This window comes from Pseudonaja textilis, chromosome 2 (genome assembly GCF_049901715.1).
Source record: "Pseudonaja textilis isolate UNSWEBS1 chromosome 2, rPseTex1.2, whole genome shotgun sequence".
Lineage (NCBI taxonomy): Eukaryota > Metazoa > Chordata > Lepidosauria > Squamata > Elapidae > Pseudonaja > Pseudonaja textilis.
In genome coordinates, this window is record NC_141991.1 from 17352762 (window position 1) to 17424345 (window position 71584).

Sequence of the window (71584 nt, forward strand, 5' to 3'; positions counted from 1 at the left end):
AATGGTTGTAAATCAAGAACTGACTGTAATCAATCAATCAATCAATCACAAGGCATCTGTGAGGTCTAAAGGACAACTGAGACTTTCCAATGGAAATCCATCCTTTTCTCATCACTGATCTAACTAGTCTCACTTGGGAGAAGTTAAGAGTTCAGGCCAGACAAAGACAGAGATTTTCAACCATGGCAGGTTTAAGCTGGATGGTCTTTCCTATGGGCAGCCTAGATGATCTTTACAGCCCCTTCCAACTTCCCAATTCTACGGCTCTACAACTTCATTAATTCTTGCACCTTGAGAGCAGGATTAAGGGACAACCTTTGCTGAAGGCCACTCAGTCTCCTCTCTGCAAACACCAAGGATAATTCAGTCTCCTAGCTGAGCAAAATAGTTTAATGTCTTCACAGAAAATATAACGAACTAAGAACAGCTGAACAGAAACAGGTCCTCCTTGGTTTTTCAGTGAAAAGGTTTCTTTCCCAACCCTCAAACATAGAACGGGCCCATCCGAGCAACTTCGTGCATCCTTCAATTTCAGATCATCCTCTTGAAATTCTGAACAGCTTCGTCTGCCTTCTGCAGTTCTGTCTCACTTTGTTTCAGCTGGAAAAAAAAAATGCCCAAGACAGATGCGTTGATAAATTTGTCAGTATGCCTTATCCTTTCTTAAGAGCCTAATCTGGAACTTGGACAGGGGACTTAATGAGGAAATTCAACTCTGGAGGTGGCTGTTAGATTGACAGCAGACTCCACCCTCCACCCACCTCACTTTCTGTTCTCCATCTATTTTATTAGTCATGTCAATGTATTTTGTTTTTTTTTCTTTTTCCTTACTTAATTTATTGGTTTTTTTAAATTTTACTTTCATTTTGTTTAAGCTTCTTTTTTATTCCTTCAGGGTTGTTGTTGTTGTTTTTTGTATGGTTGTGAGCTGCCTCGAATAGCCCTCTGGCCAGATAGGCGGTCAAGAAATTTAGTAACAACCATCGCTCAATTGCAAAAGACAGCTTTACTCGGAATAGCTTACATCCTGTGACGATACCTCTAAAACCACTAAGAATCAACATCTGCCTATCGAAGGTCTTTGGAAAGGACATGATAGGTGTATAAAAATGCCAAATCCAGTATGAAAATCTGGCTGAATGTGTGATTAATCAACAATGATGATGATGCACCTGCATCACACTTCCCATTTGCGTTCTGAAGGGTTTTTTTTGTAATTACCCTCAAGAAATATGCAGAATGGGCAATGTATGGCCCTCAAAGCCTCTTTTCTGTGGTCTTTCATTTCAACAATGTGGTTTCCTGCCTTTTTTAGATGAAAAGCATGTACAAAGTAAAACTGCCTAAAATAAGCCTCTCAGGCAAATAAAACTCCAAAAACTTTTTAAAATGCTTGTCCCAAAGATGCTTTTTCAAAAGACAACTGGACTTAAGTTTTTTTTTCCCCTTGAAGGTGTTTTGCTTCTCATCCAAGAAGCTTCTTCAGTTCTGAAGAAGCTTTGCTTCTCACTTGCTTCAGTCCTGAAGAAGCTTCTTGGATGAGAAGTGAAGTGTCTTCAAGGAAAAACAAAGTCCACTTTGTTAAGGTATTGAGATTTAATAGCTAACCAGCTGTTGTAAGGCTGCTGTAAATGCTGATGCAATGAGGATGAGTCAGCAGTTATTGCTGCTTTAAGACTAAGGTTGCGTCAGTGGTGTTAGTGCCACTTTAAGAAGCTGTATCTATGTAAAGGAGGCCATGAGAGGGCATTTCTCTCTCTCCTCGTGTTCTATCTCCATTGTAGTTCTCCGTGCAGAGTAATGAAGAGTGACTGCTTGCCTGGTATGTGCCTACCACGTATACGTATGTATATAGTACTCTTGTATATAAACCACTGTTAAAAGACAAAGCCTCTGTGTGCTGCGTTGTGCTCCTGGGTTGTCTCACAATAGTAGTTATGCTGCAAACACCCTGACAAGTTGCCTTTTGAAAAAGCACCTTTGGGACAACCATGACCTAGATGACTGAAAATTTCCCTAGACTTCTAAACTCCTTCCCAGCACATTCCAAGGAAAGCAAAGACCACAAGGTTAAAAGTGATCATTGACCCCAAAAATTGTCCATCCCTGACTCAGGATCTTCTAAAGGAACCAGCAACTTTTCTGGGCCCGAGTCCTGAATGCTGCATCCCCAAATGGCTAAAATCTCTTAGTATCTTATGATCGTGGAGTTTTTGGAAAGTGAAAACATTAACAAAAAAAAAGAAAGAAACTATCTTTGGGGACATTTGGTCTCTTGACATCCAGAGGTGATGCAATGGATCAAGCATCACCCACAACCTGATTTATAACAAAGCAAGCCCCCAAATGCCAATACTGTATGAGTTACCTTGGCTGCATCCAATTCTTGAACTTTGGCCGGTACCTTCAGAGCATAATCTTGACTCGCCATACGCTGGCGTAACAGTAGGATCTGTTTCTGCAGCTCTGCCTTTTTCCCTGTCAGTTTGGCTATCTCCTTCTCCGCATCAATCAAGCCCTGCCAAGGAATTCAGAGAATCAGCAAAGCTAGATACTACCTCACAGGCACCACTACAAGTTGAGAGTCACCGGTGAGCCACCCATTTCAGAATTCCCTGTCTCTCCTGTAAGAAAAAATGAAATATGCGCCCCGAAACTAAGGATCCTGTTGGTTCTCCACTGTCGGTCGACATTTTGTGGCCTGCTTGATTTTTTAAATACCTTCAGCAGAAGATGGACAATGCATTTGTCGGAGGCTATAGCTACAGCACAGCCTGTGGGAGGAATCTTTCCGGGTTCTAGTACCAGGACTTGCTTGGAGGAGGAAAGAATGCAGATATATTCGGAGCAACGAGTCACGGTCTCCGCTGTCTGAAGATCCAAGCACTGTAGGTAACCTGGGAACAGATGAATAAGAAAGGAGTGTCAGAGAAACTGAGAGGAATATGTGGCCCATTGTCCTGTTTTCCTTTATATTGTCCCTTGTAGCTTCATTGTAGACGGCAAGGAAGCCCTTGACAGAAATATGCAGAAGCTATGGCCTAGATCAGGGGTTACCATCCTTGGCAACTTTAAGACCTATGGACTTCAACTCCCAGAATTCCCCAGGGTAGCTCACAGAATTGTGGGAGTTCATGTCCACAAATCTAAACGTTGCCAAAATTGGACGTCCCTGGCGTAGACAAAGGGGCTGAAGCATTTTTTAAATTCAGAACTGACAGATAACATTTGGACTTCAGTCAGATACCTTCCTAATTCACAGAAATATAGAGAAAAGGGGGTTCGGATTTTCAAGATTCTACTATGAAAGCCAATATTAATAAAAGTTATCTTCAGACTTCCTGTGGAGTTAATTTTCTGGTTTGGTTATGACCTCTAAGATCGAGGCCAGGCAGCTTGTTTGGGATGGGAAGTTGCATTTTCGGACTCAGTGCCTGATGACTTAAAGGCTACAAAGAAAAGGAAGAAAAGGAAAAGGAAAAGGAAGTTTGAGAAATAGAGAAGAAACTCAAGCTGATGGCTCAAAGACAAGTGGAAGAAACCACTACTGGCTTTCTCCAAGTAGACCTTTTAAATTCACCCAGCCCTTCGAAAAAGCCCCGGTATGGAATAGCTATCCTCCCTAACGGAGGACTGACCCATTCCCTCAAAAAGGTGGAGAATGCAAGGCCCCAAATCAGAAACATCTGTTTTCCAAGTGTCTCTTTCTTTGGTTAGATGCATCAATTCGTGGAATAATTCAAAGAACACAGGGGCCAAAGGGGCAAATAGAAGAAATGAATCCTTCTCTCCACTGCGTTGGGGTCTAGAGTTTGGATATCTGCAGCTACACATCGGCTCCCTGCTCTCTACGCAGAAGATATCTAGCTAGCATGGGTTGAATACTAATTTAGCGCTTATTTTTCAGGGGGTGGGGAGATCACCCAAAAATGTGCCATGGCAACCTAGGCAACATGTTCTTGCAGAAAGAGAGAAATACTGATAGGCTCCAAACACTGAACTGGGATGTTGCAAACTACCGATCCATTTCAAAATCTATGAAATTGCTAAAATCATTATTATCTCCCACTTTAAAGCTAAGATCAATGCTGGGAAATGATTTGTAGCTGCAGGGATATTAAAGATTTTCCAACTCCTCCAATGAGACTTCAAGCTTAATGACTTCCAAAAGTTTGACCTGGTTTGCTAACCCATTTTAATTGTTCAGGCAGGCTCCAGATTTGCAAGGCCTGCAGTTTCCAGAATTTCAAGCCAAAGACAAAAAACCTGGATTCATAGCTTCTCATTCATTCATGAAAAGCCTTCGATGAAAAAAATCCCAGAAGGGTATGGCTAGCTGATGAGAGCTAAGTAGCTTGAAATAGATCTAGACTAGTCTCCCTTTATTTCTTTGTTGGTAAAACAGAAATTCAACACAAAAATAGTTTTGTTGTGAGAGCGACTGCCTGCGAAGGCTCCTGGATTGGGGCTGAAAGGCTGTTCTGACTCAAACCTTGTTTCCAAGGAAACAAACACACAAAACGGAGGTAACAGCAAAACCTTTTAATAATTCTTTACAAATTCTGTTCCTTCCCGGTTAAAAGGTTGTTTCAAACAAATTGTCTCTGATAAGAATGAGCCTTGCCAAGATTGTGCAAAGCTGTCAAGAACACTAGATCAAGTTGCTAAGAAATAGTTCAGACACAAAGCGTCTCCGCTAAGAGAGTCCGAACGTCCACAAGGCTTGAGTGCAAAACCTTCTTTGCTTCCTGCAAAGAACTCCGGTTTCTCAGCTGGCTTTTATCTTTTAAGGGAGGGGCCATCACCTTGCAGTCTTACTCCGAGTCACCCGTGCTGCTGCAGCTGCTCTTTCCTTCGAGCAGCCCTGCACGCGCACACACTGGGCACAGGCTCCTCGGGGTTCTCTTCATCACTGCTGCCAGCCTCTACAATCTCCGAAGGCAGCACTCCACTCCCTGATGGTCCTGGCCCCATCCCTGCATCACAAGCAAGCCCCTCATCTGAGTCCTCGCTCTCCGAGACCTCAGCCGTCCACACCTGCTGCCGCCGAACCACAACAAAGGCAAAAACAGAAGCAGTATGCTCCGTCCCATAATTGGGAAGAGCAGGTTGCCCTTACAGACCAATCTCACCAGAAAAAAAACACAGTCACTCACAGTCAGCTTTGGTTTTGGTAAGGTTGTAGTCCGACCGGAGGAAACGCAGAGCCTTGATGATGTTCAAGATGAAGTCAAAAGTGCAGTCCAGTTCTTCATTCCTCCAATGGAACTGAAAAGAAGGCAGAAGCACGAGCGACTCGATTTAATTTTCAGTTCAACAAAATGAAAATGGACTAAGAGAATTTCTTTCGTTTCAAAACAGGTAGTCCTCCATTTATGACTGGCCATTTTACGATCTTTTGAAGGCACAGAGGCCTATAAAGCAGTCTGACCATCGTAAACATTGCCCTGCCCTGCCATGGTCACATGACTCAACTTTACTCTCCATCATGGCGTTCCATGGTCTCACATGACAGGCAATGTTTTTTGCTGGGTTTCCGGCATTTTTTACCCGTTTCCATTTTTTAAAAACTTTTATTCAGATGAATGGGTTCACTTAATGACTGCTGGGTTTACTTAAGGACAGCAGTATTCATTTAATAGCCACTGCAAAAAAAAAAAGCTGGAAAATTACTTCTGGTCCACCAGATTTATGATCCCAATTATGGGAAATGGTGTAGGGTCTCTCGCTTGGGCGGGGGGTTGGACTAGATGACCTACAAGGTCCCTTCCAACTCTGATGATCTGTTATCTGTTATGGTTGAAAGTCAAGAATGACCTGTACTAATTTTCCTGTTTTAGTACTCTTAAGACTGTCAAGCCTTACAGCCTTATCATTTTATTTCATGATGGTTACACTTAGGATTATGATTTTGCAGGAACCCAATTTGTGTGCCGTTCCTTTTTCACCGTTTGAATGTTTGGATTTATTTCCAAAGGAGCTTCTGGGATAGCATTTTGTTCCTCCTCAGGTTGCACTAGAGCTCACCCAACAATGTTACAATACAGATTAATGGAAGGGACCTCAGAAGTCTCCTAATCCAACCAGGGCTCAAGCAGGGGACCGCACACAATTCTGGATCTTCTGGAAAACCTCCCGTGATGGAGCATGCACAACTTCCGGAGGCAAATCCTTCCAGTAATTCTCACTGTCAGGAATTTTTTCCCCTTAGTTCTAGAGGTTGGATCCTTCTTTGATAAGTTCCCCTCTATTACTCCTTGTCTTGCCCTCAGATGCTTTGGAGAATAGCTGGGTCCCCTTCTTCCTTGTGGCAGCCTCTCAAATATTGGAAGACTGCTATTGTCAGCGTTCCAGGGAACCTCCATTCCGATCAGTAGATCCGAGACAAGCACAATCTCAAAAGTACCTTTATTAGAATAGCACCTGGCACATCTGTGGAATCTCAAAACTAAAAGTTTCCCGGACTTCGCACAATGTCCCAAACTACAAACCATCTCCATTTTCCCTCATCATCACATCACATGAACCAATCCCAAAGTAAATTCCCTTTTTCTTCTGCGCCACCCTCTATGACCTTGAACTAACAAAAGAATTCTATTTTGTCTACTTACAGCGGCGGTTCCCAACCTTTTTTTCGCCCCGCACTCCTAAAGAAATTTCACTCGAACCTCGCACCCCCTGAAGTTTAGACTTTAGGAACTACTGAACGCGTTTAAATATATGGTAGGGTTGAATCTTTTCAGCTACGTATGTGACGGCCACTAAATAACGATACTTAACTCTAAAATGAAAACAAAGTTAATCCATTGCATAATAAATAAAAATGCCAACATATAGCCAATATCCTATTATTTACCTGGACTTTTCTCGCACCCCCTGGAATATTGTCTGCGAGCACCCCAGGTTGGGAACCCCTGACTTAGAGCTACTCAATAAAAATCACCCCCCTCTCACTTTCTCAAGCTATGTGGCAGCGATGGAATAAGGATTCCAAAGCTGACAGCTATCATGTCACCCCTAATCCTTCTCTTCGTTTAGACTGGACATATCCACTTCCTGCAACCGTTTGTTGTATGTTCTATCCTCTAGTCCAGTGGACATCAACCTGGTCCCTACCGCCCACTAGTGGGCATTCCAGCTTTCATGGTGGGCGGTAGGGGTTTTGTCCCCTACTTTATAAATCACCATTACTGTGGAAACAGTGGGCGGTTAGAGTATACTTTACTACTAACAAAAGTGGGTGGTAGGTATAAAAAGGTTGACTACCCCTGCTCTAGTCCCCTAATCATTTTTGTTGCTCTTGTCTTGACTCTTTCTAGAGACCCAACATCTTTTTTATATCCTAGTGACCAGAACTGGGCACAGTATTCCAAGTGTGGTCTTACCAAGGTAGTGTAGTTGGCCAGCTACAAGCTTCAGATTCTGTTACCCACTCACCTGCTCAGTAGTAGGGTAAGGGGTGACACAGATGCTGGGAGGGTCAGAGGAAGGAGACCGCCGGGGCAGCCGCTGGAACAGTTCCTCGGTGACAAAAGGCATGAAAGGACTGAGGAGACGAAGACCAGCATCCAAGCAGGTGTATAGAACATTCTGGGCTGTCTGAATTGCGGCCTGGTCTGATCCGGCAAATACAGGCTTTAGGCATTCCTAAGTGGAACATTGAAAAAAAAAAGAATAAAAATGTAGAAGGTGAAACACTGGCTACCAACTTATTATGTGTTTTTTTTCTGAAGTCTTACATGGAACAGACTAATTAATGAAGGCCATAATGAGCCAAGCTTTGGGCTCCCTTTTAAACTCAGCTTCACAAAACGTTTGTGTCCCCTATGATAAACAGGCAGAGAATCAAATTCAGACTTGGTATTTCATGATGCCTTTAAATGTTTACTAGATTTTGCATTGCCTTAATACTTTAGGCGTTCATAACAGCGTTACAAACTCAGAGCAATTTTGTGGAGGGGTCTCAAATGAGTCTGTACTATTTGTTGTTGCAACTTAAATCAGATCTAATAAACGGATAAATATAGCTTCAGGAATTGACTCACTAGCAAAATCAGAGCTAGTCTTCAACCAATCAGGGGTCTCCCAAATATAATGGCACCATGAATGAGAGAATCCCAGCTAGCTAGGAATTCCGAGAGCAATAGAACATAAAATAATTGCAAAGGACCTTGGGTAAGGCAGACCTTACACCGTCCCAACCAAATGGCTATCCAGTCTATTTTTGAAAACCTCCAGGGATGGAGCATTCACAACTCCAGGAGGCCAGCTATTCCACTGATTAATTTTTCTCACTGTCAAGAAATTTCTCCTTACTTCTAGGTTGGATCTCTCTTTGACAAGCTTCCACCCATTACGTCTTGTCCTGTCCCTCAGGTACAGTTAAACCCAACCAGTCCAAGAGACACTAACTTGGGAAAATTACTCAAGGCCGATGACAACAAACCTATGACATATGTGTCAAAGGAGACACACCATGAAGTTTTGGGTGACATGCCAGCGTTCACCAACACTCAACTATTCTCAAAAATCACTCCCCATTCCTCACATTATTTTTGGAGGCTACAAGGCTGCATGAGAACGGGGTCTGTTTTACCCACACTTCATTTTTCTAATTCTTTCACAATTCTTTATATAGACGTAACTGGACTATTTTTTTCATTGCCTAAATAAGTAAACGAATCGTTTCTCTTTTGTTTGGAAGGGGCAGCGACACACCAGCTGAATCAAGTTAGGCCTTTCCTGAATTTTTAACATGTGAAGGTGGGATTCAAATATTTTTACCGCCGGTTTGGTGGGCGTGGCTTGGTGGGCCCACTTTGCGTGCCTGCGCATGCCAAATGCACACTTTCCACAGGCACATTTGCACAGGCGCAGAGGCGTTCTAACTCACCTCCTGCAAGCCTGCACAGTCCTGGTCGCTTCAGCAGCTGCCGTGCGACACTCTCCTGTGCCACACAAAGCGGCTGCGCTTCAAACTCAGAGGATAAAGGTAAGTATGGGAGCCCGGGCAGGCGGGAAGGCCCAACAGCAAAGCGGCAGAGAGAACCATTTCAGTCTCTGCTGCTCATCGCTGCTACCAGCTCGGCCGAACCAGGCCAAACCGGTAAAATAATACCACCACTGGTGGAGACCAAAATGTTCGCCATCACCGATCAAGGCATTACGCCTTATGGGCAATAGTGCAATATCTGTAAGGGAAATGTTATGCCTCCCAGGATGAAGGGGGATGAGAGTTTGGTGGCTCAGGGGTCTCACTCACAAGGTAGACGTCACACAGCTCATACAGCCAGAAATTGTACACTGCGGTAGTGATGCCAGAGAAGTCATAGGCCTGAAATCCCATGTTGCATAACTCCACGGCGTGGCTCAGGCGACTCAAGATCCAGAGGTCTACGAGGCTCTCGGAGCCACTGAGCTGCAACAAACAAATCAGATTAGTAAAGAAGAACTTCTGGTAAATCCAGAATAATGAACGCTTTGTACCATTAAAAGGAGAATATTTGTAGCTCAGGGTTGAAATGAGAGGACCTTGGTGCTCTCTGATTTTACCTGTTTTCTTGCAGACCTTTCATTACCCAAACTAGGTAACAACATCAGTGTTAGTCCTGATGATGTTGATGATGTTTGAGACCAGCATTGATGATGTTACCTAGTGTGGATAATGAAACACCTGCAAGAAAACAAGCAAGCTCAGACCGCACCAAGGACCCGCTCTGTACCAAGAAAGAATAGCTAAGGAAAATTGTCAGGCACAAAAGATCAGGACCGAAAGTTAAGTTGGAATTCAGAACTACAATTACTCCTCCAGTTAGGACTACAGCTGGGACACTTTCTGTTGCTAAATAAGGTTCTTGTTAAGGGAACCGCACGCAATTTTGCCTTTGCCACAGTTAAGTGAATCATTACAATAATTAAGTTAATCACGTGGTCATTAAACGAATCCAGCTCCTTCCATTGACTTTGCTTGTTGGAAGCTGGCTGGGAAGGTCACAAATGCTGATCAGATGACCTCAGGACGCTGCAACCATCATAAATACTTGCCGGTTGCCAGGTGTCCGGATTCTGATCACCGACTGTAGGGATGCTGCAATGGTTTTAAATGTGAAGACCGGTCACATATCACTTTTTTCAGTGGTGTTGTAACTTTGAATGGTTGCTAAACAAATAGTTGTAAGTCAAGGACTATCTGTATTTATCACTCAACCCTATAGACCAGAATCTTGTCAACTGAGTTCAAATATGAACTGGCACTAGATAAGGGTCAATGAAATTTAAGGGAGGCTGGACTTGGATTGTATGTGGCAACGTAAGGATTCTAAACTGATGACATGTTTAACTCCGTCCATCCCAGCATCACCTGCTCGTCTACAAAAACAGAAAAGAGAATCTAGAAGAACAGGCTTACCTCAGGGCTGGGGGGTGGCTGGAATCCCTCCCCAAGACCACGGATGGCAAATCTGGTGGCGTTCCAGAGTTTGTTGCAGAAATACCGGTAGCCCAGAATCCGGTTCACATCCAGGTTTATATCCCGGCCTGAGGAGAGAAAAACAACAGACAGACATTATGAGAGAAGCCAACACGAAAGCAAGGTTAAGAATTCTGTCACCACATTGAGCCACGCTCTCAAGCAGAGGCTGGAAATGTACCTTGTGTTGTGTAAGCGCAGAGAGCAAAGCGAAGGGCATCCGTCCCGCATTCTGGGATCCCATTGGGGTAATCCGATTTCTGCAAAGCAAGTACCGAGGTATACATTTGATCTTGTAAATTTTTGGCTCCAGTTTCAAAGCCTTCTCTCTAAAAATGTACACAGGTAGCCATCGACTTTCAACAATTGAGCTCCAAATTTCCATGGCTAAGCCAGACAGTTGTTAAGTGAGTTTTACCCCCATTTTACGACCTTTCTTGCCAAAATTGTTAAGTGAGTCACTGCAGTTGTTTATGCTAGTAACAAGGTTGTAAAGTGAATCTGGCTTCCCCATTGACTTTCTTCATCATAAAGTCGCAAAATGTAATCACATGACCCTGGGACACGGCAAGTGTCATAAATATGAGTCAACTGCCCAAGTGTCCAAATTTTGATCACGTGACCGTGGGGGATGCTGCAATGGTTGTAAATGTGAAAAATGGTCATTACCTCGCTGTTTTCAGTGCTGTTATAACTTTGAATGCTCACTAAATGAATGGTTGCAAGTCAAGGATTACGTGTACAACCCTTACATTCAAAGCTGTCAGGCCCAAAACAGAAAATTCAGTGCACCTCCAGCCAAGATGCACGAATACAAATACTATATTCTGGATGAGTGTGACATATGAATGCTATTTTAAAAAAGCTACTGAAGAAAAGAGGGAATATATTCAGAGAGACACCACACTCTGCCACCACCCAATACAACGAAAGAACATCCGTTTGAGGTCTATCAACATGAAGCAAAGGTTAAAGACAATAGAAAAATATATACCTGCCCCTTTTTGGCTCGCTCCAGCTCAAGTGGGTCCAAATTGCTGTCTAATAACTGAGCATGTAAACCCTACAGAGAGAAAAAATGGTGGTCTTTCATAAGATGTATAAGGTCATACTAAGAGAAACCTCATTTGCAATCTTTCCCCAATGTGGGGGGATGGGGGGAGAGGAGGAAGAGGAGGATGTCATGTTCCTGTCGGAATCTGATTTGGAGGGGGAGGCCAAGCAGCCGACAAGGAGTGGGAGTGTGGCTCCGTTGACTGTGGAAGAAACTGGGGAAGGGCAAAGCTGGGGAGAGGTAGAGCAAGGGAAAGGGAATTTGGGGGAAGACCCAGGCCTACACCTCTTCATCCTAGGGCATGCAGGGAGGAATGGAAAAGGGAGCAACGTGAGCTGCGTGGTTTTATGGGGGAGGAAAGGGCCCTGATTCCCTTCATTAGCTGTGGCTGGAAACACAGTATTTAAAAGGGGAAATTGTGCACAACAAAGCTGTTGGGAGCAAATCGTGAATTATCTGGTATCATCAAGGTTTATCTGGGTTCCTGGCGTCTTCCCAACTGGGTGTGTTTTGCTGGGCTTTCAAGTCTGCAATTCTTTCTCCTGCCCTGTCAAGTTAATTATTGCAGCATGGTTTGTGTGGATTTTTTTTTTTTTTACAGTTTATATGTACTTTGGTTTTGGACTTAATTTCCTCCACTTAAAGATTGTTCTTGGAAGAGTTTTTTTCTCCAGCCGAAGGTAATCTGGACACTGGGGACAAAGTTGGAGGTATTAAAGAGACATTTCTGCTTATTTGACTGTGTTGTCTTTGTGCCATACCCCCAGGTATCGAGGAGGAGGAGGAGGAGGAGGAGGAGGGGGAGGAGGAGGAGGAGGAGGAGGAAGAGGAGGAGGAGGAGGAGGACAAACAATAAACAATAAACAACAACCTGAACCTAGTTGTTTCCCTAGTAACGTCAGGATATCTCTGGCCACTCCTTGCAGCCTTTGCAAGTCAAACACAGTAGCCTGAAGAAACCTACCCACGTCTATCATACTGAACTGTGACAAAGCTAAAGGCAGCCACACATCCCACCGCAGCCCTTGCAGCAACTCAGTCAGAAGCCACAACAACTGGGGTGAAAAGTTGACACACAGGTCTGGCTGTTAACCACATCTGACTACCGCTGCCTTCAGCCCAGCCGCAAGCTTCCTCTTTGCAACTATTCACATGTTCCCAACTGATCTGAAAAAAAAAAAAGAACCAAGTTTCCGATTCTCAAGGGAAAGGTAGGTCTCCTGACTACCCACCACAAGAGGAATTCTTTGCAGATGTTTCATTACCCAAACTAGGTAACTTCACCAGTGTACTGATAATGTTACCTAGTTTGGTAACAAAACGCCTGCAAGAAAGCAACCAAGCTTAGAGAGCACCAAGGACCCCTTATTTCAACTCTTGAGCTACAAATATTCTCCTCTTATCAATCCAACGAGAATCTAAACCATCTTGCAGCTCCATCTTCTGACAGCCACAAACCATGGGTTCACCTCCAGAGTAATGCCGGTGACCACATCCAAGGGATCTATGACATTTCCCAGTGATTTGCTCATCTTCTTTCCGTGGGCATCCCGAATGACAGCATGAAGGTAAACCTGGAAAGAAAGCACGGAACATTAATTAAATTTTGAGGGAGACTTGGAAACGGGCAACGCAGTTTGGAAATCAATCTCAAAACAGGTTTGGCCCTTGATTTTTCGAGCCTAACTCCAGGCACGGGGTCCAAGCACGACCATTGATGAACAACAATTGCATATCTTTCTGTGTTGTGTTACATGCATCGGGACAGCACAACACCCACAAAGTTCAACTCAAGAACATCGCGAGACTCATCCAGTAGGTTTCTGAGCTTCAGTTAACTCAAGGTTTTTGGGTTGCCTCTGTTCTGCCACACTGCCCTGGCCCCATGTCTGCTTCTGACGCAGAACCCTTGTTCGAGACTTCCTCAGCCTCCAGGGACTGGCCCATCTTCCTCCTCAACCTCTTCACTGTCTGACTCTGATGCCAGCTCTGCTAGCCACTGGCAGGCCACAACAGCCTCAAAGAGGACTAGCCCCTTGTGATTTAGATTGGACATCCCATTCTATTGGGGGTGAAATTGGCCTTCTTGCAATTAAGGTTTCCCTGATTTGGCCACAGCCAGAAGTGGGGGATGGAGAAGTGGAGAAGAACTCATACAACCTGTCATGCCCCTGTCGGAGTCTGAATCCGTTGGCTGTGGAAGAAACTGGGGAAGGGCAAAGTCCAGCTGGGCAGAGCAGGGGAGAATTAGAACAAGGGAGAGGGAGTTCAGGGGAAGACCCACCCACCCCACTTTCATCCTAGGGCACGCAGGGAGGAATGGAAAAGAGAGCAACGTGGGTTGTGTGGCTTACGGGGGAGGAAAGAGCCCTGATTCCCTTCATTAGCCACACCTGAGAAGAGAGTTTAAAAGAGATGTATGCTGAGTGCGACAACTGCTGGGAACAAACATTAGTTTATCTTGTGTTTACTTTGGTTATCTGTGTTCCTGGCATCCTCCCAACTGTGTTGAATTATTGCTGTTCCTTCACGTCTGAAATTCCTTCTCTTGCCTTGCCGGACTAATGACCTCATCTTGCCTCGATTGGACTTATAGTTACAGTTTTTGTTGACCACATTTTGGACTTGATTCTCTGCAGCCAGAGGCTGTTCCTGGGAGAATTTTTCTCTAACCCAGAAGGTAACCAGGATATTGCGGGCAAAATTGGAGCTATAAAGGAATTCCTACTGATTATCTGACTGTGTTGCCTTTGTGTCACACCCCGGGTCATCACACAACCTGACAGGAACAGGTGTTCGTTTCTCACCTCCCTGAAGGGTAGCTTTCCTGTCAGTGTGAGGCCCAGCATAACCATACGGGCCACCCAAAAGAACAGAATGTCATGTCCGGTCTCCAGCAGAGTTCCAGGGTAAAAGACCTGAAGATCTTCACCCTTGAAAGAACAACACGGAAAACGTGAGCAAGATTTGAAGAGCAAAGAAATGCTGGCATACCTCTTCACTTCACATTCAACTTACCGAATTGGGCCACCCAAAGATGGAGAAAGGGAACAGGCCAGAGGAGAACCACGTGTCCAGGACGTCCTCATCTGGAAGAAGGACATAAGAAAGGCACACAGGTTAAGAGCTGTACTTGGCTTTCCACGTTTCAACTTCTAAGTAGCTTAGTTTCTCCCCCTCCCCAAGGGGAAAAGCGTATTTCACAGCCCGGCTTGCAAACCTTGGGACTCTTGGTGATGTTGGGTTGCAACATCCAACTAGGTGAGCTAGTAATTCTGGGACTTGCATCCCACATCTGGACAGAAGCAGGGGGAAATCTTTTGTTCTGCAGGGGTTCTGGACTTAAGGTGAAAATAGAAAGTTTGTGATGTGGAAAGAGATGTTTGGGCAGCACTCAAAGTCAAGTTTAAGCTCTAGTTTAAGCTCCATAATCTCCAGTTGCAGGTGCTCAAACGAAGAAACTGTGTTTTTACCTGAGGCTCTGAAGAGACCTTTAAGCAGAATTTGGTTTGTTTATGCATCGTTTTAAGATGCTAACTTTGATAGATTAAAACCACCCAGTAGCAGATAAGAATTGGCCAAGGGGAGGTGAAGATACCATAACAAGTTCAGAAGCCAGGAAGAGTTTGACTGATCTTGGAAGGCAAGAAGTAGAGGGAAAGCTGGCATCATCAGGTCAGAAGATTGAACTAGGAGAATTGGAAAAACTCTGGAGTCCTTGTTGCTCTCTGAGCTTGGTTGTTTGTTTGCAGATGTTTCATTACCCAACGAGGCAACATCATCAGTGCTAGAAGGGGATGGAGTTGGCTCTCTTTGCCTATATACAAGTGGCACTTCCGACTTGCCCGACACTTCCGGTTGCCAGCTTCGGTGACAGCAGGGATTTGCGTTTCTTCGCGATCCCTGCTGTGCTCGCCGTCTTGGTGCCTCCGATCCAGATGGATTTGGAGGATAAGGCTGCCTTGTAGAGGTAGCCGAAGATAGGGAGGATCTAGGGAGGGGCTTGGGAGTGTCGCAGACCCCCCCCCCACCCAGTTTAAACCTCCTTCTCTCAAGATGATGCAGCGACGGTCTTATGGCCGCCATGAAGAGGCTGGCATCTGGGAAAAGATTGCGCAGGAGGGGTGCTGAAGGAAGAGAAAACAGAGAAAGCTTTTGGCTGAACCGGGACAACAATTAACATCTGAATACCCTGGAACTTTGGCTTTTCAAGTGATATATTGTTTCCAAAGGATCGTTAAGCTGCGGTGGAAGAGTAAAGGAAAACTTTTTTTCTCCTCACTTTCCTTCCCACGGAGGCAGCAGATGGAAACCGAAACACCCGTATTGGCAATAGAAGGTATTAACTTTTTGGAAGTTTCTTGATTGCATTGTTATTTATTGTCTGAGTTAGTAGTTCCTTGATTGGGGGTCTGTAGAGATTCTCCATCATCCAGGCCATGGTTGTCCCAAAGGTGCTTTTTTCAGGAGGCAACCGGATTTTCTTGTTTTTTCTTTTGAAGACGTTTCGTTTCTCATCCAAGAAGCTTCTTCAGCTGTGACAGGATGGTGGGGAATAGAAGGATTTATACTGCTTGCAGACAGCTGGTCATTTGCAAGAGGGGCGTTGTGGCCACTTGGAGGTTTATCTCAGTGGTGGGATTCAATTTTTTTTTTTACTACCGGTTGTGTGGGCATGGCTTGGTGGGCGTGGCCATGTGACTGGGTGGTTGTGTGTTTTTATTTTTGCTGTTTTGCAGCATCTACCCGTTTTGGGGCCCTTCTGGGCCTCAGAGGGGCCTTTGGGGGCGGCGTTTTTGCTCCCCTGAGGCTCAGGAAGGCAAAAAATGGAGGGAGGGATGAGGGCCTTCCCTCCATTTTTTGCCTTCCTGGGCCTCAGCAAGGGGAATCCCGCCATAGCTGATCGTATGTACAGCTGGTTGTTGGGAGGGAAAAAAAGAAAGAAATACCTTAGGCGAACATCAGGCGGGTGGGGTGAAGCGAGCATCGGACGGGAGGGCGACTGGATCGGGGGCGTGGCCAGCCAGAACTTACTATCGGTTCGGTGACCCACGCCAAATTATTGCTACTGGTTCTCCCGATGCGGTGCGAACCGGCTGAATACCACCACTGGTTTATCTGTGTCCTCAGGATCACCCGAATGGTGCTCCTGGTTCCTGGAGACTGCAATTTTTCCTTTGGAAATCCATTCGTACTCCATTTAAAGGCTGTTCATCCCAAATTATATCACTAAAAGTCTGTGGAGATTCTCAGTCATCCAGGTCATGGTTGTCCCAAAGGTGCTTTTTTTTCTTCAGGAGGCAGCTGGACTTTCTCGTTTTTCTTTCTTTCTATGAAGACGTTTCGCTTCTCCTCCAAGAAGCTTCTTCAGCTCTGACAGGATAGTCAGAGCTGAAGAAGCTTCTTGGAGGAGAAGCGAAACGTCTTCAAAAGAAGAAGAAAAAAACAAGAAAATCCAGCTGCCTCCTGAAAAAAAAGGACCTTTGGGACAACCTTGATTGGGGTATTGTTTACTGCTGGTAAACAATATTATCTGTTGTTGGTTGCATATTAATCCTGTTGTCAATCCCTACTTATTGGAGTGCTGCTTGCTAGCAAAGAGGTACTTGAGTCTTTTTGTTCATTTTTTTACTTTGCTTAACAACTGCGGTCTCTAAACGAGGACTACTTATACACTCTTACAGCGCAATGTTCTTTATAGAGAGAGATAATATATGCTGAGTTTGAACAAATTAGCAACAGAATTAGAACTACCCATCCTCTTTCCTATAAGGCAGGGGTCTCCAACCATGGCCACTTTAAGACTTGTGGACTTCAACTCCCAGAATTCCTCAGACAGCTTTGCAAAGCTGAGGAATTCTGGGAGTTGAAGTCCACAAGTCTTAAAGTGGCCATGGTTGGAGACCCCTGCTATAAGGGCACATGTAGTAGGGGGTAACCCTTTCGTTCAACATTGCAATACAGGAAATGTGATGGCATACCCTGCTTTCTAAAAGTCCCTTGCCCACACTCTTCCTATTTCCGGTCTCCCTACCTTGCTGGAGCGAGATTTTATCCGGGCTGATGTTGAAGGCTTTGGCTGCCTTTTCTTTGGCTTCTTCCTTGCTCCGACCGCTCACCCAATATTTGTCATCCACATCCTGCAGAATTCGAAAAGGGGAAAAAATATCCCATCCATGAAAGTTTTGTTCAATATTAAAAAAAAAAAAAAAGTTCTGTGGCTAAGACACTGAGCTGGTCGATCAGAAAGGTCAGCAGTTTGGCGGTTCGAATCCCTAGTGCTGCATAATGGAGGGAGCTCCCGTGACTTGTCCCAGTTTCTGCCAACCTAACAGTGCGAAAGCATGTGAAAATGCAAGTCGAAAAAGAGGGAATGCTTTGGTGGGAAGGGAACAGCGTTCTGTGTGCCTTTGGCATTTAGTCATGCCGGCCACATGACCATGGAGATGTCTTCGTTCGGCTTTGTAACGGAGATGAGCACCGACCCCTAGAGCCGGAAACGACTAGTCCGTGTGTGCAAGGGGAACCTTTACCTTTAAAAAAATGTCAAAATTACACAGGCATGGTTTTTGGGATTTTTCAAGCTGTGCAGAGTCTAAAAAATTAATATCCATCATAGTTCACTGTTCTTAGTCACCCCAAATAACTTGCTTCAAGGAGAGCAAATTCGGCCTCATGCTTAAGGCACCAGAGAAACCAGGAGACCATAAGATCAAATCCTGAGTCGGTCACAGAAACCAGGTAGGTGATTTTGGACCCCTCCCTCTCTCTTAGCCCAATGCAACTCACAGGATTGTTGTTATGGGGAAAATAGGAAGAAGAAGGAATATTAAGAATATTCACCTTGTATTTCACAATACAGTCTTTGTGAAAATACTAAAAGTGAAATACTTGTAAATAATAAAACGGTTTGTCTATCCTTGTGTTAAGTATATGCAAAATCAGAAATTAAATTTATTTTATGAATATTGACTACTAGATCTATACCCGTGCTTCGCTACAAAACTATTGTGATCGGGCTTAGTTTTGGGGGAGAAAAATAAGGGGGAAAAATTGTGCCTCTGCCTACCAGCATCCATTGGTATTCATCTGGCTAGTGTCCTGTCAGTGTGTGAAGAAAGTTGAGAGCTGTTTAGAAACTGAAGCATGGAAACTGAAACAGTATTTGCTGTGTGAGCAAGGAGACAGCAAGGAGCCTAGGCGTGGCTTAGCTCAACTGTTCTACAGTAAAGCTGCTTGCTAATGTGAAGGTAAAACTGAAAACTGAAACTCCTCTCCTCTGCTTGTGTTTTGCATTTGGAACAGATTTCTTTTCAGGTGGGGAGGGAGAGTAGAACTCCTTAGCATCAGAGCATGTTAATAATAATATAGGGAATACTAACACTCTGATGGTCATTTTGAGAAATCCTTTCTTACTGAGCACCTAGAAGCCAAGACGAACATACGTGCCAAATTTCAAGTTTGTAGGCTTTATGGTTCTGGAGATTTTGTGATGATGCATGAGTGATATTTGGCTTTTACATATAGAGAGATTCACCTTCAATTACAGTATTTGTGAAAATACTAAAAGTGAAATACAAGCAAATAATAAAAAGGTTTGTGTATACTTGCGTCAAGTGTATGCAAAACCAGAAATTAAATTAATTTTACAAATATTGGCTATTTTACATTAATTCTTACTAGGAGTTTAAGTGAAAAGAATGAAAAAAAAAAATCTTAGCACTATTCCCACATTATTACTCTCTCCATGAGTTCAGACAACACATGGATGTCTGTATTTATACTTCAGTGTCCTGAATATTCATTACACTTCTTTTCCTGGGAATCGGGGCTTTTCTACCAGTTTGTATCCAGTGGCCCAGAGAATCCTACCTCTCCTGCTGGCACAGAAGGGTCATCAATAGTCACAAAATATGCTGGAATACGGTGGCCCCACCAGAGCTGTCGAGAAATACACCAATCCCTACGAAGAAGGAAAGAGTTAGCAAAGCTGCAGTCCGAGATTACTCAAAGCTTTAGCAATTTAACACACATTAAAAGGAAAAAGTGTGTGTGGGGGGGAGAAATCCAGTCGCACACAAATAAACAATTCCTTTCATGGCAGAGAAGCTAGGCCGGATGAAAAGGTGATGAAGAAACTGGAAAGACTGTAGCAAGAAGCAAATCACAACATCATTTGGTTTCCAATTACATTTAACATTGCAGGTAATCCTCAACTTACAACCATTTGTTTAGTGACTATTTGAAGTTACAACAGCACTGAAAAAAGTGACCTATGACTGTTTTTTTACACTTATGACTGTTGTAGCATTAGTCACATGTTCCGATCAAGGCGCCGTCTGGTTGCCTGGTGACATCACTTCTCCTTCCTCTGACCAGGTGTGAGAATGTCCTTGGTTCCCAAGAGGAAGTATTTTGCTTTGGCTACAAAATTTCTTCTATCTAAAATCCCCCCCTTCCTTGTCCCTCAGCTCCAGTGTGTGGCAACACTGAGGCCTCAAAATGGCTTCAGTCAGGTCAGCTTCAGGGTTGACACCTTAGTTGCATTCACATACATTGCTAAAAGCCTGCACTTTTTTTTTCCTTCCACAGTAGCTTTGCTTGCTCACAATATTAAGATGCAGCACTCATAGGTTTCACTGAGCCCAAACCCAAACAAATCACAGAATGGGTTAATGGGGGCGCGTGAAGCGGTAGCGTCAGAGCAGTTAGGCGTTTATACAAGCGTCTCACCTGATATTGTCCATCCAAGTGAACCAGGTTTTGAGATGGAAATCTGGCACAATGCGCAAGTCACCCCGGCGTACGGCCTCGGCTGCAGCCTGGCCCATCGTGTCACAGCGCACGTACCACTGAGGCTTCAGCAGCGGTTCCACGACATCTTTGGAGCGGCTTAAAGAGTATCGGGGAGAGAAAGCCGAAAAAAGAAGTTAGAGGAGACTCTGAAAAAACAACAACAGGGTTGGAACAAATAATCCTCATTTAGCAACTGCCATGTTAGTGACTATTCACCAAGACAATGGTGATGAAAAAGTAACTTTTGTGACCAATCCTCGTCATAAGCACGGTGGTGGTTTCCCTTAGGGACTGCTTTGCTTAACCGAGGTGCTAATCCCAATTATGGCCGTTAAGTAAGGAATATCTGTGCGTCCTTTATAGAAGAGTGAAGACTTTTAAAATTCAATGTGGTGATTCCTCTCTGGCTCAACAGGACCTTCCCTCACATAGAAACCTCTTTTACCCATCCAATCCGCATTAGGAAAGCAAGACTTTTCATAGTTTTATTATAGTTTATTTATAAAGTTTACTGGCCACCCATTTTACCACAGGGCAACTCTGGGTGGCTCTTCATTTTCTCAGTCCTCCTCTTCCCCACTACACACACCTTGTTCAGTTCTTTCCCCTAATTTGAGAAGGCAATACAATAAAGGAATCAAGAGAATTAACCTTGACTGTGGAATAAACTAAATCAATTTTTCTCAACCATGGCAGCTAGATGATGGATGGGCTTCAACTCCCAGGTGGCTTTCTTAGGTAAGATAAGAGTATTCAATGTGTTTTAATTAGACGCAATTCCACATGTTCTGATGGCTTCACACAACATATTAAATAACATGAAGATGGTTGAAGCCATCAGACCATGAGAATCTGAATCTAACACACTGAACATGGGTGGATCTGTCACAGGACTCCTGTGGCACCCCATAATTGTTACTGTCATGGGGCTAAACCTGTTGTGGTCCGCCGGCAGTCTGTGGAGATGGCAGCAGAATCAGACGGTGGGGAAGAACATGGGCCAGTCCAGAAGTCTGGGGAGGACTTGGACGATGGTCCTGCTTCCAATACAGAGATGGTGCCAGGGCCATCTGGGAGTTATGTGCTGACTCTGGAGCCTCCAGAATCTGACAGCAGCGAGGCAGAGGAACAAGGGGAGCCTGTTCCCAATGTGCACATGTGCAGAGCTGCCAGAAGGCAAGAGCAGTTAAGACAAAAAGGGCAACTCTGGAATAAAGCTTGAAGGTGATTGGCCCCTCCCATAAGATATAAAGGAAGTGCAAAGGGACAGGAACCTTTGCAGGAAGCAACGTTGTTCATTCTGGTCAGTTTGGAACCTGAAAGCTCTGTGAATTTGTGCTCTGTTTGGTTTTGAAAGACTAATTGGTACTTTAGTCGTTGGCAGCACTTCAAGAAAGATAAAAGTGCGTGCTTATCAGACTTCTCCTGAAGAATTTTGGCAAACTTCCATGGGACTATTTATAACTGATTGAGACTCATTACAGGCTGTGACTGATGATAATTCACAGCCGTTGAACTAAAATAAAAGGGTTTTGGATTTAACATGTGTTTGTTGGTGTCTCAGGAAGCCGTGGTCAGAACAAAACCATACTCTAACAATGTTCCTCACCAGAATTAACTCTGGAGATTGGAATAGGTGATCAAAATGGCTCTCCCTGTCAGATTACAGAGCTGATCCAAATTGGCTACAGGTAGTCAAAGCCACTGAATGATCCTGAAGATCTCCTTCTGTCCGTCACTCTCTCTTAGCACAAAGCCTGTCATAAGATGATCAAATCCCTTCAGGTTCTAAAAGTGCCTGACATTTGACTAGAGTGGATCCGGACAATCTGCGGTTTCTAGGAAGTTACCAGCCCCACTCAAGCATTTTATCCCCCAATAAGAAATTAGCAACTGGGATCTGTTTGCATGTGCAAGACGATCGCTTAAACATGAGCTCGTAGTCAAAAAAGCTAATACAATCCTTGTGTAAACAGAGACACAGAATCAAAACCACGTGAAGTATTAGCACTGCTTTATAAAGCCTTAGTAAAACCACACCTGCAATACGGCATCCAGTTTTGGTCACCACAGTACAAAAAGGATGTTGAGACGTTAGTGTAAAGAAGAGCAACTAAGATGATTAAAAGTCTGGAGACAAAAGCATATGAAGAACGGTTGCAGGATTTGGGTGTGGCTGGTCTAGAGAAAAGAAGGACCAGGGAGTGACATGATAGCGGTGTTCCAGTATTTGAGGAGCTGCCACGAAGAGGAAGGGGTCAAGCTATTCTCCAAAGCACCAGAAGGCAAGGCAAGGAACAGTGGATGGAAACTAATCAAGGAGAGAAGCAACCTGGAATTAAGGAAAAACTTTCTAACACGGAGGAAAATTAACCAGTGGAACAGCTTTGCCATCAGAAGTTGTGGGGGCTTCATCACTGGAGGTTTTCAAGAAGAGACTGGACAGCCACCTGTCTGAAATGGTACTACAGGTCTCCTGCTTGAACCAAGGGTTGGACTGAAAGACCTCAAAGATCCCTTCTAGCTGTATTCTGATTGACTGACAGGCAACTTAGGGTCCAGTAAGGGGTTGAAACCCTCAGCTACTTCCACCATTCAGAAGATACAAGGCTTCATTCCAAAGATATCTAAAATAGTCATCTAAATAAAGGCATCACTTCTCACATGAAGTCTGACCCCCTCCTAACAGAGGACAGGAGAAAATACTGGTCTTACTTCATTTTCAGCCATGCTGGCCGGGAATCCTTGGGAATCGTGGTTTGAATGCCTTTGCGGAAGGCTGCTTTACTTTGCAACTACTACTCACCTGCACACTGGTACCACCATGGGGTTGTCCTTCACCTCCTTGAAGAGTTTCTTTTCCTTCAAAGCTTCCAGCACTGCTTGACGGGCTTCAAAGCGCTTCATGCCCTGGAAGAAGAAGCAGATGAAAGTGAAATAGTTACACTGGAATGCAGAGAGAGATAAACAAGCTAACAATAAATAACAGCTTAGTCAAGAAAACACCAAGAACACCCCTACCAATATGGACAGGGCAAGCCACTAGTAGTGTGTGTTAGGAATGTGAGTCACCTAACAGCTTATTTGGGTTGGAAATATATAAACTAGGATAGACATTTTAGTACTATGTCTTTAAGAGCATGCTGAAACTGTAATTAGGTGTGGTTTCTCAAACGGCCATAAGATGGAGGCAGAAACCTGGGTTGTTTAGTCTCAGGAAAGTCTCAGTGAGTCTCTGTTTCTTCTGTTGGAGAGTTGCCTTTCCTCCATTTTTCCCTATTAACTGTTATTCTTGGATTTGATGTAAGTCTGTTACTGAACTGTTTTTGATACTGGACTTTGTAATTGGATTATCCCTGGACTGAAAACTGACTGATTTAACCGTGAATGACTTGGACTGCTTATCTTGGACTGTGCTTAAACGTTTATTGGAAGTAAAAAGCCTACATTTACTGTACAGTGTATCTGTGTGCTGTTTGTGTATTATTCTTCACCACTCTCACTACGTCTCCCTGTATGTGCTCATTCTCCTAACGGGGAATTACCTCAACAGCGTTGGTAAACCTTTTTGGCACCAAGCGCTGAAAAGAGGGTGTGCACGCAGGAGCACCAGAAACCGGAAGATCAGCTCCCTGGTGTGTGTACGTGGGAGTGCCGGAAACCAGAAGAGTGGCTTCCCGGCACGCATGCATGCGCTGGGAGCTGTGCTTCCGGTTTCCGGCGCATATGCACACATGAAGACCAGCTGGCCGGTGGGCATGCACATGGCAGAAACCGGAAACTCAGCACGCGCTGGGGAGCTGCTCTTCCAGTTTCTGGTGCTCCTGCGCACACAAAGACCAGCTGGCCGGTGCATGTGTGTGTTTGTGTGCTGAAGAGGAACGGGCAACAGCTGGAGTGCCCAGAGAGATGACTCTATGGCACACATGCCACAGGTTCGCCATCACAGCACTAGTATATATAAAGCTAGCAAGTCCTACTCCCTAATGGAAATGATGATGTTATTTCGTTGGGTAATGAAATGTCTGCAAGAAAACAACCCATCTCAGAGAGCACCATGGATCCCATGCTGGCTGGAGAATTCTGGGAGTTGAAGTCCACAGGTCTTAAAAGTTGCCAGCCCTGTACTAAGCCTACTGTTCCAATTAAGGCTAAACCCATTCCAGTCAATAAAAAACAGAGAGAAGACCAAAAAGGATCCCTTGAATTCCGCCTACCCTCCCAACCGCATCCCAACAATACCAAGAAGGGTGGAGGAACGTTGATGAGGTAGCCGTTCTCATTCATAATGTTGATGAACTCAAGTCCATGACGCAGGCCAACCTCATAGTCATTCTGATCATGAGCTGGTGTGATCTTTACGGCACCTGAAAGCAGCAAGAAGGGGGAGATGATTATTTCAGCTCTTGCCATGGCCCGATGTTTCCTGTTAGAACCTGGTTTGTAGTCTTTGGAGTTACTCCGCACCTATGTTGTTGATTCAAAGAAGACCTGAAGCTCTAAAGCTGTAGGAGATGACCAGGCAGAGGAGGGGTGAAGCGCATCACCAGTTTGGAATCCCTTTGTGCTCACAAGAGATCTTAGTCCAGCCCTCCTTGAATTCTACTGATCCTTAGCTACTGCCAATTGGCTTTGACTGTTAGTTCTGATTCTTGTAGAGAGCGTAGGCATACAATAAGCCTATATTCATTTGAACTTGCCTTGATTCCTGATTTATTACACATGGCAAAAGCTTTGTTGGACGGCGTTCTTTTTTCTGGCGGAAGTCTTTTCTAGCGATCCCTTCACATGTATTGGAATTCAAACCCAAAAATTATCCAGCACGAACAAGGAGTCAAGTTGGCGAATGCTGAGTTATAATTGCCCATTTGGTTCCTTCGGACTGTTCTCTCATTAATCCTAACAAACACACTCTTCTTTTATTCAGGGTTTTCTCGTTTTATTCCACTTCTATAAGGACTGTGAAAATATTTAGACGCCTCACATCCCGGACATAAACTGTTTCAACTCCTACCCTCAAAACGACGCTATAGAGCACTGCACACCAGAACAACTAGACACAGGAACAGTTTTTTCCCGAATGCTATCACTCTGCTAAACAAATAATTCCCTCAACACTGTCCAACTATTTACAAAGTCTGCACTTCTATTACTATTAATCTTTCCCCTCCCACTTGTGACTGTATGACTGTAACTTTATCACTTATATCTTTATGATTTATATTTTTCTAGTACGATTTGATTGCCTATTTGTACCCTGACTATTATTAAGTGTTGTACTTTATGATTCTTGACTCTTGACAAATGTATCTTTTATTTTATGTGCACTGAGAGCATTTGCACCAAGACAAATTCCTTGTGTGTTCAATCACACTTGGCCAATAAAGATTCTATTCTATTCTATTCTATTCTATTCTATTCTATTCTATTCTAATTTATTTTCCATCCTCTTCATAGATTCTCCACACTAGCTCTTCACCAACAACTCCATCCTTTCATGTAGGACTTCCTGCATTTACGTAGCTCATAGCCCAGAACATACCAGTTCCAAACTCCATATCTACAAAATCATCACAGACAATGGGTAGGAGGCGCCCCGTGAAGGGATGCTGCACTTTCCGGCCATGCAGATGCTAGAAGACAAAGCAGATCAAAAGAAGAAACTTAATGAAGACTCTAAAATTATCCAGATAAGCAACAGTCTGATAGTCCCAAAAGTGCTTTTTAAAAAGGCAAATGGACTTTTTTTTTGGTTTTTCTTTTGAAGATGTTTCGCTTCTCATCCAAGAAGTTTCTTCAGTTCTATGGCAGAGGTCTCCAAAGTTGGCAACTTTAAGACTTGTGGACTCCAACTCCCAGAATTCCTCAGCCAGCTATTCTGGGAGTTACAGTCCATAAGTCTTAAAGTTGCCAAGTTTGGGGATCCCTGATCTATGGAGATTCTCAGTCATCCGGGTCATAGTTGTCCCAAAGGTGTTTTTTCAAGAGGCAACTGGACTTTCTGTTTTTTTCTTTGAAGACGTTTCGCTTCTCATCCAAGAAGCTTCTTCAACTCTGACAGGATGGTGGGGAATGGGAGGATTTATACTCCTTGCAGTCAGCTGGTCATTTGCATTCTTTTTAGAGAGCCACTGAGCCACCTGGAGGTTTAGTTCAGAACTGAAGGAGCTTCTTAGATGAGAAGCGAAACGTTTCCAAAGGGAAAAAAAAACAAAGAAGTCCAGTTGCCTTTGAAAAGCACCTCTGGGACTGTCCTCCAAAGCATCTGAGAAGCCACCTGTCCCAACCAAAACTACAGTGCTGCACCTTTCATACCTGGTATCGGGGATCCTTGGGATGGACTGCAACTGCTGTGTCTCCCAGCATCGTCTCAATACGGGTTGTAGCTACCACCACTTCCTCATCTATCAAAAGAAAATGGAAACTGTTCATGGATGCGTAGAGACAACCAAGAGTCAAGACTCCAGACCCTAAACCATTGAATCATCAGCCAAGAACTTCATACAAAACCTGAGTCCTCAATCTTGTAAGCGAAGGAGACCAGCACCCCAAACTCAATCTTCTCTTTGTAGCCCGGGACGGGCAAGAGCGTCCGGCCTGTTAATTCCTTCTTATCCACCTGAGGAAGGAGACAGGAAGTTGCATCGTCAGACCTGGATTCCAAGGCCAAATGCTGGTATAGGAGGAAATAGGTCATTCTAGCCTAATCACCTCTATGTCAGAAATGGCTGAGTTGAGAGTGCAGGACCAGTTGACGAGGCGCTTGCTTCGGTAGATGATCCCCTTTTCGTGCAATTGGATAAAAGCTTCTTGGACAGCATAGGAGAGTTTCTGTTGGCGATACAAGAACACGGTTCCATCAGAAGGACATAAACACCCCATGGTTTTCTGTGGTCTAGATTGCAAAAAAATGGTTGCTTTCGCATTGTGTTGAAAAATGGCTACCATACCTGGGCTTCCCTTCCACCCTAGGATGGCAATTATTCTTCTCCATTCTCTGAGTTGGAGGGTGACAATGCATCATTCATGGGTCATATAGAACAGCAGTCCCCAACCTTTTGGGCACCACGGACCGGTTCCATGGAGAGAGGTTTATCCGTGGACCGGAGGGGGCGTGGTTTTGCATGCTGCCTGCATCCCGCAGGTGGGGCTTTGTTTGTGTGGCCCAGTTTCTGGCATGCCACGACCCGGTGCCAGTCCACAACCTGGGGACCCCTAGTAGCAATAGCACTAAGACTTATGCACTGCTGTCATGGCCCTGTTGGAATCTGATTCCAAGGGGGAAGTTGAACAGCTGATAGGGAGTGCGAGTGTGGTTCCAGTGGCTGTAGAGGAAACTGAGAAAGGGCACAGTCCGGCTGGGCATTCAGAGGAAGACCTAGGCCCGTCCCCTCTTCATCCTAGGGCACGCAGGGAGGAACAGATAAGGGAGCAAAGTGGGTTACGGGGGAGAAAAAGGCCCTGATTCCCTTCATTAGCTGCAGCTGGGAAAACAAGATTTTAAAAGGGCGTTTGCGCACAGCACCTTGCTGGAAGCAAAGTGTGCATTATCTTTGTTTGTCAAGTCTTACCTGGGTTCTGGCGACCTCCCAACTGTGTGTGTTGTTATCTTTTGAATTCTGCAATTCCTTATGCTGACCTGTCTCGTTAACTGCTGCAGCATGGTTTATGTTGGTTTTTATTTATAATTTATATGTGCTTTGGGTTCGGACTGAATTTCTTTCCTTTAAAAACTGTTCTTGGGAGAGTTTTTTCTCCAGTTGATGATAACTGGACATTGGGGGCCAAGTTAGACGAACTTATTAAAGGGACTTTACCTACTTTTGTGACTTTGTTGCTTTTGTGCCACGCCCCGGGTCATCACACTGCTTTCACAGTGCTTTAAGCGGTTTACAGAGTCAGCCTATGGCCCCCAAACAATCTGGGCCCACATTTTACCCACCTCGGAAGGATGGAAGGCTGAGTCAACCTTGAGCCTAGTGAGATTCAAACTGACAAACTGCAGGCAGCCGGCAGTGAGCAGAAGTAGCCTGCAGTACTGCACTTTAACCACTGTGCCACCAAGGCTCTTCTAGTATAGAAGTTCTAATGACTTTCAAAGCACAAAAATGGCTTTGTTGAAAATTGGTAGCAAAAGCCAGCTTCCAATTTTTATTTGTTTGGTGTCAGTGGGGATGCTCAAGCAAGTCTTCCATGTGACAAAATGTTCCTATTGTTGCCCTTAAAACCCCCAAATTCAGCAAAAAGCAAATGAAAATGTTGAACAGATCTTCTCCTCCTTCTCCTCCTCCATCCTTAATCCTTTCCTGGCCCAGGAAAAGATTAAGTAGACAATATTCTAGACCCCCATAGGCATAGAGGCGCTTACAATACTTGGTCAAATGGAAAGGATATCCCACGTCAGAGGCCACATGGATACGACATTCTGAGACATTCTCCCAGTTCAGCTGGGATCGCAATTTCTGTTGCTCAGTGAGGAAAACGTTAAGCGAGTCCCAGATAATTTTATGACCTTTTTTTTTTTTTTTTTTGGCAAACTTGTTAAGGGAATCCCTGCAGTTGTTAAATGAATTATGAAGCAAATCCGGTTTCCCGCACTGACTTTACTTGTTGAAAGCCAGCTGGGAAGGTCCCAAAGGGTGGGATCACGTGACTCCGGGACACTGCAAACATTGTAAATACATACTGACCAAATTTTGATCACATGACCGTAATGACAATAGTCATTAAGTGCAAGGGCCAAATCCCAAGTTACTTTTTTCGATGTCGTTGTAACTTTGAATGCTTTTAAGTTGAGGAGTATCTGAAATCCAATCCTATTCAGGGAGCAGTGAGAATTAGTTTAGTTTACTTTATAGTTTAGTTTACTTTGTCATTGTACATCATACAACGAAATTAAATACCATCTCCAGTGTACTATACAGTAGAATTCAATAGAGTTACTGCCCTAGTATAGGGGCTGTTTTTCAGCCTATTTGTCCTTGTTTTTATTATCCTGTACCATCTGCCAGATGGTAATAGTTCAAAAAAAAGGGTGCCTAGGATGAGATGGATCTTTGAGATTGTTTTGAACTTTCTTAAGGCAGCGGGAGCTATAAAGCTCTTCCAAAGAGGGGAGAGGGCAACCAATGATCTTCTGGGCAATGATGTTAACCTTCTGGAGTGCTTTCCTATCTGCCACTGTACAATTGGCAAACCATACAGAGGTGCAGTAAGTTAAGATACTCTCTATAGTGCAGCGGTAGAAGGTCACCAGCAGTTTTTCATTCAGTTGTTGTTTTCTGAGAAATCTCAGGTAGTATAATCTCTGCTGGGCCCTTTTGACCAGTGCTGCAATGTGAACAGCCCAGGTCAGGTCCTCTTTTAGGGTAACACCCAGAAACTTAAAACTGGCCACTCGCTCCACTCATGGTTCAGTGTATATGACAGAAGCAGTAATGTTAGTTTGAGTTACAATAGTTACTCCTGTGCTGTGGTGGCGCAGTGGTTAGAAGGCAGTACTGCAGGCTAATTCTGCCCACTGCCAGCAGTTCGATCCTGACCGGCTCAAGGTTGACTCAGGTCTTTCATCCTTCCGAGGTCGGTAAAATGAGGACCCAGATAGTTGTGGAGGGCAATATGCTGACTCTGTGAACAGCTTAGAAAGGGCGGAAAAGCACTGTGAAGTATAAATGCTATTGTTATTGCTGTCTATCAAAGAACCCGGGTCTTTGGCAAGAGAGGGAGAACTGTACTTTCAGACTTTCAATAGTGCAAGCTAGTCAAGACAGTTAAGCATTGACTGTGAAGTGGTACATCAGTCTAAGTGCTATTGCTAGATGACCTACAAGGTCCCTTCCAACTCTGTTAATCTGAATCCACTCCACACATCCCTTTTCCCCCTGATCAAAAATCTTACAGGGTCCATAGTGAAACAAGCTCTGTCCCAATCCATGGAGGAACCCAGTTTCTTCAGTTGATGGTAGATCCGATCCCCTTTTCTGCAGAGGAGAAAATAGGAAGCGTACTCACTGAGAAGTTATCACTGGAAAGGCACAAGGCTGGTCGTTATAACTTTTTCCAATGGTCTACAAAATCTAGAGAAAATAAGTGATTGTGCATGCCAGAATGCATTATACAAAACAGGAGGGGGAAGGAAAGACACCCAAGGTTTTTTTTCTCCAGTTGTCTCTCACTTTGACTGTAGGTAGGTCGTGCAGAACAACCCTATTCTTCTTCTCATCCTTCCTATTAACTATCTCCGCCTACTTATGACTATAACCTCCTTATGACCATAACATACAAGCTTATGACCAAGCTTGTATCTTTATGATTTATATCGTTTTGTTTCCTAGTATGATTTGATTGCTTATTCAGTATCCTATGACTATCATTAAGTGTTGTATCTTATGAGTCTTGATGTATTTTTATGTACACTGAGAGCTTATGCACCGAAGACAAATTCCTTGTGTGTCCAACACACTTGGCCAATAATTTTATTCTATTGTATTCTATTCTATTTTTTTCTATTCTGTTCTGTTCCGTTCTGTTCTGTTCCATTCCATATTCTATTCCAGAGGTCTCTAAACCTGGCAACTTTAAGACTTGTGGACATCAGCTTGTGGACAAGCAAAGCTGACTGAGGAATTCTGGGAGTTGAAGTCCACAAGTCTTAAAGTTGCCAAGTTTGGCGCCCCGTGTTCTGTTCTGTTCCGTTCCATTTCACTCTCTATTCCAGGAGTCTCCAACCTTAGCAACTTTAAGATTTCTGGACTTCAACTCCCAGAATTCCTCAGCCACCTTTGCTCAGCTTTGCTGGCCAAGTTGAAGTCTGCAAGTCTTAAAGTTGCTGGCTGAGGAATTCTGGGAGCTGAAGTCCACAAGTCTTAAAGTTGCCAAGGTTGGAGACCCCTGCTCTATTCCATATTCCATTCTATTCTAATTTCCTTGTTACCTTGGTGAGTGTCTTCTTCAGGTAAAATACCTCTATTCTATATGGTGTAGCAAAGGGATGATATATTGGTTGCCAACCTGTGAGATGCTGAGGGTCAGGACTCAGAGAACTGTAGTCTGCCTAGCAATGCCCTCATTCTGGAGCAGGAAGTCTCTGAGATAAGGTGAGTCTCCGCCATTTGGTCCTGGGACCAGGAGACTGGTGAAGATAGTCCTCCCCACCAGATCTTAGACAGGAAGATTATTGTGACAGCAGCAAATTCTACTTTAACCCTTGGCTGTTTCTAGAGATGTTTTGAGCTCAGTATATTGCAAGCCATCTAAGCATTGCAGGATTAGATAGGATACAAATATTGGTAATACATAATTTCAAGTCGGCATGGGAGCAAGCACTCCCCAGATCCCAACCAACTATAGTTAGTCAGCTCTAGCTAACTATGGCTGTGAAATGTGGACCTTAACAAAGCAAAACAGGGAGAAAATTGACTTGTTTGAGCTGGGGTGCTGGAGAAGGCTCCTGTGGATTCCTCAGACAGCAAAGTAAGCAAGTATGGAACGCGTAACACCAGACAAAATCATGAAACTGTGTCACACTTACTTTGACAATAGTATGTAGAGGAATTTATTGGAGAAAGCAATTACGTTCAGAAGAGTTAAGAGGTAAAAGGAAACCAGACCACCGAAGAACACAGTGACTGACATCAGCGAGAACATAGAAAAACTCAAAAGAAATATTTCAAGATTGGAAGGGGTGGGAAAAACTTGACTCCCAGAATCATCAAGGGTTGGACATGACTAAATGGATATCATCATCATCATCATTTCATTTGATTTAATTTTATTTCACTTTATTTTATTTCATTTTATTTTATTTATTTTTATCTATGTCTGTACTTCGTCCATCTATTCGTCTGTCCATCTGTCTGTCTGTCTGTCTGTCTGTCTATCAATCTATCTGTCTGTCTATCTATCTCTGCCTGTCCATCTGTTTATCCATCCATCCATCCATCCATCACCTTTCATTCTCTCTGCCTACCTGCATATCTCTCTATCTATCTAATCTATCTCATATGGCGCCCATCTCACTCGAAAAGCTTGGAAAAAGAGATACAGCAAAAAGACTCACTCGTTTTTCCATTTCCAGACTTCCTCGATGAACGGCTCGCGGCCAAGGTCGTGCCGTGTTTTCCCTTGCTCCTTCCAAAGCTTTTTCTCCACCACCACCTGGGTGGCAATGCCCGCATGGTCGCAGCCGGGGTTCCACAAGGTGGTCTCCCCCCTCATTCTGTGCCTACAAGACAAACATAGGAGCAGGAAGCTCACTAGAACAAAAGTCTTGGACACTGCACCTTTACCAGTAACACCACGGAGTCAAACCACATGTGGCCAAATAATTCCAGAGAAAGTAAAGAGGATTTAGAGGTGGGTTCCCAGACCGATAAAGATCCAGGACAGATATTTCCTCAATTTATGATCTCAATTGGGACCAACATTTTGGTTATAAATTGTGATGGTCATAAATTGAGGCATATGTGTGATAATTTCATGACTGATTTTTACAGCAGCCATAGAAGTGAATTACATTGTTATAAATCTAAATCCATTCTCCCAAATGAGAGTGGGTTTTTTTGCAAATTGGCAAAAACATTGCAAAAAGCTGGCAAAAAAACATTGCAAATCACAGTCAATTGACCACAGGACGATGCAACCATATATAAATGAGAGCCAGTTGCCAAGCGCCCGGAAAGGGGTTACGGTATGTGGGCCGCAGGATGGGGATGGCTTATGATGGCTGGAAGTGCTGTACAGCAGCGGCCCCCAACCTTCTGTGCACCACGGACCGGTTCTGGGGAGAGAGGTTTTTCCGTAGCCCAGAAGGGGTGTGGTTTCGTAGGCCACGGATGGGGCTTCGCTTGTCTGCACAGCCTGGTTTCTGGCATGCCATGGCCCGGTACTGGTCCATGGACCGGTGGTTGGAGACCCCCGCTGTAGAGACTCTAAAACCACGATGGCGAACCTATGGCATGCGTGCCCAGCCAAACTTACCTGCACTAGGCATGTGCGTGCCTACCAGCTGGTTTTCAGCCTATTTGAGGCCTTTTTCAGCCTCCCAGAGGCTCGAGGGAAGCCTCTGCAGCCTTTGGAGGCTGAAAAACAGGCCCGTTGCATGACTTCTGGTACTTCCGGTTTCGTCACTTCCAGTATTTGAAGGCCGAAAAACGGGCCCATTTTTCGGCCTCCAAAGGCTGCATAGGCTTCCCTCAAGCCTCTGGGAGGCCGAAAAAGGCCTCAAACGGACCAAAAACCAGCTGGGAGGCACGCGCATGCACAGTGCAGGTAAGGGGATGGGCAGGGAGCATTGCATTGTGGGTACCGGCACACGCATGTTTTCGGCAGACCACAACAAAAAGGTTTGCCATCACTGCTCTAAACAGCACCCTTTCTGAGGTCGTTGCAACTCCAGTCATTAAAATAACTGGTTATTGTTGAGGGCTACCTAGAAATAGCTTGCTTCAAGCATCTCAATTTTTAGGGCAAAGTTCCCCTTCCTCACCAGATCATAAATAACATTAAAAACAGAAATTCTTCATCACAATACACAAGAACAGGAGTTTTCGACCTTCGCAACTTTAAGACTTGTGGACTTCAACTCCCAGAATTCTGCAACCAGCATGCGCTAGCAGAGGAATTCTGGGAGTTGAAGTCCACAAGTCTTAAAGTTGCCAAGTTTGGAGACAAGAACAAGAAAACAGAAAATAATCCAGCTACCATACTTCTTGTAACCCCCCTCACCCCGCTCATCCTTATTAATTTCACCAAAGGGAACTCTACAAGATTTGTGCTTGGAAAAGATATATTTGGACTGGGAAGCTCCCAAAAATCTAGCACAGGGGTGTCAAACTCCACGTCTGCAGGCCAGATCCGGCCCACAGGGTGCTTAGATCTGGCCCAAGGGGCTGCCCGGGAAACAGTGAAGGACCAGCCCGAGGTGCCTCTGCCAGTGAAAATAGAGCTCAGGAGGGCGGCGTGCAGTCCATCCAAGCTCCATTTTCACTGGCAGAAGTTTGCAAGAGGCCACCCCAGCCAAAAACAAGAGATCAGGAGCCCATTTTTGCTGGCAGAACACTCGGGCCACCACAGGCACCTCCAACATGAGTGACATCAAGTTGGCTACACACCCCACTGTCAAACACAACCCTGGTTCAGCCCTCAATGAAATCGAGTTTGACGCCCCTTATCTAGCGGAAGATGGAAAAGGCCCAAGATAAACTCAGAGGGTGCCCAGAAGATCTCACCATCTTGTCAGAGAGTCCTGGATGGAATTGGTGAGCGCATGGCCGAGATGGAGCGATCCTGTAACATTGGGTGGAGGAATACACATCATAAAGATGCCTTTAGGGTTCGGCTCAGAGATGCTGCGGCGCTGGGAAACAAGGAAAATATTGTTTAGTGGGTGAGATTTACAGGGAGGAGAGTCTTGCAAGCAAAGAAATTTATCTGCCAAGGGGGAAGTTACCTCATGGGATCAAGGGTAGAAACACAGAAAACGGATAACCAGAAAAAGACCTAGCAGTCCTGTCAACCATCCTGTTGGCCTATTCAGAGAAAGAAACTCCTGGGATATTATTTTATCAAGAGTATAACTTTACTGATAGATCCATACAGGCACAGAAGAAACAAAGCCAGTGTCAGCCTTCAAGATCTTCTACTATTGCTTTGCATCTTTCGGCTGTCATAAGTAACGAGGGGAGGAGGGGGGTAAAGTCTGGGAAGCGAGCTGGAGGTGTTTACATTCTAGTGTTGTATAAAATGAGGAGGGGGAAGAGGACATTCTTGCTTAGGTTTCTATTTCTCGCTTAGCTTTCTTTCCTCTGCGCAACTGCAAACTTTTATCAAAGTATGCCAAGGTCAACGGAGAGAAGCCTCATCACCACCTGAGGATGTCCACCTGATCATATTCACAACTTGTGATTGGAAGACTCCTCTGAACTATTGGGGGTGGGAACATTTCCATCACTTTGTATATGTGGTTTACGCGCCTAATTCCTCAGATTCAGAATTCTATTGTTGTTACCACTTCATTTCCAGTAAAAGATATCTTTCCTCTAATTAAAAGAGTCTAAGTATTTCTTTCTTGGATTTTGAATGGAGCACTGCCTGACAGCCAGTTCTGAAATTTTCCCGTGAAAACTTAAATTGTATAGTTAAAATTCCACCCCACCCCCCACCCCGGGGCCAACCACTGCCCATTGTCCACCGATCCCGTGCAATCTCTTCGTTTTGGAAACAGTCTACTCAGCTCAGAAAGCTCTCATCATTCAACCTGGAGGTGTCAAAGTTCTCTTAGGCTACAGGTGGAGCTCATTAATTTCTCAATTCCCTCCCAGCCACTCATATCTTCCAATCACACCCTTCCCTCCTCCCTGTTGTCTGACTATGAGACACGTGCAAGGTTTTATTATCTGATGGGATAAGGAGGATCTTCTAGGCCAGGATTTACCAAACTGTGAGGAGAACCTCCCTTAAGAAAGTGAGACAAAATCCGCGGGAGATATGAAGTAGTTTCAGTTGTATGTTATTACTAGATGATCTACAAGGTCCTTTCCAACTCTGTAATCTGTATCTGTATCCTTAGCATCAGAGCATGTTAATAATAATATACGAAATACTAACGCTCTGATGGTCATTTTGAAAAAATCCTTTCTGAGTGAGCACCTAGAAGCCAAGAGGAACATACGTGCCAAATTTCAAGTTTGTAGGCTTTATGGTTCTGGAGATTTTGTGATGATGCCTGAGTGGTATTTCGCTTTCATATATATATAGATAATAACTCTGTCAGACACAAACCCAGAATAACAACAGGTGATTCTTCCAAACTGAGCCCCTTATTGTTTATCCACCTATAGTTTAGCAAAAACTTGCTAAACTAAAGACTCTGCTCATTGACTACACGTCAATAATGTTAAAGGTTCCCCTCGCACATACGTGCTAGTCATTTTGGCTCTAAGGGGCGGTGCTCATCACTGTCCGAAGACATCTCCATGTGGCTGGCATGACTAAATGCCGAAGTTGCACAGAATGCTGTTATCTTTGCACCAAAGGTGGTCCATATTTTTCTACTTGCATTTTTACATGCTTTCAAACTCCTAGGTTGGCAGAAGCTGGGACAAGTAACGGGAGCTCACTCTGTTATGTGGAGCTAGGGTTTCGAACCACCGAACTGCTGATCTTTCTGATCAACAAGCTCAGTGTCTTAGCCACTGAATGTTAGGTTGCAGCAAACGTAAGAACTGCTAAGTGGTGGAACAGAGTCTTAGTACAGCAGTGCTGGAATCCTCCACAAACGCTGGAAGTGCATACGTAAAGGCTGGATGACCACCTGTCAGGAATGGTTTAGGACAGTGGTGGCTAACCTTTTTGGGCTCCTGTGCCAAAAATTGTGCATGCGCTTGCATGCTCGTGCTCGTGTGCCAGCACCCAGAAGGCAATGCACGCCCTCTATGCATGCGCACACAATCCCCACCTCCCGCCACCCCCTTACCTGCACTGCGCCTCCCAGCGGATTTTCGGCCGGTTTGAGGCCTTTTTCGGCCTCCCAGAGGCTTGAGGAAGGCTTCTGCAGGCTTTGCAGGCCGAAACTAGCCCCGTTTCATCATTTCCGGTATTTTCGGAAAGACAGGAAGTGATGAAACAGGGCTAGTTTTCGGCCTGCAAAGCCTTCAGAAGCCTTCCTCAAGCCTTTGGGAGGCCGAAAAAGGCCTCAAATCGGCCTCAAATCAGCTGTGAGGCGCACATATGCACAGTGAGGTAAGTTTGCCTGCAGCTCGCGTGCCGGCACAAATGGCTCTATGTGCCACCTGTGGCACGTGTGCCATAGGTTCGCCATCACGGGTTTAGGAGATTCCTATAATGATCAGGATTTCGGATTAGATGGCCTCAAAAGTACCCTCCAGCTCATATATTTTGTGATGCTCAGAAACAGATAGATATTTGAAAGATCCCCATTTAGGCAATTTCTGTCGGGTGCAAAGAATCAGGACCATACATTAAGTTGCAATTCAAAGGAGTTATCACCCATACATAATCTGGTCAATTAAAGTTCAATGCTAATTTGACATCAGCTAAGAATTCAAGAGGGGTTGGGCTTTAGACCCTTTGTGGGAACATAAGGACTGTAGGCTAATGACTTCTTTAACTCCGCCCCCAGCTGCCTGCTCTTCTCCTACATTTTCAATTGAAGTTGAACATAAGAACACGGCCTACATGCAAAGCATTATGTTCCGGCTGGTGCTCAGGGGGAAGCTGTAATGAAGCTTAGCTCATCTCTGTAATAAAGATCCAAGCCATCTGAGGAAAGTAATTCATGAAGAGATCTCAGTTTACAGCAATTCCTTGCCCATACTTACGCCATACTCTGGTTTAAAGAAACCTTGGCTCTCCCACCATGCGTACCAAGCTGCTTCCACATACTGTGGGCTGTAAGAGTCAGGCATTGGACCCGTCACATCTAGAAAGCAAAGAAAGGTTCTGAGTTCAAGACAGGTAGTGTGCATGCTCCCACCATTCACTGTGAGCCACCATGAAGTACAATCCAAAGCATCTGGAGAATATCAGGGTCAGTAGAAGAGAAAGGAAAAGGATCTTATGCAGAAGACAGCAAAAGTCTTAGCCTCAGGCCTGGAGAATGGCTGTCATCTACTACAAGCCTCACCACCCTTTTGGTTCAATAACCACGGTTGTAAAGCATTCTGAATCTGAAATGTTTCATTTAGTGACCATTCGAAATTACAATGGCACTGATAAAAAGTGACTTGTGACCGTTTTTCATGCTTACCACTGTTGCACCATTTTCGTGGACATGGGATCGAAATTCAGATGCTTGGCAACTGGCTCGTACTTATGACGATTGCAGTGACTCTCTGACAAGCAAATTCAATGGGGAAGCCAGATTCACTTAACAACCATGTTACCAACTTAACAACTGCAGTGATTCACTTAACAACGGTGGCAAGAAAGGTCGTGAAATGGGAGGAAACTCTTCCCTTCACAACTCTCTTGCTTAGCAATAGAAATTTTGGAATCAACTGTGGGTCATAAGTCGAAAACTATCTATATCCTGCCCTTCTATGAAGTGTTTTGACCATTCTGGAAATAGTCCGACCTTCAAATGTCCCTGATTTGAACTGAAATAAATTATTTCAAACTTATGTTTTTTATTTTCGAACATTACCAAAACAATTGGAAAAAAACAGTGCAATACAGGATGGACCAGCTATTCCAAGCACAAAGCAGGGCATTTAAATGAGTTCACCGAAGCCTGGAGCTCCAAAAGCAATTCCATCAATAGACCCATTGACCTACAAACTCCTCAGAATCCAGATCAACCACACAGCCAACCAGAGACAGGACCGACCCTCAGCCAACCCACCAAACCCTCCCACACACACACTAGCGCCGTGATGGTGAACCTAAGGCATGTGTGCCACAGGTGGCATACAGAGCCATTTGTGCCGGCACGTGAGCAGCAGGCAAACTTAACTCACTGCGCATGCACACGCCTCACAGCTGCTTTTTGGCTGGATTGAGGCCTTTTTCGGCCTCCCAGAGGCTTGAAAAAAGCCTTTGAGGGCTCTGCAGGACAAATAATAGGCCCATTTCATCACTTCCTTTAAGTGACAAAAGGGGCCTATTATTTGGCCTGCAGAGAATTTTCTAGCCTCTGGGAGGCCGAAAAAGCCCTCAAACAGGCTGAAAATCAGCTGTGAGGCGCAGTGCAGGTAAAGGGGCAGCAGGGAGGGGGATTGCACACGCATGCACAGGGGGCATAGGGGGTGCATTGCCTTCTGGGTGCTGGCACGCGAGCATGTGCACAGCAGCGCACGCACGATTTTTGGCGCAAGAGCCCAAAAAGGTTAGCCACCACTGCACTAGCAGTTCACATCCCAATGGCCCTGACCTGAGGTAATCTCCCCATCACAAGACCCACTGATGACTCATACCTGACCCATCGCAAGACCATTACTTGATACACCCATACCTGAAGCCCTTATAAACAGAACACTGACATTTCCTACATTCCGTTTAAGATGTTACCTAGCCTGGTAATGAAATGTTTGGTTCTGCAACCCAACAGGACAGACACAGACTTCAGAGGGTAATTAGGACTGCAGAAAAAAACAATTACTACCAAGCTCCCTTCCATCGAAGACCTGTATCCTGCACGAATCAAAAAGAAGGGTTGTGAAAACATTTACAGACCCCTCACATCCCGGACATAAACTGTTTCAACTCCTTCCCTCAAAATGACGTTATAGAGCACCACACACCAGAACAACCAGACACAAGAACAGTTTTTTCCCTGAACGCCATCACTCTGCTAAACAAATAATTCCCTCAACACTGTCCAACTATTTACAAAGTCTGCACTACTATTACTATTAATCTTCTCATCACTCCTTATCAACCCATCCCCTCCCACTTGTGACTGTATGACTGTAACTTTGTCGCTTGTATCCTTACGATTTATATTGACTGTTTCCTAGTATGATTTGATCGCTTATGGTACCCTATAACTATATTCTATATACTATATACCCTATGACTTTATATATACTATATACCTTATGACTTTATAATCCTATGACTATTATTAAGTGTTGTACCTTATGATTCTTGACTCTCGATGAATGTATCTTTTCTTGTTATATACACTGAGAGCATAGCACCAAGACAAATTCCTTGTGTGTCCAATCATACCTGGCCAATAAAGAATTCTATTCTATGTTTGGAAACGAACCCACAAGCTCAGAGAATGAACCTTCACCCTCATCCCACACCCGAGCTACAGATCTTTGCCATTATTGCCACTATTTAAACTTTGTCCACCTCTACAGCAGTCTCCCTGCCCTCGAAGTGTTTCTACAGAAGATTGGTTCAGAGACATTCCCCAAAGAGTGAAGGGTAAACTCCCCAATTTATCTGCAATAGCTTACCTTTTTTCTCTCCTGGCTTGGTGGGGATATCATAGGTGATGATCTCAAGATCTTTCTTTTCTTTCTTCTCAGCTTTTGGCTTCTTCTACAAAGAATCAGGGTGTTATATCTGATTAAAGCACAACAGTCCGATAACAAAATGACATGGAGACAAAAGAAAATTGGGTTCAGAAAAAAAAAACAAGAAGAGATGGAAAAAAGCATCAGTTAAGCTACAATTTCTCTAACAGAATTCAATCCATGCAAATTTATTGCAAAACAAATACCCAGACAGAGAAACTGGCAGGCAGCATGGAAAGATTAAAAAATATTCTGATTTTTTTTTTTCTCCCAGGCACATTACCCTAAGAAAATTATTTATCTGATACAATATGCACTTTCTTTTCTTAAAAATCATTTGGGGGAAAAATATTCTTCAAATTTTCCATGTTATTATTCAGCTGCAGTATTTCTCTAAGGCTGGGAAATAGAATCTGCAACCTCTAAAATCTTGCTAAAATGACTGAAACACATAAATATTAAATACAGGTAACGCTTTGACTTATTAAATACAGGTAGTCCTTGGCTTATGACCACAATTGAACCCAGAATTTCTGTTGCTAAGTGAGACATTTGTTAAGTGAGTTTTGCCTCATTTTACTAACTTTCTTCCCACAGTTGTTAAGTGAAATCACTGCAGTTGTTAAGTTAGCAACAACATTGTGGTCATAAATCCAGGACTATCTGTATTGTCCCAATCCTTGGGGGAAAAAAACAATTCCTTCGTCTCTGCTGCAGAAAGTCAAAAAACACTTCATCTAACTTCCTTCCCATATAATAATACACAGCCCTGCTGGCTGAGGAATTCTGGGAGTTGAAGTCTACACAACTTCAAGCTGCCAAGGTCCAGAAATGCTAATTTAGCAAGTGGAGCAGAATCTCTCCCCAGCATGGCAGCCTTGCTGGGAAGGCAATGTATTTCAAGCTCAAAAGTGCATGCTACACACACACACACACACAGCTAAAGTGTTTGAGCCTGACATTTCTATGAGATGAAGGCCTATTTAATTCTGTTCTCCTTTTACCACGCCTACCTCTCCCTGTTGCTGCAGATTCTTCTCCTTCTTCTGAAGAAACTTCTCCATTTTTTCTTTCTTTTTGGCCTCCTTCTTTAGTTGTGACGCGCTTTTGGGAGGGGGCTCTTCTATCTCCTTCTTCTCCAGCGACTCGGCTTCAGAGGTAACTGGTGTATTTGCAGGGCAGGAGGAGGAGGAGGAAAAATACAAATGTATGAACTCAACCGCTTCCCGCTATTGAGTCACTCTAAGGCAGGCATGTCCAAAGTCTGGCCTGGGGACCATTTGCGGCCTGTTTTCAAATTTCGAGGCCCGCAGCCTCTTCTCCCCGCTGGCTCAACCTATCATTCATCCCTGCCGGCCGGCATTTTCCCCATTTAATGTTAATGGTTCAAAGAATGTCAGGCTGAATGGTCGGCCCTCCTTGCAAACAGTATGAACACCTCTGCTCTAAAGCAAAAGTCCACTGTGACCTACAAACCTGGTTGTCTTCAGCAAGGTGCCGTTATATAGGGTTTCCTGCTTGGGCAGGGGGTTGGACTAGAAGACCTCCAAGGTCCCTTCCAACTCTCTCATAAAGTTATTCCTCGCACTGTATGAAGACAGTGGGAGTTGAGTCCATGTATCCTCCATGCTTGGGTACAATGATTTGCAAAATACCAACCGTTCTCATTCAGCATCCACAATTGCAACTCGGCAACTCGGCCGTTAGATGAAATGGTTGCTAAATGAACTCGCTTCACTTAAGCTGGAGCCTGACTGTGACTCTGCCAACTAACGAGGATTTGAAAAGAGACCATCCACCGGCACGGCTTACCTTTAAAGTCCATTTCTAGAACACCTCCTCCTGAGGCCTGTTCATGCAACCTCACTGGGCCCAAAACAGCCTGGAATTCTGGTTGGTTGATACACGTCAGGAACCATCGAGTAAGGTTGATAAAATAAGTGCGAAGGGTTTGGTTCAAGACCTAGAAGAGAAGTTAAATATTCATGCTATTTTATTTATTCCATTTATTAGCTGCTGTAATTATTCAAGGGACTCTAGGTAATAAACGCCCAGTTGCTTAATGTCTGTTCAAAAGCTGGAGAGGATGTGGATTTTACAGATTTGGAGTTAACAGAATCTGGGAGTGATGAACTGGATTTTCTCAAGGAGATTGACAGTGATTGGGGAATGGACTTAGTACATCTAACTGGAAAACAATTTGGGCAGGACTTTTTTGGGGAAAACGCATCGACAAAAGAGGTTTATTGATTTTGGGGAATAAGACAAAATTGTTGGCAAAGTTTTCAACCAAAAACTTAAGAGAAAAGTTTTTATTATTAAGAATCAAATGAGCTTATTCAATCTTGGTAGGAACAGAGATAATAATTGTAAGTGATTTAAGGTAGATAAAAAGCCGTTGTAGACTTTTCTATGGGTTAAATACTGTACAATAATAGATTTTTAACAGCGAGCTTTAAAGCTTAATTTTGCTGTTAGTTCGCCTGTTAAATATTTTGCCCTTATATACAGTAGATAGATGACAGGTCAAATTGGTTACAAATAGAAGCACAGGTTTATAAATTTAGGTTTGCTTCGCAAATTGTGGGGGACGACTAATATTGTTTCAATATTTGCAATAGTGGTGAATATTTGTAGCTTGGGGAGAGGATGAGGGTGAAAGTTCGTTCTCTGAGCTTGTGCATTGGTTTCTGAACGTTTCCTTACCTAGCCTGGTAACCAAACATTCATAAACCAACCCACAAGCTTGGAGAATGAAGCTTCACCCTCATTGTTCCAATATATCAGTATTCAACTAAGAGCGATAATATTTGTAATATATTATGTAGGAAACATGGTGGTGCAGTGGTTAAAATGCAGTATTGCAGACAGACTCTGCTCACTGCCAGGAGTTTGATCCTGACCAGCTCAAGGTTGACTCGGCCTTCCACCCTTCTGAGGTCAGTAAAATGAGGACCCGGATTGTTGAGGGCAATATGCTGACTCTGTAAACCCCTTGGAGAGTGCTGTGAAGCATTATGAAGTGATATATAAGCTATTGCTATATGTATATGTGGTTTTGTCCTTTGTCTTCTTCAATACACTTTTTTTTTCTTTTCTAATGTTTTGTCTTCAAAGCATTCAGCCTTCATCCTGCAGTGGATAGACAAACACTAGAATGATGAATTGTTTTTGCCTATCTTTGTTTTGTTTTTGTAAAACTTCATTTTCCTTTAAGTTTGTATTTTACTTCCCCAATAAAATAAAAATTTATTCGCAAAAGAAGAAAGAATGAGACGATTGAGAAGTAGTAGTCTAAAAAAACCCCACAAATGAATAAATTAGGTGAGAACCTGAAAAAGAGAAATGTAAGAAAGAAAGAAAGAAAAAAGCAATGTATAAAGTGAGCTGGAATCAAGAGCTGATGGCCAAGGACAGAAAGATATGGCGTTGGCATAAATTAAGTTTTGTTAAAAGGCGGAAAGATGAAAAAGTTGCCCACTGTTGTGTAAATGACCTTACTACAGATGTTGATTTTTCTTTCCTTCGTGGAAAAAAGAGGTCAATTTACATAAGGGTACAAAAAGTCCTGCCAAATTATTAAAAGAACAAAAAGGAAAGAAAGAAAAGAACGACGCAGGAAAACTCACATATTTATACGGCAACAAAAGACAACAAGCAGTGGTCACATCAGCCAGCGTCATGGATTCCCCCACCAGGTATGTCCGAACCTTCAGGTGACTGTCCAGCACCCCAAGCAGATGCTGCAGCTCTGCTACAGCACGATCCAGCCCCTGAGTAGGAGAGAAAGGTGTGATCTGCAAGCAGCTCCTAAGTGATTCCCCAAAAGGATTTAAAATACATTTTTCTTCCAATTTTTTTTATCTATCTATCTATCTATCTATCTATCTATCTTTGGTTATTCGGGTTTTCTCCCGCGTAAAATTGGAAGTATCTAGGCAACGTTTTGATGAAGTCTCATTCATGATCTTCAGGCTTGTGTCTTCGGCTCTAAAGCACAGAGCCGAAGACACAAGCCTGAAGATGATGAATGAGACTTCATCGAAACGCTGCCTAGATACTTCCAATTTTACGCGGAGAAACCCGAATAACCAAAGATCCACATACAAATACCCGTGAGAACCTCGGAAAACAAATATATATCAATTTATGACCACAATGGAGCTAAAATTTCTACTGCTGAGCAAGACAGTTGTTAAGTGAGCGTTTCCCCATTTTATGACCTTTCTTGCCACATTTGTTAAAGTGAATCACTGCAGTTGTTCAGTTAATAACATGGTTGCTAACAAGAGAATGTGGTTTCCCCATTTACTTTGCTTGTCAGAAGGTCGCAAAAGGGAATCACATGGCCCCTGCGACACTCCAACTGTCATAAATATGAGGCAGTTGTCAAACATCTGAATTTTGTTCTGAAAGAGAATGACAAAAATATGGTTCCAACCAGAGAAGGTATTCAGCAGGTCCTGACCAGTTCTGGAGAACCAGTAGGGGAAATTATGAGTAGTTCAGAGAACCAGCAAACACCACCTCTGACTGGAGATTTTACAGTCTCCTTCCCCTGCCACGCCCACCAAGCCACGCCCACTGAACCGGTAGTAAAAAAGTTTGAATCCCACCACTGGTTCCAACTATTTAGGGTCTTTGAACTGATTAATGTACCCCTTATCATGAATGACTACAAACGAATCATAAAATTTATGGATATATGTATGCGTGGGAATATGTATTTTGTATGCTGTTATTTATTTCTTTTTTTTCAGATATCTTCCCTTATTTTATCATTGTGTATATTTTTCTTCTTTTTTGTATTTAAAGAAAAGAACATTAGAAACAGGATGGCCATTTTAGGATATCCAAGGGCGCCAGGTTGAAGAAAACCGGCTCACTCTATCCAGTCTGTTGTAGAGATTATAGAATAAACATGTTAGTTTATGGCAGCCAGAAATCAGAAAGAGTCTGGGAACATTTTTCTGGGTATTCCTTGACTTACAATCACATATTTAATGACCCCTCAAAGTTAGAACATCCCTTTAAAAAGTGACTTATGACTGGATTTCACACTTATGACAGTATTTAAGATGGCTGCAGTGTCCCAGGGTCACAGAAAATGTTGCGACTTTCTGACAAGCTTATAGGGAAGTTTACACATTTGCTTAACCGCCGCATTCCTAATTTAACAACTGCAGTGATTCACTTAACTGAAGCAAGAAAGGTGGTAAGATGGTGCAACGTTCTCTTAACAATTGTCTTGTTCAGCAATGGAAATTTGGAGGTCAACTTTGGTTGTTAAGTCGAGGACTGCTTGTAACACATTGTTGTGGTTCACCGGCAGCCTGTGCAGACGGCAGCGGAATCGGACAGTGGAGAATGGGGACCAGTCCAGGAGTCTGGGGAGGACTCGGATGAGGGTCCTGTGTCCGGTGCAGAGATGGGGCCAGGGCCATCTGGGAGTTGGGTGCCAGAGTCTGGCAGCAGCAAGGCAGAGGAACAAGGGGAGCCTGTTCCCTGCATGTGTGTGCGCAGAGCTGCCAGAAGGCAAGAACAGCTGAGACAAAAAGGGTGACTCAGGAGTAAGGCTGATTACCCCTCCCAGAAGATATAAAGGAGGAGCAAAGGGACAGGAACCTTTGCAGGAAGCAACGTTGTTCACTGTTTGGATTAAACCTTGAAGCTCTGTGTGGAATTTGTACTTCGGTTGGTTTTTTGTAGTTAATTTGGCACTTTAGTTGTTGGCAGCAATTCAAAGGAGAAAAAGGTGAGTGTTTATCTCAAGGAATTGTTTGGGACTCATTACGGGCTGGGAATGAACATAGCATTGAAATAAAACAAGAATTGTTTTAAAGAAGCGTGTGCTTAATTACAGTCTCAGAAAGCCTTGGTCAGAACACACATTTCCTTCAAAAGCACAAGCTTTTTACGCTACCAGATACTTTCTGATTTGGGCCTCTACCAACCCCAGCACAGCCACCACACCTCAACACCTCACCTGTTTATTCTGCTTGGAAATCTTCAGCGCAGAGAAAGCGACAGAACAGGCGGCGGGAGCTATTTCCATGTCAGCGTAGCTGATCCATTGCCTCACCAAAGCTCTTGTTTCGGGATTGTGCCCTCTCATAACATCTGGAGACAGCAGGTAAGACACAGCTGTCGGACCAGATACATAGACACCCGTTCTGGTTTCCAGAGCTGGGAGTTTGGGCAGAGAGAAAAAACGATTCTTGAACTCGGCATTGGGAGGCAGTTCAACCACCGTGAGCTGCTGTTGGCCATAACGGGCTGCGACCAACACACGGGTGTTCTGGAAATTATCCGGATGCGGGCAGATGTAGAGGGTAGGCATGATAGGAAGACAAGAGAGACCTGGGAATCAAGAAGAAGGAAGGAAGGTGAAGACAAACAGCCTGCTAACACGATGCATCTCTACAACAATAGTTCCGTAATAAACTTTGAAGAGTTGGGAAAAAGAAATGGCATTTCTAGTTGCCTTGAGGCGAGATGGACGGTAAAGGGAGGGAGGAAGGGAGGGAGCTCAACCCTCCTGCAATATGAAGTGGTCTGGAGTGTAATGGCCTACAACTATATTTCTCAACCTTGGCAACTTTAAGAGATGCAGACTTCAATTCCCAGAATTCCCCAGCCAGCCTCTTAGAGTTGCCAAAGTAAATATTAAGAGTTAAAAATCCATATAGCTTAAAGTTACCAAGGTTGAGAAACACCTATCTATAAAGATCTCTCTCTCTTCCTCCCTCCCTCCCTCTCCCTCTCCCCCCCCTCTCTTTCTCTGCTTTAGTTGCTAGATGCTTCTAATCAAAGGATAAGAAAGTCGGACAATTTAAGCTCAAAGCTGCTCATTCATACACACAACAGGTTCTGCCAGTAACACTAAACTATGGCATAGAACTCAAGCTGAATTAATGAGATTCCTTTGAAGCAAAGAGGCCCCGCTTTCCCTCCAAAAGTCGCCCTGAAATATTTAAAAACCCAGAATGAGAACACTTATTAAATACAAAGGTAAAAACTACATTATCTGCACTTCATGTAAGGTAGTCCTCAACTTACAACCACAATGGGTACCAGAATTTATGTGACAAAGCAGGGCGGTCACTAAGTGGAGTCGAGCCTGATTTTACGACCTTTCTTGCCACAAACAAATCCATCATATATATCATTTCCACCTCTCACAGAACTCTCTGATCTGTTACTCCTATCTATATTATGCATTAATAGCTTAGCAACAACCTGGCCACTTCAAAAAGAAAAGAATCCATTTTCTTTCGGCTTGCAATCGTTTCCTTTCCCAAATATCTGAGAATTATTTTGCTCAACAGAAGAAATGTTTCTATAAGATAATAAATCAAACGCTACATTCAAACTAACCTGTTAACAACAGCCGTCTAACCACAGGACTCACTTGCTGTAAAATGGAGCAATGACAGCTAAAGAATTTCCTAATTTTAGAATGTGATTTTGAGCCTTGATAGTTCTATCAATTCATTTACATGATGCAATCCACTGCAAACTTTCAATGTTTCGTCAGCGCTTTTTTTCTGGATGGGTACAGCTCTCAATGACCCAGGTCAGGTCAGATTATTTCTGATTTATTTCCTTCCATACAGACCCACCATACATTCAAAGCCACATACAATTTATCTGGCTTTAATGAATGTAAAACTCCCTCACAACTTCTGGTCAGTTATTCATTGAATTCACATCTTTTTTTTTTTTTAATAGAAGCTCAAGATTACAGGTCTCACCCAAGGTGTCTGAAGGCAGGACAAGAAGCAATGGATGGAAACTAACCAAGGTGAGAAGCAACCTAGAACTAGGGAGAAATTTCCTGACAGCGAAAACAATAAACCAGTGGAAGGGCTTGAAGTTGTGGGTGCTCCATCACTAGAGGCTTTTAAGAAGAGACTGGACAGCCACTTGTCTGGAATGATATAGGGCAGTGGCTGCCAACCGGTGGGCCGTGAGAAAATTTTGGTGGGCCACAGAGAAATCTCACTCCAAGAGCACTCCCCCCACAAAGCAATTAATCCAGGCTGCGCAGAAACACAAGTGCTGCGCCACCACATGGCCCGCGGAAACCCCACCCACCCACTCACTCCTCACCCGGTAAACTTACCTGCTAGATTGCTATTTTTCCTTTTTTTCTGACCATCATCTGTTCTCTGTGCCAGGAGATTTAGATTAGCTAGGAAGCAGAAAATGATTGGATTTCTTGCTTTCCAGCTAGTCTTTAGATCTTCGGCTCTGCTTTTAAGTACAGCCGAACCTCCCTTAGGACTGAAGGTGTGCTTGCAAGCAAATTCAGTGCAGACTCACGGCAGGAAAATTTGAGAGACTGAGCTAGCCGATGGCAGACAGATAGATCACTGAATGAATCTGTGATTCTGTGAGCAACTCGATCGGCCTGCTTGCTTTGCCTGATTTGGGGTAAAAGTTGCTTTTTTTAATAAAAAAATTCAATATTTATATAAATATTTATAACATTTACATACAAGCCATGCCCAGCTAATCACATGACCACCAAGCCACACCCACAAATTAGGCCACACCCACAGAACCAGTTTGTGGTCCCTGGGATCTAAAATTATGAGTTTGGTGGTCCCTGAGGTCCAAAAGGGTCTCCTACTTGAGCAGGGGTTGACTATAGGACCTTCAAGTCCCTTCCAACTTTGTTATTCATCCTTTTTTCCCCCTTTTTGAAGCATCAACCCTTGTGGTGTAGGGTTGGGCTGAGAGAGAAAGATGGCTCATAGGACAGCTAGTATAACGGGTTATGCAATGCTTAGCAAACTTTGTGACTTCTTTTAAAGGACTGTACCACAATACCTGCTATTATTACATCAGATTAGCAACAATAACATTTTGAGAGTCTAATAATCACCCTAATGTGGAAATGCCTTACTTTCCTATAAAGAAGCCCAATAGCGTATATCAATGTTTTTCAGACTTGATATCTTTAAGATGTGTGGACAGCAAGCTAGCTGGGGAATTCTGGGAGTTGTATCTTAAAATTGCCAAATTTGAAAAAAAAGTATTGGTGTAAATAAAACAGGTATATATACACAAGGGCATTAAATCCTGGGCAACACACAGCTAGTCCTCTTCAAAGTTGTCTTTAGGTGAGATGGGGCATTTAACTTTACTAAAGAAATAAATTCACTTCCTTGTAAGAACACATACACACACACACAAATCCAACTGATACCCAGGAGTTCTGTCCTGGGGGAAACCACAGAACTTGTGAACCAACCTATAAGAATCCTGCAAGTTTTGGGGGTGCAATTAAGGATGGGATACCCCAAACCTAAGATTGGAGGGGGGATCTTCAACAAGCAGCAGATCAAATATTGGCAGAGTTTAAATTCTTTAAGGATTTATTTAAATTCTTTAAGAACAGAAGTTCTGTCCTGGGGGAAACCACAGAACTTGTGAGCCAACTTTTAAGAATCCTGCAAGTTTTGGGGGGTGCAATTAAGGGCGGGGAATGGGATGCCCCAAATCTAAGATTGCGGGGGAGGGATCTTCAACAAGCAGATCAAATATTGGCATAGTTTAAATTCTTTAAGCTGAACCCTAACGAGATGATGTTCGGAGATGCTCCTGCTGCTCCCACCCTACCAATAAACCATCTAGCTGCACCCCAGTTTGAAGATCGCTGCTTTTTTTAGGGGACAGGAAAAGCGACACCCCATAAGCACAAAAGCTTTCTGAAAAAGGAAAGGATTAAAGGGGTTTGGGAGCCGATCGGGGACTCCAGTACCCCGGGAAAAGAGGAGGAGAATTTCCCCACCTACCTGCCACTCCAGCCGGCTGCAGCCACCGCCTCTGCCGAGGCTGCTTCTCCCCACGTGCTACTTTCACATTCGCGAAGGACCCCTCCGACAGGCGTCCGAGGCAGAGCCCGGTGCGAATTGACAAATCCGCAGGAAATAGCCTAGTTGACAGATTCAGATTAGGAGAGATGGAAAGGGACCTTGTAGGTCATCTAGTCCAACCCCCCGCCCAAGGAGACCCTACTACAGCATTGCTGGCAGATGGCAGTCGTCTCTTCTTGAAAGCTTCCAATGATGAAACTACCACAATTTCCACGGGTTGATTGTTCTCATTGTCAAAAAACTTCTTATTTCCAGGTTGACTCGCTTCTGGTTCAGTTTCCATCCATTGTTCCTTGACTGGCCTTCAGGTTAAGTATATTATGCCCGAACCAAGTAATCAAATGTTCTCTAATTCGTTAAAGATAATGTTGGAAAGTCTGTCTTCTCCAAATATCTGCTAGCCTATGTGATTTTTTTTTAAAGGAGGCTATTGGTAAATAAGATTTAAAAGGTGAAAAGATTTGTAAGAGCAATAAGATTCCAAGAGTCAGGTCATGATGAAGTACTAAAGGTATTAATTTTAAAAATTGCTGATTTTGGGGGGGAATGCTGTGCGTGAATGCAGTGACAGGATCATAACCAGAGTTTGTTATTCTGTTTCCAACTATGTGACAGATACCTACAAAAGATGACAAAAAGGGGAGGGTGTTTGGAAGGGTAAAGTTTTTCCAAAGCAAATTTAATTTATGCAGGAAATCTGGGACTTCTATGAATGAAGAGATACAACCTAGGAACAAGAAGAAATTTTCTGACAGAGCAATCAACCAATGGGACAGCTTTGCCTTTGGAAGTTGTGGGAGCTTCATCACTGGAGACTTTCAAGAATAGACTGGACCATCTGTCAGAAATGGTATAGGTTCTCCTGCTTGGGCAGAGGGTTGGACTAGATGACCTACGAAGTCCCTTCCAACTCTGTCAATCTCAATGAGTCAGGACAGTATCCCACATACTACACAATCTGTTAAAAATATCGTACTTCTTTCCTCCTTACTTTTAAAATCACATCTTCCCACTTGCATCTAGGAATTACTACTGATTGTATTAGGATTTTTAAATATTAGTTTAATACATCATATCGTGTTCTGGGGATGTTTTACATTTTTTGGTTACAGTGAGCCTCCCAAAGTCATGTACCTGAGATACTCAGCTATATAAACTGAAATAATAAATGCATAAATAAACTCTTGCTGCAGTTACCACCAACTTGTTTCAGCGCCTTCACCACAGCAGTGAGCCACGATTACACAGGCACTTGATTAGCCAATTCTCAAAAGGGTCCTCTTTCTTAAATCGATCAGCCCTCTCGAATGATCATAGAGAGCATCAAAACAGCTTCGACCTCGATAGAACGTCTCGCATTCGAACTTCCGGTAAGCCGAGAAACACGACAGAACTTCCGGCGAGGTAAGGAGTGTGTGGCTTTCCTTCGCTCGAGCTTCATTCAGACTTAAATTACAGTACGGAGTTGCGATTGCAATGGACAACTCCACAGTTGTGGGCCCATACATTGGGCACCAGAAAACACAATTGCTTGCAGTTGAGTTTTGGCCACAGAGTTAACCCTCCCGGCTATGACCGAGGACATTTCCTGCAAAGGGAATAGTCGAGTGCCTCCTCGTGGTGGGAATAAAACATTGCAACTCTTGGATCCAAGATGCTGAAGAAGCTACAGTTGATCTGCAAGGTGCAACTCCCATCATCTTTGAAGCTGATTGTGTGGCGCGGCCCTGGACTACAGCTACTATCATCCTCGGGGCTAGTGCTCCACGGTTGTGTTAGACTACAACTCTCGCCCTCAGGAGAAACTTCCAGACATGATAAAGTACACCTCCCAATTGTGGTGCAAAATGAACTTGCTTATTGTACCCTATATTATTAAGTGTTGTACCTTATGATTCTTGACTAATGTATCTTTTACGTATACTGAGAGCATTTTCACCAAGACAAATTCCTTGTGTGTCCAATCACACTTGGCCAATAAAGAATTCTAAGTGAACTAGCACACCTTTGGCTGATTGTATCCAGGTTGGCAGTACTTAAAATTTTGGCTCTTTTAAAGAAGCATAATTGTTAACAGAATGAAGAGGAATAAGCTAATTGAAAAAACTCAATGTTAAAGTTGGAGATTAAAATGGTATTCATGGTGACAGAGAATCCTTTATAATGCTGCAGTGCCTTATCTCTATTACAGTGGAGAAAAATTCTTATGGGGAACTATTGTCTTTGGTTCACAGAAATGAGAAATCTTGAAAGTAGTGTAGTGGGGGTGGAACCCACAGATTTGGGGATACGGAAGACTTGTTGATTATTGAAAAGAGGACCTGGACAATGATCAATCTTGGAGAATTGAAGGAAAGATATTTTTATCTCACTTTTCAGTGAGCATACTGATTTTTCCCATAACAACAATCCTGTGAGGGGGATTGGACTGAGAGTGACTGGCCCAAAACCACTCAAGCTAAATGAGAGGCCTAAGATTCACTCTCCTAGTTTCTAGTTAGCAAGTGGCCTACAGTAAACGGGTGCTCAAAACTCGGGACAGCAGGAATCTTCAGAGTGCAAAAAGGAAATGTTTTTAACCCATTGTTTTTCAACCTCCACAACATTATGCTGTGCAGACTTCAACTCCCAGAATTCCCCTAGCCAGCCATGCTGGCTGGAGAAATTCTGGGAGTTTACATCCCAGAAGTTTAATAGTGCAGAGATAGACATTATTTTAAGCGGAGGTTAAGTCATCCAACACACGAGTTATACTGCACATAAGTATTTAAAGTCTAGGAAATGCTCAGCCATCATTTAAAACATGATTTGTACAAAATTAAAACCCAGAATCTGTTCTGGGTACAGAGCTCACTTTGGGTGGTCAATTATATGTACTTGTGCACAAGCAAATTCCTACAAAATAGAGGTGATTGTGGAGAAGCCATTACTGGGAAGTTGGCCATCTTTGTGTATGCATAAACTCCTACAAGATGGCATGTTCTGAGTGGGGAAAAGATTTCTATCAGCAATGTACTTAAAATTGCCCAGAAAGGATCCACGCAATCAAATATGACTTAACTGGTCAGAAACTGCTCATTCTCAAGACATCCTGTTGGGAGACCATAAAATGGCTCTGGGTGTTGAAACAGCACCACTCACAGCTCACTCATTTAACTGATGACAGCTTGCAGAAAAAGAATAAGACTAGAATACCATCTTTAGTTTGCCCCTTCCTATGCTTTTATTAGTAAGCCTTTCACATTTATTTCTTTTCTGCTATTCAGTCAAAAGATCAAGGCCTCTGTGACTCTTTTTCAAAGATTAACACTTTGTGCTAAACATGGGTGTATAATCACTTGCCCCAGAAATCATTTTTATTAAAGATGTTTTAATTCAAATTCCTATAAAAAGTAAGGGCTCTAGAGACTATTTACTTTGACAATTCAACCCCAGCATAAACTGCTTGCTTTTATGTTATCTTTACTTATTTGCAGGGGCTACAGGGAGAGAGCTTTTAAGTCAATGTTGACTCCTGATGGTTGCCCGAATAAGTCCTTGCAGTTTTCTTGGCAAGATTTCAAGTGGTTTGCCTTGGCTTCCTTCCTGGAACTAAGAGGGAGTGATTGGCCCAAGGGCACCTCAGCTAGCTTTGCCTCAGACAGGACTAGAAGTCAGGTCTCCTGAACCTTCACCTTAACCACCACACACCAAACTGGCTCTCATCGAGCTGCATCGTCCTGCCTAAACTGTATTCCTTTGCCCCCTTATCCACCAGGACTCTGCCAAAACACCTTCCCAAGCACTTGTCAAACTAATTACTATGTAATGACTGCATTCACTCTTTCTGCCTTTCCCTTTGCAAAGAAAATTCTTCCTAAAACCAGCAATTTGGTCTTCACGCCCACATTTAAAGAAACTGTACCCTTCTCATTTTGCAAACCGCACCCATTTTTATCATTTTATTTGGTCATATCCTCCAGTTTTCAGCATTCTCACATTTGTGACTTCCACATTTTTTTTTCCTTGGACACTTAACTTTTGTAGCAACTGTTTTAATCCCATTTCTTTGACATATTCCCATACCAATATCAAAATATTGTTATGATTGTAAGCTGCCTAGTTACCTTGAGGCAAGATGGGCGGCCTATACATTTTATAAATATACTCCATCCAGCATCCCTTCATTTCATTTTCACCCCATATTATTTCACCTTTTTTTTTTTAGCTCTGTCCACTTAGCTAAAGGTTCCCGATTTAGACTTTAATCTACCTTTTTAATTCCTACAAAATTGGGAATTGTTTTTTTTTAATCTTAACCATTTCTTATTCTCAAATTATATTCTTTCAGCATATATCTATATCTTTTCCAATTATTTCATCTTCTCTCAATTTCTTTTTCTTTTATGTCATTTTTTTTCCTTTCAGCCTCTTCTCAAATACAACACTCCAGTTTTCATTTATTCATTCATTGATACACCTTGTCCTTTAATCCTTTACATTCCACATTGTAGGCTTCTATATGCATTGGTCTTTACCAAATCAGACCAAAATTATACGCTTGTGCTGCCCACCATGATTTTGGTCAGTGAAGGTTTTCAGATAACAAAGACTTGGTTTTCAGCCTTAGTCAACCCCATGCCTTAGGTAACATTCCTTGTTAATGTTAAAAGTAAGGTATGATGTAATATGGCTGGTATGTCATAAAAGCAACACTGCCAGTGTTATCCAATAGACCCATTCTACTCTACTTAAGCTAGGGGTTCTAATCTAGATAACACAGAAGTCCTTAATTTATAACCATTCATTTAGTGACTGTTTGAAGTTACAACGGCACTGAAAAAAGTGACTTATGACCATTTTTCACATGGTCATTGCAGCAACCCTCTGGTCATGTGATCAAAATTTGGAAGCTTGGAAACTGGCATGTAGTTATGACCGTTACAGTGTCCCGGGGTCATGTGATCAGTTTTTGCGACCTTCTGACAAGCAAAGTCAACGGGGAAGCCAGATTCACTTAATAACCATGTTACTGAACTGCAGTGACTCACTTAACTGTGTCAAGAAAGGTTGCAAAACAAGGCAAAACTCACTTGTCTTGCTTAGCAATGGAAGTTTGGGGGTTCAATTGTGGTTGTAAGTCGAGGACTTTAAAAGCCAAGTGCTGCTGTCCACTCATGTAGAGACACAAAGCAGTACATACACTGTTTTATAAAAATATATAACATGGTAACCCATCACCAATGCCATCTTTCAAATCAAACTTTTAATTTTCCACTTTGTTTTAACAAATCATTACGCTTTCAAAAAGTCTTCCTAAAAAACGTGCACCTCCCATAAAACGTAAGACTAACAATACAAAAGGCAACAACAAAACCAGTGAAATGTTAAAAAAACAACTCAAAAATGGCAGGAACTCAACCTGCAACTTTTTCTAACGACCAGAGATAACACAACTGCCATTTTATATTGCAACGAAGCTTGGATTGACACTGAATGGTATATTATTGTGTTCATGACAAAAATAAAATGGACTCTCTCTCCATAGTTGAGGAGTTTGCAGGTCTTTTCTAACCTGCTGAAATTCCAAAGAAAGCATCGCTTCAAAACCTATAAATAGGAAATACACCAACATGAAGAGAGAGAGAAAAAATCACACCAGCATTAGCTGTGCTGCATCAGGACAGAAGGAAATGAGGAAGGACATGAAGAAAACCGTGTTTAGGGCACTTTGTAGGGCAAACAAGCTACGGAAATAATTACATTTTCATGGTTGAGTATCAATCCTTGCCCCAAACTGGACTTTCCTGCTACATAACAGTGCTATTCACTGAGTGCAAGGAAGAGGATCTGTAATGGAAGGATTTTATTACTGGCTTTAAATCGGAAAGAGGTGAACTAAGATTTCTTCTCCAATTTAGGGCTCACCAACCTTCATCTCCAGCAGTCCTAGGAGACAGAGGAGGTTGGCGATGAACATCTTTAGCCATTATGGATGCTGCACTCAGAAGGAGCAAAGGAACTAACATTAGCAAGCGGACGTATCATCGGTATCCAAGGGACAGACTGCGGATGGACGTATTTACAACGCTAACTTTGCTGGTACTTCCCCGAGTAAAGAGATAACGGGACTTCCCACCATTCTGCGGCTCTTCTTCAGGGAAGGTTAAGTCACACAGGGAGAATAAAAATAAACATTAAAAAAAATGGAACTTCATCACTGCTTCTGCTGGAGGGCTTCCTTGCGAGCCGCATCTTGCAGGAGTTGGGTGTCCACCTCGTCGGCTGGAAGCTGGACATAGCGGACGACAGACCCACGAATGAAGCAATTCTTGACGGACAGCTGAAGAGAAACAGAGAAGAGCTTTGGAGGGCAACGTAAGGATCAATGGGTCTAAAGTCAGGCTACTCAGGCAACTGGGTACAGGTAGTCCTCAACTTATGACCACAAAGGAGCCCCACGTTTATGTAGCTAGGTGCAGGCATGATATTCCCCTCTGAAAAAAAAATCGGGGCCAGCCAAGAGACCCCGCGCCGCGAGTCAAGAAATCGCACACACAACACCAACGCTACACACCCTTCCTTTCCAGCCGGTCACGTGTGGATCAGCTCCAGAGCTGGGCAGCCGCTTCCCTGGGGGCGGGGGCGAGGCCGCCGCCCAGGGAGCGCCCGCTGCTTTCCCTCGCCAGGGCCAGGCGGTGGCGTGTTGCACAGAGACGGCTGGTCCATGGCTACCCAGCTCCCTTTTCCTGCCACTCAGCGGCCTCCGCTTGCACCGCCCGGGCTCCGCTCAGGTGTCCAGCGTTGCTACTGCCGGCGTGGCTCCGCACGGCTCCAGTCACGCGTTGCCTCGGGAAGGGAAAGGCAAAACCGGGAGCTGCTGCGCCTGAGCCTCCGGTGCCGCTGCTGCTGTTGCAAAGCGCCGCCGTGGGTCTTCCTTTTTGCCTTTCCCTTCCTGAGGCAACGCGGGACTGGAGCCGCGCCGGCGGTAGCAACTCCTGACTCGGGGCCTCCGAGGGGAGGGGAAGGAGGAGAAGGGGAGAAGGGGAAAGGGGGGCAATTCCCCCAAAAATCAGAATTCTGATTTTAATCAGAAGAATATCATGTTTGTAGGTGAGACATTTGTTAAGTGGGTTTTGCCCCATTTTACGACTTTCCTTGCCACATTTGTTAAGTGAATCACTGCAGTTATTAAATTAGTAACACGGTTGTTAAGTGAATCTGGCTTCCCCATTAGACTTCACTTGTAAGATGGTCACAAAAGGGGGATTCCATGATCCCGACACACTGCAACTGTCAAAAATGTGAGTCAATTGTCAATATAAATCACATTGTGATGACCCGGGGTGTGGCACAAAGGCAACACAGTCAAATAAGCAAGAAGTGTCCCTTTGGCACCTCCGACTTTGCCCCCAATGTCCAGGTTACCTTCAGTTGAAGAAAAAAAAAACTCTCCCAAGAACAGTCTTTAAGTGGAGGAAATTCAATCCAAAAACAAAGTACATACAAACTGTAAATAAAAATCCACACAAACCACTCTGCAGTAATTAATTTGACAGGGCAGGAGAAGGAATTGCAGACTTGAAAGCCCAGCAAAACACACCCAGTTGGGAAGACGCCAGGAATCCAAATAAGCCTCGATGATACCAGATAACTCACAATTTGCTCTTAACAATTTGCTGTGCTCAACCTCTCTTTTTAAACATTGTGTTCCCAGCTGCAGCTAATGAAGGGAATCAGGGCCCTTTCCTCCCCGCTAAGCACGTTGCTCTTTTCTCTGTTCCTCCCTGCATGCCCTAGGATGAAGAGGGGGTAGGCCTGGGTCTTCCTCCAAATTCCCTCTCCCTTGCTCTACCTCTCCCCTATTCTGCCCAGCTGGATTTTGCCCTTCCCCAGTTTCTTCCACAGCCAACGGAGCCACACTCGCACTCTGTCAGCTGCTCAGCCTCCCCCTCTGAACCAGATTCTGACAGGGGCGTGATACTCATAACCATGGGGATGCTGCACTGGTCCTAAGTGTGAAAAAAGGTCATAAGTCACTTTTTTCAGTGCCATTGTAACTTTGAACAGTTACTAAGTGAATTGTTGGAAGTAGAGGACTACCTGTATAATTCAGATAGACTTTTAGCCTCTTGTGTTTCGGAAAAGCATTGGTTATGAGCACTTTTGTGTCACAGCCCGTTTCCTGTGCTAAATTATTTTTCTAATCCTGTCAGCTACTGTTAAACAAACCATTAAAATACCACATAATTTTTAAAAAACACACATCTGCAGGGCCAAAGGGGTCAGGAGGTTACATGGCCTGGGAGATGTTATTGGTCTGCTGAGTACAGATAGTCCTTGATGTATGACTACCGAGCCCCAAATTTATGTTGCTAAGCGAGACATTTGTGAGTTTTCTCCCATTGCACAATCTTTCTTGCCACAGTTAAGTTAGTAACTCAGTTGTTAAGTGAATCTGGCTTCCCCAGACTTTGCTTGTCAAAAAAGGTGATCAGACCCCAGGATACTGAAACCGTCATAAATATGAGACAGTTGCCAAGCATCTGAATTTTGATCATGTGACCATGAGGATGCTACAACAGTCGTTAAGTCACTTTTTTCAGTGCTGTTATTTGGGTCACTAAGGGAATGGTTGTAAGTCGAAAACTAGTGAGTTTGTTCTGGGCCATTGTTGATTTTTTTATGTTACACTGAATATTTCTGCATTTTATAATGTGCTGTTGTTCATCAAGGATCACATCTGTAAGATGGGTGTCATGATGATTGACCAAATAAAAAATGAACAAGCAGGAACAGCTAATGAGGTGGGATCACTCAATTTCAGTAAGGTACCTCAAGTTTGCTCCCACCTCAATATTCATATAATATGCATCACATATTATATGCTGCTCTTTTAATTTTCATTTCAAATTGCTGATTATAAAGTTGAAAACAGGATAGTTAAAATAGATCAAGAAAAGGTTAAAAATATGGTTAAAATATATTCAAAAGTAATATATCTAGATTCAGTTTTGTTCCATATAACATCAACTTTGTAAACATTCAAGTTTCCTCTTTCTACTACATATTCAAAATGGATAGTGATTAATGTATGTATGTATGTATGTATGTATGTATATAGCATGTGCATATTTGTGTTATGTATGAGTTTGGGTAGATATACACTTTCTCTTGAAGAGCAGAATTTCATTTTTAATGTGGGCTAGTGTACTCACAGTAAAAAAAAATGATAATAAAAGTTATATCATCTTGTCTCTTAATAGATATATGTTATAAGGCTCCTTGGTTAAAATAAACAGCCAATAACCATTATCATCTTAGCATTTATCCATATTTTTCAAATCCTGCCATAGTCATTAGATGAGCACTCACCATATGGGGGTATTTTTCTGGATCTGTCACACTAATGTCCGTGAGCTTAATATTCAGGTACTATGGAATCAGGGAAGAAAAAAATAGACAGTTCAGCAAACAAGTAAGATATTCTGTATTTCCCAAGGTTAACCTCCAGATCATTCAAGGCTGCCAATCCAAAATCATCACTAGTTTCTTTTCACTTCAGTGGGGATTAAACCTATCTTTTGACAATCTCACAGAGATTTTCCATACCCAAGTTAATTGTGGCATTGTTCACCAAGTTACTACCTCTGAGAGGAGCAAAAGTAAAGGTTGTTTCCCAGATTTCTTTTCAATGTGAGTGGAAATAAAACAAGTTTATTTGCTGCCCTAAGCTACTACAAAGACAAAATACAAAATGAAATGTGCTGAAGGATGATTGTATGCATAGCAGAGGTGTAGAAATATTTCAGATATAGGAAAGTAGTGATTTAAATACCACCGACCTACTTACGCAGAATGCAAAACAAGTACATTCTTTAGAAGGGTTGCAAAAAGGTTGAGGGTTAATTCATACCTGATCTACAGAATGTAAGGTCCCACAGATGCTACAAAAAAAGGAAAAAAAAGAAAAAAAATCTGAATTAAGGTGACATGAGTTCTTAAAAACACAGCAATATCTTGTGAATTAAATAGAGAGAATGAAAGCTAAAATGGGTGGATTTACTAAGCAGAAAGCAGCCAGAAATTAGAAGGCTAGGATCATAAAGAAACCAGGATTAATTTGCAGCCAAACAGCTGTGACTAAAAACATACCTCAAGTCATTCTTCAATTCCACTACTACGTCCTTCCCTACTAGGGATTTGAAGAAGGAATAGAAAAGCTGAGGATAAAGAAAAAAATTAACATAAAGCAAGTTTTAAGAAGCATTTCACAATCTAATACAAAGCATTTATACAGATGTTCCCATTTATCAAAAATAGTATCTTACACTACTCTAACCCCAATAAATACTATAGTGGACTGAGCAGAAACTACATGTGCCCAAACATGTGCAAATCCTCATTAAAATAAAGAACACATTCATAATTACCAAACATTCAGCTTGTGCTGTGCATTTCAGCAGATATTCTCAACTTTCAGCAAGTGTAAGAAGTGTGGATTTCAACTCCCAGAATTCTCACGCTTTTTCCAAAAGGCAACTAGATTTAACTTGATTTTTTTTCCCTTTGGAAAAAGATTTCTGTAGCTTAAGAACCCCACTTCTCTCAGCATCCAGTAAGCAGTTCCCAAGGGACTATATTCTTGGTTTGCACCAGGGAGAGACAGGATTACATCCTTTTAAACTTTTTAACCTGTTACATATGCACGCAGTATACACGACCTCTTTCATCTTAAAAAAGCAGGTCCTTTTTAAAAGTAGACATTCAATAAATATTTTGGGTTTGTATGGCCTCAAGAAAAAAAAATCATTGACGATTTGAGCACCTGCGGATATATACGCCGTCATTCAGGATTTGGCGCTACGAGCCCGTTTGCCATGATCCCAGCTAACAATGCCTAACACAAGTTTACTGGGCTGCAAAATCGGGTTCACACGTGATTTCTAAGTGCAAAGACGGACTCGCCCAGGCATCTTCAAAATAAACGATTAAAATCCCCCGTCCCTCCCTACCCCGACAGAGCAAAGTTATTTCCCACCACACACAAAGTGACTGCTGCGCTCACCATATTTCACGCTGCGCGATGCAGAAATAAAGACCCCGCGTGGATCAACTCGCAGAACTAGGGGAGAGAAGGTGGGGAAAAGATTGGAAAGAACTTCCCGGGCTGCGCATGCGTGGTGAGAACGTCTGTCTTACGGAAGGCGACAGAAATAGTGACTTCAGGCGCAACCGGAAGCGAACCGGAAACAGGAAGCTCTTCTTAAAGGAGCCGAAAATATATATATTTGGTGCATTCTGTGCAAGGAAGAGTTATCTCGATTACTTTTTAAAAGCTGTCGGATTTATTGTGCGTGCTGCAGTGAAGAAAATGCCTGCAGTTTGTCAGCCTTTTCTCCCTCCCACTTTTTTTAATAAAGAACTATTTTTATAAATAACTCTTAATTTTATAAATAACTGGAAAAAGTGCAAAAGACGAGCAGCTAAGATGATTAAAAGCCTGGAGACTAAAACATATGAAGAACGGTTGCAGGAATTGGGTATGGCCAGTCTAGAGAAAAGAAAGTCTAGAAGGGGACATGATAGCAGTCTTCCAGTATTTGAGAGGCTGCCACAAAGAAGAGGGGGTCACCTTATTTTCCAAAGCACCAGAAGGCAGGACAAGAAACTATGGATGGAAACTAATCATGGAGAGAAACAGCCTAGAATTTAGGAGAAACTTCCTAACAGTGAGAACAATTAACCAGCAAAACAACTTCCTTTCAGAAGTTGTAGGTCATCATTGGAGTTGTTTAAGAAGAGACTGGAGAGTTACTTATCTGAAATGGTAAAGCATCTCCTGCTTGAGCAGGGGGTTGGACTAGATGATCTCCAAGGTCCCTTCCAGCTCTATTCTGATTCTGAAACTCAAGGCAGGAAACATACCTAATACTCTTTCATTCTTCCTATTTTCCTACAACCACGACCCTGTGAGGTGGATTGGGTTGAGAGAAAGAATGACTGGTCCAAAGCCACCTAGCCGGCTCTCATGCCAAGATGGGACTAGAACTCACGGTCTCCTGGTTTCTACCCTGGTGCCTTAACCGCTACACCAAATTGGTTTTCTAACAAGGCAAATATTAGAGGTTGTCAGGAATACTTGAGCTACGGGTAGTTGTAACCGAGCTGAAGACATGTCAACTCAACCCCAGAGCCAAGAGTTTCCAGCAAAAGCAGCAGAAATTTCAGGATCTCTGAAATTGGCGTTGAGGACATGTGAAGTTGGATGAGGTTAAAAGAGCAGCAAGTCTGTTTCCTTTTATTTTATACTGACTGGATAAGGATGTTTCATAACTCCATCTAACAGTATTTAGAGAAAATGATTTTGGGTGACTCAAGCCAATGAGTCATCTTGTTGGTAGAGAAAACATCCTCAACTCCTTTCATCATCCATCAAGCAGTTTTACATAAGGTGGCCTGTGATTTCAGGAGGTGGTGTGTTGCATAGATCTGGCTCTTGGATCAAAACGCACCCAAAGAGGAGAGCCTTAATCACAGTAGGAATCCAGGTTTAGTAGGAAAAGCACCTGAACCAAGGTCGCTCTGGTTGTGTGAACCAGCAGAGGATTAGCTTGAAGAGAGTCCTTTCCAGGGGTGGGATGCTACCAGTTCTTCCTGGCTCTATAGAACTGGTAGCTCTGAAGAGCAGCAGACACCAAACCGATTCTGTGTTTGCTGCTGTTTGGCCCACCCGCCCTCCTGGCTCTTACCTATCCTTTATTTCCTGCTTTTCCAACCTTAGCTGCTTTGCGCGGCACAGCTGAGGTTGAAAAAGCAGGAAAAAGAGGCTTTTCAAATGCTGTGCATCTGCGCGCAGTGCTTTTCAGCTGTCCGGGTGGCACAGCTGATGTTTTTATACACACGCGCGCAGTGTTGGAACACCCACAACTTCTGGAGGCATGTCATTTCATTGATTAATTATTCTGTCAGGAAATTTCTCCTTATTTCTAGATTGGTTCTCTTCTTGTTTAGTTTCCATTCATTGCTTCTTGTCCTGCCTTCATATGCTTTGGAGAATAGGTTGGCTCCTTCTTGGTCACAGTCTCCCAAATATTGGAACACTGCTATCTTGTCATCCTTAATCTTTCATTTCATTAAATTAAACATACCCAATCCCTGCGACCGTTCTTCACATGTTTTAGCCTCCAGTCCCCTAATCATCTTTGTGACTCTTCTCTGCACTCTTTCTAGAGTCTCATCATCTTTCATGGCAACAAAACTGGATGTAGTATTCCGAGTGTGATCTTACCAAGTATTATAAATAAATGGAAATTGAAGCTACAATGTTGAAAGATGTGATCATAAAATATATTGCCTTTTTATAAAATAGCCGCCATGGAGGCCACAACATCAACTGAGGAATGTTGACCTAGCATTCTTTTAATCCTTTTAATCCTCCAGGTTCTCTTTCAGCCCTTTGAAATAGGTCAAATCAAGAAACAAATACCAGAAGAAATCCTAAAACCCTACCTTATTAATATAGACTATAATAAAAGAATTTTGAAACCTGACAGATTTCTCTTTCCCTCCCTGTTATACCCAAAGAGTCAAGGAAATCTTGAATTTCTTTCTTGCGCTCTCCTTTTTCCTGAGCTAAATTTGTATATTTCCAGCAGTTACCCACTCTTTTCTTCTATACACCTCTACACAAGCATAGTTTCTTCCTTTTGGACACGGGAAGATAAGCCATGATTCCAAAATAAGTAGTCGTCAATTTACAAACACAATTGAGCCCAAAATTTCTGTTGCTAAGCAAGACAGCTGTTAAGTGAACTTCTCCCCATTTTATGAACTTTTTGCAATTATTATATCACTGTAGTGACACAGTTGTTAAGTGAATCTGGCTTCCCCATTGACTTTGCTTGTCAGGAGGTCACAAAAGGGGATCACGTGACTCAAGGACACTGCAACTGTCATAAATATGAGTCAGTTGCTAAGATCTGAATTTTGATTACAGGATGGGGGAGGGGATATTGCAATGGTTGTAAGTGTGAAAAGTGGTCATTTTTCCAGTGCTGTTGGGGACTACCTGTAAAGCAGTGTCCTCTAACCTTTTGGGTAGCAGGGACTGGTTCTGTGAAGAGAGGTTTTTTCCATGGACTGGAGGCGGTGTGGTTTTGTGTGCTGCCTGCATCCTGCAGATGAGGTTTCATTTGTTTGCGCGGACCAGTTGCTAGCATGCCACCTCCCAATGCTAATCCACGGACTGGAGGACCCCTGCTGTAAAGCATTACTTTACCACTGACTATTTTTATTTCTTAACAATTCCTATGTGGGATCCAGAGGCATTATTGTAAATAAAGACAATGCTAGGGATAGTTGCTTTGCTCCGCAACACGTCCCTTTCTTTCCCCTTTCATTCATTCATTCATAACTGAAAAATCTAGAGGGAAAAAAGTCAAGTTGGCCAAACAGATTGCTGCCCACCAAGAAGCCATTGGTGGATTGTAAGTTACCAATCTTAATCCCCCCCTCCCTCTCTCCCTTCTCTCTCTCACTCTCTCTTTCTCTCTGTCTCTCTTTCACACGCTCTCTTTCTCTCTCTCACGCTCTCTTTCCTTTATACCACTTCCCCATTCCTCCTAGTATGAGATTTCCTCCATATACTTAAGTCATCTCTATACCTATTCATTATGACACTACTACTGCTGTGGAATGTCGACAATGGAAGATTACAATCCAATGCAAATTATGTGTGTGAACAGCAAACAGATGCAATCAAATGGCATGAACCTGGAGTAGGTAGATGGCTGTGTGGTTTGCAACACATCGTTCGATATAGCAGCAAGGTTTACATTGCTGGATTTATTTCTCCATTTCCAGCAGCTATAAATCACTAAAACTTAATTGGATACTCACAAATCTACTTACCCTTTGAGACTTTTTTTTAAAAAACGCTTTAATGAACAGCTGCATTCTATCACCAGGTCAAGAGAAACTCTGGCCTACCACTTTTGTTGAATTACAACTTCTACCAGCCTTAATGAAGAGAGTCAACAGGAAAAGATACTAGAAATATTACTCAATTAAAAAAAAAAATCCACAGGATCCAATCTGGGTCGGTCACTGGGACCAGAATTTTAGTCTTCTGAGCTTTCAGATTCGTGCTGGAGCCCATCCTCAGGGAATTTCTATAATAATATGTGCTTTATGCATAGTAACACACATTCTGGTATAGAGAAGTTCCCTGAGGATGGGTGATTATCTACGTGTGATCAACTCAGATTGGATCCTGCAACATTATCCTGGGACATGTCTGTATTTGCCTTCATTTGTAAAAGTCCACCAGTTCTCTTGAGAATAACTGTTTCCCTTGTGTGTGTTTTGTATTGATAAAAAAAAATCTCACACAAATGATCAAGAGAAAAGCAGAATCTTTTCCTCAAGACAGGTTACATGCCATCAAGTCATTCTCAACTCCTAGTAACTATATAGGGTTTTTTCCCCCATAACGATCCTCTCTCATCTGTTCTCCCAACTAAATCCATCCATCTTGCTACACCTTTCTTCAAGGGTCTCCAAAATGAACAGTGAAGTCTTATCATAACCAAATTGCAAAAAAAATCCAGGGGATTTCTATTATTAGATACAGATACAGATTGACAGAGTTGGAAGGGACCTTGTAGGTCATCTAGTCCAACCCCCCCCTCTCCCCACCCAAGTAGACCCTACACCATTTTTGACAGATGGAGTCCATTCTCTTGAAAGCTTCCAGTGATGAAGCTCCCACAACTCTTTGTTGACATCTAAGGATTGTTTAGAATTTGAATAGGAGCTTAGATGTGACAGATCTAACATAATACAGCTGTCCATGCCTTTCTGTGCTGCATAAAGAGAAGTCCCAAAGGTGTTTTTTCAAAGGGCAACAGGATTTCCTTTGCTTTTCCTTGAAGACATTTCACTTCTCATCGCAGAAACTTCTTCAGTTCTTCAAGAACTGTAAGAACTTTATAATTCTTCAATGAGAAGCATCTTCAAGGAAAAACCAAGGAAGTTCCGTTGCCTCTTGGCAAAGCACCTTTGAGACAACCATGATGATGATGAATCTCCATTGATATTTACATGACTAGAACTTCATTAACTTAATGGCAGCATGATTCACAAAGATAATGGGTTGACCTTAGGACATGATGACATTTATCTTGACCATTTGGCATCATCACAGTTGCCTGTGGTTGAAATTAAGACATCTGCATAGTGCTGTAATTTAATGTAGCTGGAGTATATTAGGAAAGGTATCCTAACCTCTTTGAGGTCTGAACTTGTATTTTAAAAAGTCTTATAGGGGGTTACTTAAGTCACAGATAACTGGGTTCAGTCATCATGTTAAATCATGAACTGTTTATCCAAGGTGAATTAATTTCTTGGACTCCATTTCTTCTCAGCCTGGCAAATATGGCCATGAATATACAGGAAGTAGATGCAAAAACAATATCCAGTTTGTCCATTTGTGGCTAGCATCAGATTGCGTTTTTTTACCAGAATTTGAAGTCATTCCAAGTTCTTATCTACTGGATGCATATATTTGAAATTATATCTCTAATCTTATTCATACCCTATATTTTAGAGTAAGCCAAAAGAATTCAGGGGTTGATTATAAATAAAGGTACTGCAGTGTTGTTTCCTCTGATGGAAGCTATGGAATCCGCTCAAATTTCCTGTATGTAAAGTTTTATTCACGCTGAACGTGCTATGGGAAGAAAAACAAACCAATCAACCAACAAGGCAGACTGATCTATTTCACCTCTCACATGTCCAGTTTTTCTGATCACGGTGTGTGATAGACCATGGAGAAACTATAACTGCTGTTATTAACAGTAACCATCACCATTATTATGATTATTTCAATGACTCAATGCGTTTCATGGATGCGATGAAATTGAGATGGCCTACAAATGATTTGCATTTGTAATGATTTGCAGAGACCTAGGATGGGAAGGTTGATGGAGGCAGGGGAAGGAGATTCACAAGTACAGGTAATCCTTTTCTTACAACCCCAAGTGAGACCAGAATTTCCATTGCCAAGCAAGGCAGATTTTTTAAAAAATATTTTATTATACATTTTTCTTTAGTAAACATAAAAACTGAATATCTACATGAACAGTGTGTTACCTGAGTACAGTTAATTTTGAAAAATAATAATAGTAATAATAATATACATATCATTGATAATCACATAGAATATTAATATTAACTTATAATATTAACGTATCCATACTAGTAAACCTTCATTATAGAATTAATCATTTTCTTAAACTTTTAAGTTTCTAACTTCTGTTTCTATTAATTAACCATTGGTAAAACAAATCCCATGTTAAAAAGTACTATGTTTCTTCCTTCTGCTTTATTTTGAGTATTAATCTATCCATCTCTGCACATTCTAATATTTTTAATTACATTTTCATCTGTAGGGATCTCTTCATTTTTCCACTGTTGTGCAAAAACAATTCTTGCTGCTGTTCAAGGCAGTTTTTAAGTGAGTCACATCCAATTTTTCCCCAAAAAATCTACATATAACAACAATACATTAACAGTGTGGCATCAATATATCATACATCTCTCATTGCATTATATTCATATTAATTCATACTTCTTCATTTCTAATTTCTGTAGTGCATAATTACACATTTCAAGTTTGATTTTTATCATGTCCCTTGTATCTTGCATATGCAATCTTATGTCTTGTGAGTCCAGTCTTATATCAACAAGTAACTCCTCCATTATATCTTCTCCTTTTTTCTTTTTCTTTCCTCTTCCTTAATAGTTGAAATCCTCTTCTTTGATAGATATATTCAATTTCAGAGTCCAGTATATTATTTCAGCCAATATATTTTGAGTTTATTCTCAACAATTCATACTCTTGAGTCTTTATTCCAAATCTTCTAATTCGCCTCCCAACTGTTTCCCAAATTACTGGGTGGTTCTAGGACAATAATAAAGTTCTTTTTATTTTCTTTCAAGTTCCAAGATCCAAACTCTCAAAAAGACCAGACACTCATTTTAAAATGGACTAAAGTTTTCCTGTACCATTAGGTGGCACTCTTGAGTCTTTTTCTTTTTAACTTTCTTTATTGAATATAATATTTTTATTAAGTTTGCTAATTTTAATCATTAACTATTATTTTCAACACACTCAATTCCAGCATTTAGTTATGCCCTTTAAGAGCCCACAGTTCAATATATGTCCAGTTTAATTTTTAATCCTTTGTTGTGTTAATGTATTTTCCTTTAAATTTCTCCTCCAGATTAGTCCAATAGAATAAAACCCAAATTTGAAAACCAATTTCTTTCTCACTTTCTCTGGTCGCCGCTTCCACACACTTTCCTCCAAAAAAGCCCTTTAATTTGATACTGGGGTATCTCAAAAGCGATGTCCTTTGCTTGGTTCACACTCTGCTCACTACTTCTCTCTCCAGCACAAAACTTAGTTTCCCGGAGTGTTCTTCGTCTTCGTGATGGCCATTTTGGGACCACCGCTTCAGCATGCGTTTGGGAGGGATTTTCCTGTCAGGGAGGAGGGTTGCGGCTCCCCTCGACCCACCCAGGTGATTTCCCACTTCACCACCCCACCAGGGTGGCTCTGGTCCCAATCGGGACCCTCCAGAAAGTGAGCTCAGGCGAAACCACGCACAATCACGGATTCCGTATCAACATTGACGAGGAGTAAACCAGATGTCCAAGTCACGTCCAATTTTGTAGTTGATAAGACAATTTCTGCAGTTGTTAAGTGAACCACACAGCTGTTAAATGAATCCAGCTTCCCTCACTGACTCTGCTTGTCAGAAGCTGGCTGGGGAAGGTCACAAATGGTTATCACATGATAACCCAGGACAACCGTTGTAAATACATGCCAGTTGCAAAGTACCTGAATTTTGATCAACTGACCAAGGGGATACTATGACGGTCGTAAATGCAAGGACTTGGCTGCAACTCACTTTTGTGCCATTGTAATTTTAAATGGTCACTAAATGAATGATTATAAGTTGAGGAATACCTGTACCTTCTGGCAATTAAACAAGAACTCTAATAGTTGACTGATGGGCTGGGGTCTGTGCTGGTATTCAGCTGGTTTGCACTGGATCGGGTGAACCAGTAGCAAGGATTTGGTGTGGGACTCCGAACTGGTAGTAAGTTCTGGCTGGCCACACCCCGACCCAGTCGCCCAGTCACCACTGGCTCGCTTGCCCTGCTCACCCAATGCCTCGCCTGCCTGATGCTGGTCGCTTAAGATATTTCTTCCTTTTTTCCCCTCCTGACAATCAGCTGTTCATACGATCTGTATGCTGTATGGGCTGTATGCTGATTGGAGCATGTGATTGAGACTCTGTGGGGGAAGTTATAAAGTTTTACTTTTAATTGGGAGAAAAACCGGTGGCAGCTTAGAGCCGGTTTTCCACCAGCAATATGCCAGCTTGATATGTCGTAATAAAAATATTCTTTGAGGAACTTGCCTGCCTCAGAGTTTTTATTGAAAGGGATGTATTACTTGGAAACCTGACACAAGGATCATTTCTTTTTAGAGGTTTAAGTTGTGGCAGCTCTGACATAAATAATTAAAAATAAATACAATCACTTTTTATTTTATTTCCCCCACAAAGTGCTCCATCTGGTGCTTTAAAAAAATACACCTCAGACATCCAAATGAATATGAAGGGAAGGTATGGACTTAGCCTCCCACTTAGCTAAAATTGGTTCTTCATAACTATAGAGTTGAGCATCTCCCTGATGGGAAATATATTAGGAAGAGACAGTCACGCTGGGATAGAACATCTTCTGATCACGTAGAACGTTCTAGGATCAATCTCTATCATTTGTAGGCCATTAAACACTCTGTTCTTATTGTGAAATGGAGAATAAGGTTTGCTAACAAGTATTAACATAACCAGTTGGGATGGACCAATGGTTTGGCACAATAGATGGCACCTCCAATTTATTGAACAGGAGATCGTCTCTGCACCTGGAAAATCAGGTGTCTCTTTAACTAACTTATAATAGATCCCTCTTTCACAGCTGGATTATTCCTGATCTTATTTTGATACAGTCTTACAGTTTAATGAAGGACCTGTATAATGCATGAGTCAAAAAGTGGGTTGTGAAAATATCTACAGACCCCTCACATCCTGGACATAAAATGTTTCAACTTCTACCCTCAAAACGATGCTATAGACTCTAGAGCACTGAACACAGAACAACTAGACACAAGGATAGTTTTTCCCTGAACACCATCACTCTGCTAAACAACTAATTCCCTCAACACTGTCCAACTTATTTACAAAGTCTGCATTATATTTACTGTTAATCTTCTCATCACTCCTTATCACCCATCCCCTCCCATTTGCGACTGTAAGACTGTAACTTTGTCGCTTGTATCCTTATGATCTATATTGACCGTTTCCTAGTATGATTTGATTGCTTATTGTACCCTATGACTATCATTAAGTTTTGTACCTTATGATTCTTGATGAATGTATTTTTTCTTTTTATGTACACTGAGAGCTTACGCACCAAGACAAATTTCTTGTGTGTCCAATCACACTTGGCCAATAAAAGAATTCTGTTCTATTCTATTCTATTCTATTCTATTCTATTCTATTCTATTCTATTCTGATGAATGGTCCTACAGGAGCAGAGAACCATTTTGGAACCATTTACAGATATAGTGCCTTTTGGATGACATGTTGCTTACTCCATGTTTTTGTTTATAGAGTTGCTAATTTCTGAAGGTGATGTGGCTCCAATATAATTTTTTGTTTGTTTGTCATCATGGAACTCAACCAGCAACCTTCTTCTCAGGATGTTCACCAATGAAGAAACACAAGCTTTCCCATGTTAGTCAACCACTACGTCTAGGGTACTAAAAATATTATTGATAAAAATTGGATGGCTAGGTTTGGTGACTCCGTCCTGGCTCCGTGGAGTTTGTAGCAGAATTGTATGGTTGTCTCTGGCAATGCTCCCCTCCTTGCTTTTAACAAAATAATGGAGTTGGAAAGGACCTTGGAAGTCCTCTAGTTGAGAGTCACCAACCTTTTGGACCTCCGGGACCACCAAAGTCTTATTTTTAAATCCCAGGGACCACTAATATAAATTTTGACTGATGGTGGCTTGCTGACATTGGTGGGAGAGAGAGAGAGAGAGATCTGATCTAACCTCTCTCTCTCTCTCTCTCTCACACACACACATACACACACACACACACACACACACACACACACACACACAGAGGCAGGGTTGGGATTCAAATTTCTTAACCGGTTCTGAGGGCATGGCCTAATTTGTGGGTGTGGCTTGATGGTCATGTGACTGGCTGGGCATGGCTTGTATGTAAATATTATAAATATTTATGTAAATATTGAATTTTTTAAACAAAAGAGCA

The 71584-nt window shown here is 42.8% G+C and overlaps 2 protein-coding genes across 4 annotated transcripts; both read right to left on the reverse strand.

Moving 5' to 3' along the window:
• Positions 1–374: 374 nt before the first annotated feature.
• Positions 375–50185, reverse strand: VARS1 (valyl-tRNA synthetase 1). 3 transcript variants are annotated; one of them, XM_087923351.1, is made up of 32 exons: positions 50107–50162; positions 48429–48497; positions 46290–46663; positions 43933–44076; positions 42116–42266; positions 41317–41465; positions 40244–40328; positions 37658–37758; positions 34547–34674; positions 32377–32541; positions 30217–30298; positions 27030–27149; positions 26829–26937; positions 26634–26722; positions 25861–25951; positions 24561–24685; positions 23125–23228; positions 20256–20414; positions 19395–19485; positions 17557–17662; positions 14541–14611; positions 14330–14455; positions 12992–13096; positions 11463–11531; positions 10650–10728; positions 10409–10536; positions 9263–9418; positions 7438–7647; positions 5157–5268; positions 2722–2897; positions 2369–2518; positions 375–600 (listed from the first exon to the last, which is right to left on the reverse strand). In XM_087923351.1, the coding sequence occupies exons 3-32, from the start codon at positions 46641–46643 to the stop codon at positions 532–534; spliced, it is 3804 nt and encodes a 1267-aa protein (XP_087779477.1). In that variant the 5' UTR covers positions 46644–46663; positions 48429–48497; positions 50107–50162; the 3' UTR covers positions 375–531. The 3 variants fall into 3 exon arrangements, with proteins under 3 accessions (XP_087779477.1, XP_026576221.1, XP_026576222.1); XM_026720436.2 differs by lacking the exon at positions 48429–48497 and having other exon boundaries at positions 50107–50185; XM_026720437.2 differs by lacking the exons at positions 48429–48497; positions 50107–50162 and adding an exon at positions 47681–47730.
• Positions 50186–55413: 5228 nt separating this feature from the next.
• LSM2 (LSM2 homolog, U6 small nuclear RNA and mRNA degradation associated) lies at positions 55414–61378 on the reverse strand. The gene is made up of 5 exons (XM_026720415.2): positions 61235–61378; positions 60322–60389; positions 60083–60113; positions 59542–59601; positions 55414–56509 (listed from the first exon to the last, which is right to left on the reverse strand). Exons 1-5 carry the CDS (start codon positions 61235–61237, stop codon positions 56384–56386), a joined length of 288 nt encoding a protein of 95 aa, XP_026576200.1. The 5' UTR covers positions 61238–61378; the 3' UTR covers positions 55414–56383.
• Between the last annotated feature and the right edge of the window lie 10206 nt (positions 61379–71584).

Bases quoted from the DNA above. Each gene is read 5' to 3' on its own strand.
- LSM2 (XM_026720415.2), bottom strand. The intron at 60,114-60,321 runs GTATGTTTTTAG...CTTTTTTTGTAG, and splicing joins GAATTGAAGAATGACTTGAG to CATCTGTGGGACCTTACATT. The intron at 56,510-59,541 runs GTGAGTGCTCAT...GTTTCTCTTCAG, and splicing joins CAGAAAAATACCCCCATATG to CTGTCCGTCAAGAATTGCTT.
- VARS1 (XM_026720436.2), bottom strand. From the start codon at position 46,643: ATGCCTACCCTCTACATCTGCCCGCATCCGGATAATTTCCAGAACACC. The intron at 41,466-42,115 runs GTAAGCCGTGCC...CAAATACACCAG, and splicing joins TCTAGAAATGGACTTTAAAG to TTACCTCTGAAGCCGAGTCG. The intron at 2,898-5,156 runs GTGAGTGACTGT...ATCTGTTCCCAG, and splicing joins TACCAAAACCAAAGCTGACT to GTTACCTACAGTGCTTGGAT.